The sequence below is a fragment of the Myxine glutinosa genome, chromosome 5, assembly GCF_964187855.1.
Source record: "Myxine glutinosa chromosome 5, kmMyxGlut1.1, whole genome shotgun sequence".
Classification (NCBI taxonomy): Eukaryota; Metazoa; Chordata; class Myxini; order Myxiniformes; family Myxinidae; genus Myxine; species Myxine glutinosa.
Window position 1 is genome coordinate 96,913,122 of NC_136265.1, and position 72,089 is coordinate 96,985,210.

The following is a 72,089-nucleotide window of genomic DNA, read 5'->3' on the forward strand; positions in this document are numbered from 1 at the left end:
TTACTCTTTGGAATTACTCTTTAGAATTACTCTTTGGAATTACTCTTTCGAATTACTCTTGAGAATTACACTTTAGAATTACTCTTTCGAATTACTCTTTAGAATTACTCTTTAGAATTACTCTTTGGAATTACTCTTTAGAATTACTCTTTGGAATTACTCTTTAGAATTACTCTTTAGAATTACTCTTTGGAATTACTCTTTGGAATTACTCTTTGGAATTACTCTTTAGAATTACTGTTTAGAATTACTCTTTAGAATTACTCTTTGGAATTACACTTTAGAATTACTCTTTAGAATTACTCTTTAGAATTACTCTTTGGAATTACTCTTTGGAATTACTCTTTAGAATTTCTCTTTGGAATTACACTTTAGAATTACTCTTTGGAATTACACTTTAGAATTACTCTTTGGAATTACTCTTTGGAATTACTCTTTGGAATTACTCTTTAGAATTACACTTTAGAATTACTCTTTGGAATTACTCTTTTGAATTACTCTTTGGAATTACTCTTTGGAATTACTCTTTGGAATTACTCTTTGGAATTACTCTTTGGAATTACTCTTTGGAATTACTCTTTTGAATTACTCTTTAGAATTACTCTTTAGAATTACTCTTTGGAATTACTCTTTAGAATTACACTTTAGAATTACACTTTAGAATTACTCTTTAGAATTACTCTTTGGAATTACTCTTTAGAATTACTCTTTGGAATTACTCTTTGGAATTACTCTTTAGAATTACACTTTAGAATTACTCTTTGGAATTACTCTTTTGAATTACTCTTTAGAATTACTCTTTAGAATTACTCTTTGGAATTACTCTTTAGAATTACACTTTAGAATTACACTTTAGAATTACACTTTAGAATTACTCTTTGGAATTACTCTTTGGAATTACTCTTTAGAATTACTCTTTAGAATTACTCTTTGGAATTACTCTTTACAATTACTCTTTGGAATTACTCTTTAGAATTACTCTTTGGAATTACTCTTTAGAATTACACTTTAGAATTACTCTTTGGAATTACTCTTTGGAATTACTCTTTAGAATTACTCTTTAGAATTACTCTTTAGAATTACTCTTTAGAATTACTCTTTGGAATTACTCTTTGGAATTACTCTTTAGAATTACTCTTTAGAATTACTCTTTAGAATTACACTTTAGAATTACACTTTAGAATTACTCTTTGGAATTACTCTTTAGAATTACTCTTTGGAATTACTCTTTAGAATTACTCTTTGGAATTACTCTTTGGAATTACACTTTAGAATTACTCTTTCGAATTACTCTTTAGAATTACTCTTTGGAATTACTCTTTAGAATTACTCTTTGGAATTACTCTTTGGAATTACTCTTTAGAATTACACTTTAGAATTACTCTTTAGAATTACTCTTAAGAATTACTCTTTAGAATTACCCTTTAGAATTACTCTTTGGAATTACTCTTTAGAATTACTCTTTGGAATTACTCTTTGGAATTACTCTTTAGAATTACTCTTTGGAATTACTCTTTGGAATTACTCTTTGGAATTACTCTTTGGAATTACTCTTTAGAATTACTCTTTAGAATTACTCTTTGGAATTACTCTTTAGAATTACTCTTTAGAATTGCTCTTTAGAATTACTCTTTAGAATTACTCTTTGGAATTACTCTTTAGAATTACTCTTTGGAATTACTCTTTAGAATTACTCTTTAGAATTACACTTTAGAATTACACTTTAGAATTACTCTTTGGAATTACTCTTTGGAATTACTCTTTTGAATTACTCTTTGGAACTACTCTTTGGAATTACTCTTTAGAATTACTCTTTAGAATTACACTTTAGAATTACACTTTGGAATTACTCTTTAGAATTACTCTTTAGAATTACTCTTTAGAATTACTCTTTGGAATTACTCTTTGGAATTACTCTTTAGAATTACTCTTTAGAATTACACTTTAGAATTACACTTTAGAATTACTCTTTAGAATTACTCTTTAGAATTACTCTTTGGAATTACTCTTTGGAATTACTCTTTAGAATTACTCTTTGGAATTACTCTTTGGAATTACTCTTTAGAATTACTCTTTAGAATTACTCTTTGGAATTACTCTTTGGAATTACTCTTTAGAATTACTCTTTGGAATTACTCTTTAGAATTACTCTTTGGAATTACTCTTTAGAATTACTCTTTAGAATTACTCTTTAGAATTACACTTTAGAATTACTCTTTAGAATTACTCTTTAGAATTACTCTTTAGAATTACTCTTTCGAATTACTCTTTAGAATTACTCTTTGGAATTACTCTTTGGAATTACTCTTTGGAATTACTCTTTAGAATTACTCTTTAGAATTACTCTTTAGAATTACACTTTAGAATTACTCTTTAGAATTACACTTTAGAATTACTCTTTGGAATTACTCTTTCGAATTACTCTTTAGAATTACTCTTTAGAATTACACTTTAGAATTACTCTTTCGAATTACTCTTTAGAATTACTCTTTAGAATTACTCTTTGGAATTACACTTTAGAATTACTCTTTCGAATTACTCTTTAGAATTACTCTTTAGAATTACTCTTTGGAATTACTCTTTCGAATTACTCTTTAGAATTACTCTTTAGAATTACACTTTAGAATTACTCTTTCGAATTACTCTTTGGAATTACTCTTTAGAATTACTCTTTGGAATTACTCTTTCGAATTACTCTTTAGAATTACTCTTTAGAATTACACTTTAGAATTACTCTTTCGAATTACTCTTTAGAATTACTCTTTAGAATTACCCTTTGGAATTACTCTTTTGAATTACTCTTTGGAATTACTCTTTGGAATTACTCTTTGGAATTACTCTTTGGAATTACTCTTTAGAATTACTCTTTCGAATTACTCTTTGGAATTACTCTTTAGAATTACACTTTAGAATTACACTTTAGAATTACACTTTAGAATTACTCTTTAGAATTACTCTTTGGAATTACTCTTTAGAATTACTCTTTAGAATTACTCTTTGGAATTACTCTTTGGAATTACTCTTTAGAATTACACTTTAGAATTACTCTTTAGAATTACTCTTTAGAATTACTCTTTAGAATTACCCTTTAGAATTACTCTTTGGAATTACTCTTTAGAATTACTCTTTGGAATTACTCTTTGGAATTACTCTTTAGAATTACTCTTTGGAATTACTCTTTGGAATTACTCTTTGGAATTACTCTTTGGAATTACTCTTTAGAATTACTCTTTAGAATTACTCTTTGGAATTACTCTTTAGAATTACTCTTTAGAATTGCTCTTTAGAATTACTCTTTAGAATTACTCTTTGGAATTACTCTTTAGAATTACTCTTTGGAATTACTCTTTAGAATTACTCTTTAGAATTACACTTTAGAATTACACTTTGGAATTACTCTTTAGAATTACTCTTTAGAATTACTCTTTAGAATTACTCTTTGGAATTACTCTTTGGAATTACTCTTTAGAATTACTCTTTAGAATTACTCTTTGGAATTACTCTTTAGAATTACTCTTTAGAATTACTCTTTGGAATTACTCTTTAGAATTACTCTTTTGAATTACTCTTTAGAATTACTCTTTAGAATTACTCTTTAGAATTACTCTTTAGAATTACTCTTTAGAATTACTCTTTAGAATTACTCTTTAGAATTACTCTTTAGAATTACTCTTTAGAATTACTCTTTAGAATTACACTTTAGAATTACTCTTTGGAATTACTCTTTAGAATTACTCTTTGGAATTACTCTTTGGAATTACTCTTTAGAATTACTCTTTAGAATTACTCTTTAGAATTACTCTTTGGAATTACTCTTTAGAATTACTCTTTAGAATTACTCTTTAGAATTACTCTTTAGAATTACTCTTTAGAATTACTCTTTAGAATTACTCTTTAGAATTACTCTTTGGAATTACTCTTTGGAATTACTCTTTGGAATTACTCTTTAGAATTTCTCTTTGGAATTACACTTCAGAATTACTCTTTGGAATTACACTTTAGAATTACTCTTTGGAATTACTCTTTAGAATTTCTCTTTAGAATTACTCTTTAGAATTACTCTTTGGAATTACTCTTTAGAATTACTCTTTAGAATTACTCTTTAGAATTACTCTTTAGAATTACACTTTCGAATTACTCTTTGGAATTACTCTTTAGAATTACACTTTAGAATTACTCTTTGGAATTACACTTTAGAATTACTCTTTGGAATTACTCTTTGGAATTACTCTTTAGAATTACTCTTTGGAATTACTCTTTAGAATTACTCTTTGGAATTACTCTTTAGAATTACTCTTTAGAATTACTCTTTAGAATTACACTTTAGAATTACTCTTTGGAATTACTCTTTAGAATTACTCTTTAGAATTACTCTTTGGAATTACTCTTTAGAATTACTCTTTAGAATTACTCTTTGGAATTACTCTTTAGATTACTCTTTAGAATTACTCTTTGGAATTACTCTTTAGAATTACTCTTAAGAATTACTCTTTGGAATTACTCTTTAGAATTACTCTTTAGAATTACACTTTAGAATTACACTTTAGAATTACTCTTTGGAATTACTCTTTAGAATTACTCTTTAGAATTACTCTTTGGAATTACTCTTTAGAATTACTCTTTAGAATTACTCTTTAGAATTACTCTTTAGAATTACTCTTTAGAATTACTCTTTAGAATTACTCTTTAGAATTACTCTTTAGAATTACACTTTAGAATTACTCTTTGGAATTACTCTTTAGAATTACTCTTTGGAATTACTCTTTAGAATTACACTTTGGAATTACTCTTTGGAATTACTCTTTGGAATTACTCTTTGGAATTACTCTTTAGAATTACTCTTTAGAATTACTCTTTAGAATTACTCTTTGGAATTACTCTTTGGAATTACTCTTTAGAATTACTCTTTGGAATTACTCTTTAGAATTACTCTTTGGAATTACTCTTTAGAATTACTCTTTAGAATTACTCTTTAGAATTACACTTTAGAATTACACTTTAGAATTACTCTTTGGAATTACTCTTTAGAATTACACTTTAGAATTACTCTTTGGAATTACTCTTTAGAATTACTCTTTGGAATTACTCTTTAGAATTACACTTTAGAATTACTCTTTGGAATTACTCTTTAGAATTACTCTGGAATTACTCTTTAGAATTACTCTTTGGAATTACTCTTTAGAATTACTCTTTAGAATTACTCTTTAGAATTAGTCTTTAGAATTACTCTTTGGAATTACTCTTTGGAATTACTCTTTAGAATTACACTTTAGAATTACTCTTTAGAATTACTCTTTAGAATTACACTTTAGAATTACTCTTTGGAATTACTCTTTAGAATTACTCTTTGGAATTACTCTTTAGAATTACTCTTTAGAATTACTCTTTAGAATTACACTTTAGAATTACTCTTTGGAATTACTCTTTAGAATTACTCTTTGGAATTACTCTTTGGAATTACTCTTTAGAATTACTCTTTGGAATTACTCTTTGGAATTACTCTTTAGAATTACACTTTAGAATTACACTTTAGAATTACACTTTAGAATTACTCTTTAGAATTACTCTTTAGAATTACTTTCGAATTACTCTTTCGAATTACTCTTTCGAATTACTCTTTGGAATTACTCTTTAGAATTACTCTTTAGAATTACTCTTAGGAATTACTCTTAGGAATTACTCTTTGGAATTACTCTTTACAATTACTCTTTGGAATTACTCTTTAGAATTACTCTTTGGAATTACTCTTTGGAATTACTCTTTAGAATTACTCTTTAGAATTACTCTTTAGAATTACTCTTTAGAATTACACTTTCGAATTACTCTTTGGAATTACTCTTTAGAATTACACTTTAGAATTACTCTTTGGAATTACACTTTAGAATTACTCTTTGGAATTACTCTTTGGAATTACTCTTTAGAATTACTCTTTGGAATTACTCTTTAGAATTACTCTTTGGAATTACTCTTTAGAATTACTCTTTAGAATTACTCTTTAGAATTACACTTTAGAATTACTCTTTGGAATTACTCTTTAGAATTACTCTTTAGAATTACTCTTTGGAATTACTCTTTAGAATTACTCTTTAGAATTACTCTTTGGAATTACTCTTTAGAATTACTCTTTAGAATTACTCTTTGGAATTACTCTTTAGAATTACTCTTTAGAATTACTCTTTAGAATTACACTTTAGAATTACACTTTAGAATTACTCTTTGGAATTACTCTTTAGAATTACACTTTAGAATTACTCTTTGGAATTACTCTTTAGAATTACTCTTTGGAATTACTCTTTAGAATTACACTTTAGAATTACTCTTTGGAATTACTCTTTAGAATTACTCTGGAATTACTCTTTAGAATTACTCTTTGGAATTACTCTTTAGAATTACTCTTTAGAATTACTCTTTAGAATTAGTCTTTAGAATTACTCTTTGGAATTACTCTTTGGAATTACTCTTTAGAATTACACTTTAGAATTACTCTTTAGAATTACTCTTTAGAATTACACTTTAGAATTACTCTTTGGAATTACTCTTTAGAATTACTCTTTGGAATTACTCTTTAGAATTACTCTTTAGAATTACTCTTTAGAATTACACTTTAGAATTACTCTTTGGAATTACTCTTTAGAATTACTCTTTGGAATTACTCTTTGGAATTACTCTTTAGAATTACTCTTTGGAATTACTCTTTGGAATTACTCTTTAGAATTACACTTTAGAATTACACTTTAGAATTACACTTTAGAATTACTCTTTAGAATTACTCTTTAGAATTACTCTTTCGAATTACTCTTTCGAATTACTCTTTCGAATTACTCTTTGGAATTACTCTTTAGAATTACTCTTTAGAATTACTCTTAGGAATTACTCTTTGGAATTACTCTTTACAATTACTCTTTGGAATTACTCTTTAGAATTACTCTTTGGAATTACTCTTTGGAATTACTCTTTGGAATTACTCTTTGGAATTACTCTTTAGAATTACTCTTTAGAATTACTCTTTGGAATTACTCTTTAGAATTACACTTTAGAATTACACTTTAGAATTACACTTTAGAATTACTCTTTAGAATTACTCTTTGGAATTACTCTTTAGAATTACTCTTTGGAATTACTCTTTGGAATTACTCTTTAGAATTACACTTTAGAATTACTCTTTAGAATTACTCTTTAGAATTACTCTTTAGAATTACCCTTTAGAATTACTCTTTGGAATTACTCTTTAGAATTACTCTTTGGAATTACTCTTTGGAATTACTCTTTAGAATTACTCTTTGGAATTACTCTTTGGAATTACTCTTTGGAATTACTCTTTGGAATTACTCTTTAGAATTACTCTTTAGAATTACTCTTTGGAATTACTCTTTAGAATTACTCTTTAGAATTGCTCTTTAGAATTACTCTTTAGAATTACTCTTTGGAATTACTCTTTAGAATTACTCTTTGGAATTACTCTTTAGAATTACTCTTTAGAATTACACTTTAGAATTACACTTTAGAATTACTCTTTGGAATTACTCTTTGGAATTACTCTTTTGAATTACTCTTTGGAACTACTCTTTGGAATTACTCTTTAGAATTACTCTTTAGAATTACACTTTAGAATTACACTTTGGAATTACTCTTTAGAATTACTCTTTAGAATTACTCTTTAGAATTACTCTTTGGAATTACTCTTTGGAATTACTCTTTAGAATTACTCTTTAGAATTACTCTTTGGAATTACTCTTTGGAATTACTCTTTAGAATTACTCTTTGGAATTACTCTTTGGAATTACTCTTTAGAATTACTCTTTAGAATTACTCTTTGGAATTACTCTTTGGAATTACTCTTTAGAATTACTCTTTGGAATTACTCTTTAGAATTACTCTTTGGAATTACTCTTTAGAATTACTCTTTCGAATTACTCTTTAGAATTACACTTTAGAATTACTCTTTAGAATTACTCTTTAGAATTACTCTTTAGAATTACTCTTTCGAATTACTCTTTAGAATTACTCTTTGGAATTACTCTTTGGAATTACTCTTTGGAATTACTCTTTAGAATTACTCTTTAGAATTACTCTTTAGAATTACACTTTAGAATTACTCTTTAGAATTACACTTTAGAATTACTCTTTGGAATTACTCTTTCGAATTACTCTTTAGAATTACTCTTTAGAATTACACTTTAGAATTACTCTTTCGAATTACTCTTTAGAATTACTCTTTAGAATTACTCTTTGGAATTACACTTTAGAATTACTCTTTCGAATTACTCTTTAGAATTACTCTTTAGAATTACTCTTTGGAATTACTCTTTCGAATTACTCTTTCGAATTACTCTTTAGAATTACACTTTAGAATTACTCTTTCGAATTACTCTTTGGAATTACTCTTCAGAATTACTCTTTGGAATTACTCTTTCGAATTACTCTTTAGAATTACTCTTTAGAATTACACTTTAGAATTACTCTTTCGAATTACTCTTTAGAATTACTCTTTAGAATTACCCTTTGGAATTACTCTTTTGAATTACTCTTTGGAATTACTCTTTGGAATTACTCTTTGGAATTACTCTTTGGAATTACTCTTTAGAATTACTCTTTCGAATTACTCTTTGGAATTACTCTTTAGAATTACACTTTAGAATTACACTTTAGAATTACACTTTAGAATTACTCTTTAGAATTACTCTTTGGAATTACTCTTTAGAATTACTCTTTGGAATTACTCTTTGGAATTACTCTTTAGAATTACACTTTAGAATTACTCTTTAGAATTACTCTTTAGAATTACTCTTTAGAATTACCCTTTAGAATTACTCTTTGGAATTACTCTTTAGAATTACTCTTTGGAATTACTCTTTGGAATTACTCTTTAGAATTACTCTTTGGAATTACTCTTTGGAATTACTCTTTGGAATTACTCTTTGGAATTACTCTTTAGAATTACTCTTTAGAATTACTCTTTGGAATTACTCTTTAGAATTACTCTTTAGAATTGCTCTTTGGAATTACTCTTTAGAATTACTCTTTGGAATTACTCTTTAGAATTACTCTTTAGAATTACACTTTAGAATTACACTTTGGAATTACTCTTTAGAATTACTCTTTAGAATTACTCTTTAGAATTACTCTTTGGAATTACTCTTTAGAATTACTCTTTAGAATTACACTTTAGAATTACACTTTAGAATTACTCTTTATAATTACTCTTTAGAATTACTCTTTGGAATTACTCTTTGGAATTACTCTTTAGAATTACTCTTTGGAATTACTCTTTGGAATTACTCTTTAGAATTACTCTTTGGAATTACTCTTTAGAATTACTCTTTGGAATTACTCTTTAGAATTACTCTTTAGAATTACTCTTTAGAATTACACTTTAGAATTACTCTTTAGAATTACTCTTTAGAATTACTCTTTAGAATTACTCTTTCGAATTACTCTTTAGAATTACTCTTTGGAATTACTCTTTGGAATTACTCTTTGGAATTACTCTTTAGAATTACTCTTTAGAATTACTCTTTAGAATTACACTTTAGAATTACTCTTTAGAATTACACTTTAGAATTACTCTTTGGAATTACTCTTTCGAATTACTCTTTAGAATTACTCTTTAGAATTACACTTTAGAATTACTCTTTCGAATTACTCTTTAGAATTACTCTTTAGAATTACTCTTTGGAATTACACTTTAGAATTACTCTTTCGAATTACTCTTTAGAATTACTCTTTAGAATTACTCTTTGGAATTACTCTTTCGAATTACTCTTTTGAATTACTCTTTAGAATTACACTTTAGAATTACTCTTTCGAATTACTCTTTGGAATTACTCTTTAGAATTACTCTTTGGAATTACTCTTTCGAATTACTCTTTAGAATTACTCTTTAGAATTACACTTTAGAATTACTCTTTCGAATTACTCTTTAGAATTACTCTTTAGAATTACCCTTTGGAATTACTCTTTGGAATTACTGTTTAGAATTACTCTTTAGAATTACTCTTTGGAATTACTCTTTGGAATTACTCTTTGGAATTACTGTTTAGAATTACTGTTTAGAATTACTCTTTAGAATTACTCTTTGGAATTACACTTATAGAATTACTCTTTGGAATTACTCTTTGGAATTACTCTTTAGAATTACTCTTTGGAATTACTCTTTGGAATTACTCTTTAGAATTACTCTTTGGAATTACTCTTTAGAATTTCTCTTTGGAATTACACTTTACAATTACTCTTTGGAATTACACTTTAGAATTACTCTTTGGAATTACTCTTTGGAATTACTCTTTAGAATTACTCTTTAGAATTACTCTTTGGAATTACTCTTTAGAATTACTCTTTAGAATTACTCTTCAGAATTACTCTTTAGAATTACACTTTAGAATTACTCTTTGGAATTACTCTTTAGAATTACACTTTAGAATTACTTTTTGGAATTACACTTTAGAATTACTCTTTGGAATTACTCTTTGGAATTACTCTTTAGAATTACTCTTTGGAATTACTCTTTAGAATTACTCTTTGGAATTACTCTTTAGAATTACTCTTTAGAATTACTCTTTAGAATTACACTTTAGAATTACTCTTTGGAATTACTCTTTAGAATTACTCTTTAGAATTACTCTTTGGAATTACTCTTTAGAATTACTTTAGAATTACTCTTTAGAATTACTCTTTAGAATTACTTTTTAGAATTACTCTTTAGAATTACTCTTTAGAATTACACTTTAGAATTACTCTTTGGAATTACTCTTTAGAATTACTCTTTGGAATTACACTTTAGAATTACTCTTTGGAATTACTCTTTCGAATTACTCTTTGGAATTACTCTTTAGAATTACACTTTAGAATTACTCTTTAGAATTACTCTTTAGAATTACACTTTAGAATTACTCTTTGGAATTACTCTTTAGAATTACTCTTTGGAATTACTCTTTAGAATTACTCTTTAGAATTACTCTTTAGAATTACACTTTAGAATTACTCTTTGGAATTACTCTTTAGAATTACTCTTTGGAATTACTCTTTGGAATTACTCTTTAGAATTACTCTTTGGAATTACTCTTTAGAATTACTCTTTAGAATTACTCTTTAGAATTACTGTTTAGAATTACTCTTTAGAATTACTCTTTGGAATTACAGTTTAGAATTACTCTTCAGAATTACTCTTTGGAATTACACTTTAGAATTACTCTTTGGAATTACTCTTTCGAATTACTCTTTAGAATTACTCTTTAGAATTACTCTTTAGAATTACTCTTTCGAATTACTCTTTCGAATTACTCTTTAGAATTACTCTTTGGAATTACTCTTTAGAATTACTCTTTAGAATTACTCTTTAGAATTACTCTTTAGAATTACTCTTTAGAATTACTCTTTAGAATTACTCTTTGGAATTACTCTTTAGAATTACTCTTTCGAATTACTCTTTGGAATTACTCTTTGGACTTACTCTTTCGAATTACTCTTTAGAATTACTCTTTGGAATTACTCTTTAGAATTACTCTTTGGAATTACTCTTTGGAATTACTCTTTGGAATTACTCTTTAGAATTACTCTTTAGAATTACTCTTTAGAATTACTCTTTAGAATTACTCTTTGGAATTACTCTTTGGAATTACTCTTTGGAATTACTCTTTGGAATTACTCTTTGGAATTACTCTTTGGAATTACTCTTTAGAATTACACTTTAGAATTACTCTTTGGAATTACTCTTTGGAATTACTCTTTTGAATTACTCTTTGGAATTACTCTTTAGAATTACTCTTTAGAATTACTCTTTGGAATTACTCTTTAGAATTACTCTTTAGAATTACTCTTTGGAATTACTCTTTAGAATTACTCTTTAGAATTACTCTTTAGAATTACTCTTTAGAATTACTCTTTAGAATTACTCTTTAGAATTACTCTTTCGAATTACTCTTTAGAATTACTCTTTAGAATTACTCTTTAGAATTACTCTTTAGAATTACTCTTTCGAATTACTCTTTGGAATTACTCTTTAGAATTACTCTTTAGAATTACTCTTTAGAATTACTCTTTAGAATTACTCTTTGGAATTACTCTTTAGAATTACTCTTTGGAATTACTCTTTAGAATTACTCTTTGGAATTACTCTTTAGAATTACACTTTAGAATTACTCTTTGGAATTACTCTTTGGAATTACTCTTTGGAATTACTCTTTAGAATTACACTTTAGAATTACTCTTTGGAATTACTCTTTAGAACTAGGGCATTGCCCGTACTATATCTATATCTAAAATTATATCCCCCCCCCTCTATTTACATGAAATGGTTTGGTCCAAAGCGAACGGCTTCCGGAGTTTGGTAAAGAAATCGCCATCGCGTGCACAAACGCGCAGGAAAGCGAATGAATCGCAAATTCGTTTTTATTAGTTTTAAAACATAGTTTAACGCCAACATAGTTTGCAAACGTGAAATAAATGAATACGCTCTCAAATGTGCCATCCGAGGCAGAGTGTGTCCGCCACGTTCGGCACACGCGATAGTTCGCTGCTCTCTGATTGGTTGAATCGTTTTTTGGACATAGCTCGGTAAGTAATTGTCCGATTAATATGAAACCTTGAAAAGGCACATCCTCGGGTCCCCAGCAATATACCTGGCAAGTTAAAAGTATATCGGACCCGTGGTTGTCGAGAAACAGCGGTCACAGACAAACGTACAGACGTACAAACGTACAGAGATTACTGGAATTATAGATAGATTACTCTTTAGAATTACTCTTTAGAATTACTCTTAAGAATTACTCTTTGGAATTACTCTTTGGAATTACTCTTTGGAATTACTCTTTAGAATTACTCTTTGGAATTACTCTTTGGAATTACTCTTTAGAATTACACTTTAGAATTACACTTTAGAATTACACTTTAGAATTACTCTTTAGAATTACTCTTTCGAATTACTCTTTCGAATTACTCTTTCGAATTACTCTTTGGAATTACTCTTTAGAATTACTCTTTAGAATTACTCTTAAGAATTACTCTTTGGAATTACTCTTTACAATTACTCTTTGGAATTACTCTTTAGAATTACTCTTTGGAATTACTCTTTGGAATTACTCTTTAGAATTACACTTTAGAATTACACTTTAGAATTACACTTTAGAATTACTCTTTAGAATTACTCTTTAGAATTACTCTTTGGAATTACTCTTTGGAATTACTCTTTGGAATTACACTTTAGAATTACTCTTTAGAATTACTCTTTAGAATTACTCTTTAGTATTACTCTTTAGAATTACTCTTTAGAATTACTCTTTGGAATTACTCTTTAGAATTACTCTTGAGAATTACACTTTAGAATTACTCTTTAGAATTACTCTTTAGAAATACTCTTTGGAATTACTCTTTGGAATTACTCTTTAGAATTACTCTTTGGAATTACTCTTTAGAATAACTCTTTAGAATTACTCTTTGGAATTACTCTTTAGAATTACTCTTTGGAATTACTCTTTGGAATTACTCTTTAGAATTACACTTTAGAATTACTCTTTGGAATTACTCTTTAGAATTACTCTTTGGAATTACTCTTTAGAATTACTCTTTGGAATTACTCTTTAGAATTACTCTTGAGAATTACACTTTAGAATTACTCTTTCGAATTACTCTTTAGAATTACTCTTTAGAATTACTCTTTGGAATTACTCTTTAGAATTACTCTTTGGAATTACTCTTTAGAATTACTCTTTAGAATTACTCTTTGGAATTACTCTTTGGAATTACTCTTTGGAATTACTCTTTAGAATTACTGTTTAGAATTACTCTTTAGAATTACTCTTTGGAATTACACTTTAGAATTACTCTTTAGAATTACTCTTTAGAATTACTCTTTAGAATTACTCTTTAGAATTACTCTTTAGAATTACTCTTTGGAATTACTCTTTGGAATTACTCTTTGGAATTACTCTTTAGAATTTCTCTTTGGAATTACACTTTGGAATTACTCTTTAGAATTACTCTTTGGAATTACTCTTTGGAATTACTCTTTGGAATTACTCTTTAGAATTACTCTTTAGAATTACACTTTAGAATTACTCTTTAGAATTACTCTTTAGAATTACTCTTTAGAATTACTCTTTGGAATTACTCTTTGGAATTACTCTTTGGAATTACACTTTAGAATTACTCTTTAGAATTACTCTTTAGAATTACTCTTTAGTATTACTCTTTAGAATTACTCTTTAGAATTACTCTTTGGAATTACTCTTTAGAATTACTCTTGAGAATTACACTTTAGAAGTACTCTTTAGAATTACTCTTTAGAATTACTCTTTGGAATTACTCTTTGGAATTACTCTTTAGAATTACTCTTTGGAATTACTCTTTAGAATAACTCTTTAAAATTACTCTTTGGAATTACTCTTTAGAATTACTCTTTGGAATTACTCTTTAGAATTACTCTTTAGAATTACACTTTAGAATTACACTTTAGAATTACTCTTTGGAATTACTCTTTAGAATTACTCTTTGGAATTACTCTTTAGAATTACTCTTGAGAATTACACTTTAGAATTACTCTTTAGAATTACTCTTTAGAATTACTCTTTGGAATTACTCTTTGGAATTACTCTTTAGAATTACTCTTTGGAATTACTCTTTGGAATTACTCTTTGGAATTACTCTTTAGAATTTCTCTTTGGAATTACACTTTAGAATTATTCTTTGGAATTACTCTTTGGAATTACTCTTTAGAATTACACTTTAGAATTACACTTTAGAATTACACTTTAGAATTACTCTTTAGAATTACTCTTTGGAATTACTCTTTAGAATTCCTCTTTGGAATTACTCTTTGGAATTACTCTTTAGAATTACACTTTAGAATTACTCTTTAGAATTACTCTTTAGAATTACTCTTTAGAATTACCCTTTAGAATTACTCTTTGGAATTACTCTTTAGAATTACTCTTTGGAATTACTCTTTGGAATTACTCTTTAGAATTACTCTTTGGAATTACTCTTTGGAATTACTCTTTAGAATTACTCTTTGGAATTACTCTTTAGAATTACTCTTTAGAATTACTCTTTGGAATTACTCTTTAGAATTACTCTTTAGAATTGCTCTTTAGAATTACTCTTTAGAATTACTCTTTGGAATTACTCTTTAGAATTACTCTTTGGAATTACTCTTTAGAATTACTCTTTAGAATTACACTTTAGAATTACACTTTAGAATTACTCTTTGGAATTACTCTTTGGAATTACTCTTTTGAATTACTCTTTGGAACTACTCTTTGGAATTACTCTTTAGAATTACTCTTTAGAATTACACTTTAGAATTACACTTTGGAATTACTCTTTAGAATTACTCTTTAGAATTACTCTTTAGAATTACTCTTTGGAATTACTCTTTGGAATTACTCTTTAGAATTACTCTTTAGAATTACACTTTAGAATTACACTTTAGAATTACTCTTTAGAATTACTCTTTAGAATTACTCTTTGGAATTACTCTTTGGAATTACTCTTTAGAATTACTCTTTGGAATTACTCTTTGGAATTACTCTTTAGAATTACTCTTTAGAATTACTCTTTGGAATTACTCTTTGGAATTACTCTTTAGAATTACTCTTTGGAATTACTCTTTGGAATTACTCTTTAGAATTACTCTTTAGAATTACTCTTTAGAATTACTCTTTGGAATTACTCTTTAGAATTACTCTTTAGAATTACTCTTTAGAATTACACTTTAGAATTACTCTTTAGAATTACTCTTTAGAATTACTCTTTGGAATTACTCTTTAGAATTACTCTTTAGAATTGCTCTTTAGAATCACTCTTTAGAATTACTCTTTGGAATTACTCTTTAGAATTACTCTTTGGAATTACTCTTTAGAATTACTCTTTAGAATTACACTTTAGAATTACACTTTAGAATTACTCTTTGGAATTACTCTTTGGAATTACTCTTTAGAATTGCTCTTTAGAATTACTCTTTAGAATTACTCTTTAGAATTACTCTTTGGAATTACTCTTTAGAATTACTCTTTAGAATTACACTTTAGAATTACACTTTAGAATTACTCTTTGGAATTACTCTTTGGAATTACTCTTTTGAATTACTCTTTTGAATTACTCTTTGGAACTACTCTTTGGAATTACTCTTTAGAATTACTCTTTAGAATTACACTTTAGAATTACACTTTGGAATTACTCTTTAGAATTACTCTTTAGAATTACTCTTTAGAATTACTCTTTCGAATTACTCTTTCGAATTACTCTTTGGAATTACTCTTTGGAATTACTCTTTAGAATTACTCTTTAGAATTACTCTTTAGAATTACTCTTTAGAATTACTCTTTGGAATTACTCTATAGAATTACTCTTTCGAATTACTCTTTGGAATTACTCTTTAGAATTACTCTTTGGAATTACTCTTTAGAATTACTCTTTGGAATTACTCTTTAGAATTACTGTTTAGAATTACTCTTTAGAATTACTCTTTAGAATTACTCTTTGGAATTACTCTTTGGAATTACTCTTTGGAATTACTCTTTGGAATTACTCTTTGGAATTACTCTTTAGAATTACACTTTAGAATTACTCTTTGGAATTACTCTTTGGAATTACTCTTTTGAATTACTCTTTGGAATTACTCTTTAGAATTACTCTTTAGAATTACTCTTTGGAATTACTCTTTAGAATTACTCTTTAGAATTACTCTTTGGAATTACTCTTTAGAATTACTCTTTAGAATTACTCTTTAGAATTACTCTTTAGAATTACTCTTTAGAATTACTCTTTAGAATTACTCTTTAGAATTACTCTTTAGAATTACTCTTTAGAATTACTCTTTCGAATTACTCTTTGGAATTACTCTTTAGAATTACTCTTTAGAATTACTCTTTAGAATTACTCTTTAGAATTACTCTTTGGAATTACTCTTTAGAATTACTCTTTGGAATTACTCTTTAGAATTACTCTTTGGAATTACTCTTTAGAATTACACTTTAGAATTACTCTTTGGAATTACTCTTTGGAATTACTCTTTGGAATTACTCTTTAGAATTACACTTTAGAATTACTCTTTGGAATTACTCTTTAGAATTACTCTTTAGAATTACTCTTTAGAATTACTCTTTAGAATTACTCTTTGGAATTACTCTTTGGAATTACTCTTTGGAATTACTCTTTAGAATTACTCTTTGGAATTACTCTTTGGAATTACTCTTTAGAATTACTCTTTGGAATTACTCTTTTGAATTACTCTTTGGAACTACTCTTTGGAATTACTCTTTAGAATTACACTTTAGAATTACTCTTTGGAATTACTCTTTAGAATTACTCTTGAGAATTACACTTTAGAATTACTCTTTCGAATTACTCTTTAGAATTACTCTTTAGAATTACTCTTTGGAATTACTCTTTAGAATTACTCTTTGGAATTACTCTTTAGAATTACTCTTTAGAATTACTCTTTGGAATTACTCTTTGGAATTACTCTTTGGAATTACTCTTTAGAATTACTGTTTAGAATTACTCTTTAGAATTACTCTTTGGAATTACTCTTTGGAATTACTCTTTGGAATTACTCTTTAGAATTACTCTTTAGAATTACACTTTAGAATTACTCTTTAGAATTACTCTTTGGAATTACTCTTTGGAATTACTCTTTAGAATTACTCTTTAGAATTACACTTTAGAATTACTCTTTAGAATTACTCTTTGGAATTACTCTTTGGAATTACTCTTTAGAATTACTCTTTGGAATTACTCTTTAGAATTACTCTTTGGAATTACTCTTTAGAATTACTCTTTAGAATTACTCTTTAGAATTACACTTTAGAATTACTCTTTGGAATTACTCTTTAGAATTACTCTTTAGAATTACTCTTTGGAATTACTCTTTAGAATTACTCTTTGGAATTACTCTTTAGAATTACTCTTTGGAATTACTCTTTAGAATTACTCTTTAGAATTACACTTTAGAATTACACTTTAGAATTACTCTTTGGAATTACTCTTTGGAATTACTCTTTTGAATTACTCTTTGGAACTACTCTTTGGAATTACTCTTTAGAATTACTCTTTAGAATTACACTTTAGAATTACACTTTGGAATTACTCTTTAGAATTACTCTTTAGAATTACTCTTTAGAATTACTCTTTAGAATTACTCTTTGGAATTACTCTTTGGAATTACTCTTTAGAATTACTCTTTGGAATTACACTTTAGAATTACACTTTAGAATTACTCTTTAGAATTACTCTTTAGAATTACTCTTTGGAATTACTCTTTGGAATTACTCTTTAGAATTACTCTTTGGAATTACTCTTTGGAATTACTCTTTAGAATTACTCTTTAGAATTACTCTTTGGAATTACTCTTTGGAATTACTCTTTAGAATTACTCTTTGGAATTACTCTTTGGAATTACTCTTTAGAATTGCTCTTTAGAATTACTCTTTAGAATTACTCTTTGGAATTACTCTTTAGAATTACTCTTTGGAATTACTCTTTAGAATTACTCTTTAGAATTACTCTTTAGAATTACTCTTTAGAATTACACTTTAGAATTACTCTTTGGAATTACTCTTTGGAATTACTCTTTAGAATTACTCTTTAGAATTACTCTTTGGAATTACTCTTTAGAATTACTCTTTGGAATTACTCTTTGGAATTACTCTTTAGAATTACTCTTTAGAATTACACTTTAGAATTACACTTTAGAATTACTCTTTGGAATTACTCTTTGGAATTACTCTTTTGAATTACTCTTTGGAACTACTCTTTGGAATTACTCTTTAGAATTACTCTTTAGAATTACACTTTAGAATTACACTTTGGAATTACTCTTTAGAATTACTCTTTAGAATTACTCTTTAGAATTACTCTTTCGAATTACTCTTTCGAATTACTCTTTAGAATTACTCTTTGGAATTACTCTTTAGAATTACGCTTTAGAATTACTCTTTAGAATTACTCTTTAGAATTACTCTTTGGAATTACTCTTTAGAATTACTCTTTCGAATTACTCTTTGGAATTACTCTTTAGACTTACTCTTTCGAATTACTCTTTAGAATTACTCTTTGGAATTACTCTTTAGAATTACTCTTTGGAATTACTCTTTAGAATTACTCTTTGGAATTACTCTTTGGAATTACTCTTTAGAATTACTCTTTAGAATTACTCTTTAGAATTATTCTTTAGAATTACTCTTTGGAATTACTCTTTGGAATTACTCTTTGGAATTACTCTTTGGAATTACTCTTTGGAATTACTCTTTAGAATTACACTTTAGAATTACTCTTTGGAATTACTCTTTGGAATTACTCTTTTGAATTACTCTTTGGAATTACTCTTTAGAATTACTCTTTAGAATTACTCTTTGGAATTACTCTTTAGAATTACTCTTTAGAATTACTCTTTGGAATTACACTTTAGAATTACTCTTTAGAATTACTCTTTAGAATTACTCTTTAGTATTACTCTTTAGAATTACTCTTTAGAATTACTCTTTGGAATTACTCTTTAGAATTACTCTTGAGAATTACACTTTAGAATTACTCTTTAGAATTACTCTTTAGAAATACTCTTTGGAATTACTCTTTGGAATTACTCTTTAGAATTACTCTTTGGAATTACTCTTTAGAATAACTCTTTAGAATTACTCTTTGGAATTACTCTTTAGAATTACTCTTTGGAATTACTCTTTGGAATTACTCTTTAGAATTACACTTTAGAATTACTCTTTGGAATTACTCTTTAGAATTACTCTTTGGAATTACTCTTTAGAATTACTCTTTGGAATTACTCTTTAGAATTACTCTTGAGAATTACACTTTAGAATTACTCTTTCGAATTACTCTTTAGAATTACTCTTTAGAATTACTCTTTGGAATTACTCTTTAGAATTACTCTTTGGAATTACTCTTTAGAATTACTCTTTAGAATTACTCTTTGGAATTACTCTTTGGAATTACTCTTTGGAATTACTCTTTAGAATTACTGTTTAGAATTACTCTTTAGAATTACTCTTTGGAATTACACTTTAGAATTACTCTTTAGAATTACTCTTTAGAATTACTCTTTAGAATTACTCTTTAGAATTACTCTTTGGAATTACTCTTTGGAATTACTCTTTGGAATTACTCTTTAGAATTTCTCTTTGGAATTACACTTTGGAATTACTCTTTAGAATTACTCTTTGGAATTACTCTTTGGAATTACTCTTTGGAATTACTCTTTGGAATTACTCTTTAGAATTACTCTTTAGAATTACACTTTAGAATTACTCTTTAGAATTACTCTTTAGAATTACTCTTTAGAATTACTCTTTGGAATTACTCTTTGGAATTACACTTTAGAATTACTCTTTAGAATTACTCTTTAGTATTACTCTTTAGAATTACTCTTTAGAATTACTCTTTGGAATTACTCTTTAGAATTACTCTTGAGAATTACACTTTAGAAGTACTCTTTAGAATTACTCTTTGGAATTACTCTTTGGAATTACTCTTTAGAATTACTCTTTGGAATTACTCTTTAGAATAACTCTTTAGAATTACTCTTTGGAATTACTCTTTAGAATTACTCTTTGGAATTACTCTTTAGAATTACTCTTTAGAATTACACTTTAGAATTACACTTTAGAATTACTCTTTGGAATTACTCTTTAGAATTACTCTTTGGAATTACTCTTTAGAATTACTCTTTGGAATTACTCTTTAGAATTACTCTTGAGAATTACACTTTAGAATTACTCTTTAGATTTACTCTTTAGAATTACTCTTTGGAATTACTCTTTGGAATTACTCTTTGGAATTACTCTTTAGAATTACTCTTTGGAATTACTCTTTGGAATTACTCTTTGGAATTACTCTTTAGAATTTCTCTTTGGAATTACACTTTAGAATTACTCTTTGGAATTACTCTTTAGAATTACTCTTTAGAATTACTCTTTAGAATTACACTTTCGAATTACTCTTTGGAATTACTCTTTAGAATTACACTTTAGAATTACTCTTTGGAATTACACTTTAGAATTACTCTTTGGAATTACTCTTTGGAATTACTCTTTAGAATTACTCTTTGGAATTACTCTTTAGAATTACTCTTTAGAATTACTCTTTAGAATTACTCTTTAGAATTACTCTTTGGAATTACTCTTTGGAATTACTCTTTAGAATTACTCTTTAGAATTACTCTTTGGAATTACTCTTTGGAATTACTCTTTAGAATTACTCTTTAGAATTACTCTTTAGAATTACTCTTTAGAATTACTCTTTAGAATTACTCTTTGGAATTACTCTTTAGAATTACTCTTTAGAATTACTCTTTAGAATTACTCTTTAGAATTACTCTTTAGAATTACTCTTTAGAATTACTCTTTGGAATTACTCTTTAGAATTACTCTTTACAATTACTCTTTGGAATTACTCTTTGGAATTACTCTTTGGAATTACTCTTTAGAATTACTCTTTGGAATTACTCTTTGGAATTACTCTTTAGAATTACTCTTTGGAATTACTCTTTAGAATTTCTCTTTGGAATTACACTTTAGAATTACTCTTTAGAATTACTCTTTAGAATTACTCTTTAGAATTACTCTTTAGAATTACTCTTTAGAATTACTCTTTAGAATTACTCTTTGGAATTACTCTTTGGAATTACTCTTTAGAATTACTCTTTAGGATTACTCTTTAGGATTACTCTTTAGAATTACTCTTTAGAATTACTCTTTAGAATTACTCTTTAGAATTACTCTTTAGAATTACTCTTTAGGATTACTCTTTAGAATTACTCTTTAGAATTACTCTTTAGAATTACTCTTTAGAATTACTCTTTGGAATTACTCTTTAGAATTACTCTTTACAATTACTCTTTGGAATTACTCTTTGGAATTACTCTTTGGAATTACACTTTAGAATTACTCTTTAGAATTACTCTTTAGAATTACTCTTTAGAATTACTCTTTAGAATTACTCTTTAGAATTACTCTTTAGAATTACTCTTTGGAATTACTCTTTGGAATTACTCTTTAGAATTACTCTTTAGGATTACTCTTTAGGATTACTCTTTAGAATTACTCTTTAGAATTACTCTTTAGAATTACTCTTTAGAATTACTCTTTAGAATTACTCTTTAGGATTACTCTTTAGAATTACTCTTTAGAATTACTCTTTAGAATTACTCTTTAGAATTACTCTTTAGAATTACTCTTTAGAAATACTCTTTGGAATTACTCTTTGGAATTACTCTTTGGAATTACTCTTTGGAATTACTCTTTAGAATTTCTCTTTGGAATTACACTTTGGAATTACTCTTTAGAATTACTCTTTGGAATTACTCTTTGGAATTACTCTTTGGAATTACTCTTTGGAATTACTCTTTAGAATTACTCTTTAGAATTACACTTTAGAATTACTCTTTAGAATTACTCTTTAGAATTACTCTTTAGAATTACTCTTTGGAATTACTCTTTGGAATTACACTTTAGAATTACTCTTTAGAATTACTCTTTAGTATTACTCTTTAGAATTACTCTTTAGAATTACTCTTTGGAATTACTCTTTAGAATTACTCTTGAGAATTACACTTTAGAAGTACTCTTTAGAATTACTCTTTGGAATTACTCTTTGGAATTACTCTTTAGAATTACTCTTTGGAATTACTCTTTGGAATAACTCTTTAGAATTACTCTTTGGAATTACTCTTTAGAATTACTCTTTGGAATTACTCTTTAGAATTACTCTTTAGAATTACACTTTAGAATTACACTTTAGAATTACTCTTTGGAATTACTCTTTAGAATTACTCTTTGGAATTACTCTTTAGAATTACTCTTTGGAATTACTCTTTAGAATTACTCTTGAGAATTACACTTTAGAATTACTCTTTAGATTTACTCTTTAGAATTACTCTTTGGAATTACTCTTTGGAATTACTCTTTGGAATTACTCTTTAGAATTACTCTTTGGAATTACTCTTTGGAATTACTCTTTGGAATTACTCTTTAGAATTTCTCTTTGGAATTACACTTTAGAATTACTCTTTGGAATTACTCTTTAGAATTACTCTTTAGAATTACTCTTTAGAATTACACTTTCGAATTACTCTTTGGAATTACTCTTTAGAATTACACTTTAGAATTACTCTTTGGAATTACACTTTAGAATTACTCTTTGGAATTACTCTTTGGAATTACTCTTTAGAATTACTCTTTGGAATTACTCTTTAGAATTACTCTTTAGAATTACTCTTTAGAATTACTCTTTAGAATTACTCTTTGGAATTACTCTTTGGAATTACTCTTTAGAATTACTCTTTAGAATTACTCTTTGGAATTACTCTTTGGAATTACTCTTTAGAATTACTCTTTAGAATTACTCTTTAGAATTACTCTTTAGAATTACTCTTTAGAATTACTCTTTGGAATTACTCTTTAGAATTACTCTTTAGAATTACTCTTTAGAATTACTCTTTAGAATTACTCTTTAGAATTACTCTTTAGAATTACTCTTTGGAATTACTCTTTAGAATTACTCTTTACAATTACTCTTTGGAATTACTCTTTGGAATTACTCTTTGGAATTACTCTTTAGAATTACTCTTTGGAATTACTCTTTAGAATTACTCTTTGGAATTACTCTTTAGAATTTCTCTTTGGAATTACACTTTAGAATTACTCTTTAGAATTACTCTTTAGAATTACTCTTTAGAATTACTCTTTAGAATTACTCTTTAGAATTACTCTTTAGAATTACTCTTTGGAATTACTCTTTGGAATTACTCTTTAGAATTACTCTTTAGGATTACTCTTTAGGATTACTCTTTAGAATTACTCTTTAGAATTACTCTTTAGAATTACTCTTTAGAATTACTCTTTAGGATTACTCTTTAGAATTACTCTTTAGAATTACTCTTTAGAATTACTCTTTAGAATTACTCTTTAGAATTACTCTTTAGAATTACTCTTTGGAATTACTCTTTAGAATTACTCTTTACAATTACTCTTTGGAATTACTCTTTGGAATTACTCTTTGGAATTACACTTTAGAATTACTCTTTAGAATTACTCTTTAGAATTACTCTTTAGAATTACTCTTTAGAATTACTCTTTAGAATTACTCTTTAGAATTACTCTTTGGAATTACTCTTTGGAATTACTCTTTAGAATTACTCTTTAGGATTACTCTTTAGGATTACTCTTTAGAATTACTCTTTAGAATTACTCTTTAGAATTACTCTTTAGAATTACTCTTTAGAATTACTCTTTAGGATTACTCTTTAGAATTACTCTTTAGAATTACTCTTTAGAATTACTCTTTAGAATTACTCTTTAGAATTACTCTTTGGAATTACTCTTTAGAATTACTCTTTACAATTACTCTTTGGAATTACTCTTTGGAATTACTCTTTGGAATTACTCTTTCGAATTACTCTTTGGAATTACTCTTTGGAATTACTCTTTAGAATTACTCTTTAGAATTACTCTTTAGAATTACTCTTTAGAATTACTCTTTGGAATTACTCTATAGAATTACTCTTTCGAATTACTCTTTGGAATTACTCTTTAGAATTACTCTTTGGAATTACTCTTTAGAATTACTCTTTGGAATTACTCTTTAGAATTACTGTTTAGAATTACTCTTTAGAATTACTCTTTAGAATTACTCTTTGGAATTACTCTTTGGAATTACTCTTTGGAATTACTCTTTGGAATTACTCTTTAGAATTACACTTTAGAATTACTCTTTGGAATTACTCTTTGGAATTACTCTTTTGAATTACTCTTTGGAATTACTCTTTAGAATTACTCTTTAGAATTACTCTTTGGAATTACTCTTTAGAATTACTCTTTAGAATTACTCTTTGGAATTACTCTTTAGAATTACTCTTTAGAATTACTCTTTAGAATTACTCTTTAGAATTACTCTTTAGAATTACTCTTTAGAATTACTCTTTAGAATTACTCTTTAGAATTACTCTTTAGAATTACTCTTTAGAATTACTCTTTCGAATTACTCTTTGGAATTACTCTTTAGAATTACTCTTTAGAATTACTCTTTAGAATTACTCTTTAGAATTACTCTTTGGAATTACTCTTTAGAATTACTCTTTGGAATTACTCTTTAGAATTACTCTTTGGAATTACTCTTTAGAATTACACTTTAGAATTACTCTTTGGAATTACTCTTTGGAATTACTCTTTGGAATTACTCTTTAGAATTACACTTTAGAATTACTCTTTGGAATTACTCTTTAGAATTACTCTTTAGAATTACTCTTTAGAATTACTCTTTAGAATTACTCTTTGGAATTACTCTTTGGAATTACTCTTTGGAATTACTCTTTAGAATTACTCTTTGGAATTACTCTTTGGAATTACTCTTTAGAATTACTCTTTGGAATTACTCTTTTGAATTACTCTTTGGAACTACTCTTTGGAATTACTCTTTAGAATTACACTTTAGAATTACTCTTTGGAATTACTCTTTAGAATTACTCTTGAGAATTACACTTTAGAATTACTCTTTCGAATTACTCTTTAGAATTACTCTTTAGAATTACTCTTTGGAATTACTCTTTAGAATTACTCTTTGGAATTACTCTTTAGAATTACTCTTTAGAATTACTCTTTGGAATTACTCTTTGGAATTACTCTTTGGAATTACTCTTTAGAATTACTGTTTAGAATTACTCTTTAGAATTACTCTTTGGAATTACTCTTTGGAATTACTCTTTGGAATTACTCTTTAGAATTACTCTTTAGAATTACACTTTAGAATTACTCTTTAGAATTACTCTTTGGAATTACTCTTTGGAATTACTCTTTAGAATTACTCTTTAGAATTACACTTTAGAATTACTCTTTAGAATTACTCTTTGGAATTACTCTTTGGAATTACTCTTTAGAATTACTCTTTGGAATTACTCTTTAGAATTACTCTTTGGAATTACTCTTTAGAATTACTCTTTAGAATTACTCTTTAGAATTACACTTTAGAATTACTCTTTGGAATTACTCTTTAGAATTACTCTTTAGAATTACTCTTTGGAATTACTCTTTAGAATTACTCTTTGGAATTACTCTTTAGAATTACTCTTTGGAATTACTCTTTAGAATTACTCTTTAGAATTACACTTTAGAATTACACTTTAGAATTACTCTTTGGAATTACTCTTTGGAATTACTCTTTTGAATTACTCTTTGGAACTACTCTTTGGAATTACTCTTTAGAATTACTCTTTAGAATTACACTTTAGAATTACACTTTGGAATTACTCTTTAGAATTACTCTTTAGAATTACTCTTTAGAATTACTCTTTAGAATTACTCTTTGGAATTACTCTTTGGAATTACTCTTTAGAATTACTCTTTGGAATTACACTTTAGAATTACACTTTAGAATTACTCTTTAGAATTACTCTTTAGAATTACTCTTTGGAATTACTCTTTGGAATTACTCTTTAGAATTACTCTTTGGAATTACTCTTTGGAATTACTCTTTAGAATTACTCTTTAGAATTACTCTTTGGAATTACTCTTTGGAATTACTCTTTAGAATTACTCTTTGGAATTACTCTTTGGAATTACTCTTTAGAATTGCTCTTTAGAATTACTCTTTAGAATTACTCTTTGGAATTACTCTTTAGAATTACTCTTTGGAATTACTCTTTAGAATTACTCTTTAGAATTACTCTTTAGAATTACTCTTTAGAATTACACTTTAGAATTACTCTTTGGAATTACTCTTTGGAATTACTCTTTAGAATTACTCTTTAGAATTACTCTTTGGAATTACTCTTTAGAATTACTCTTTGGAATTACTCTTTGGAATTACTCTTTAGAATTACTCTTTAGAATTACACTTTAGAATTACACTTTAGAATTACTCTTTGGAATTACTCTTTGGAATTACTCTTTTGAATTACTCTTTGGAACTACTCTTTGGAATTACTCTTTAGAATTACTCTTTAGAATTACACTTTAGAATTACACTTTGGAATTACTCTTTAGAATTACTCTTTAGAATTACTCTTTAGAATTACTCTTTCGAATTACTCTTTCGAATTACTCTTTAGAATTACTCTTTGGAATTACTCTTTAGAATTACGCTTTAGAATTACTCTTTAGAATTACTCTTTAGAATTACTCTTTGGAATTACTCTTTAGAATTACTCTTTCGAATTACTCTTTGGAATTACTCTTTAGACTTACTCTTTCGAATTACTCTTTAGAATTACTCTTTGGAATTACTCTTTAGAATTACTCTTTGGAATTACTCTTTAGAATTACTCTTTGGAATTACTCTTTGGAATTACTCTTTAGAATTACTCTTTAGAATTACTCTTTAGAATTATTCTTTAGAATTACTCTTTGGAATTACTCTTTGGAATTACTCTTTGGAATTACTCTTTGGAATTACTCTTTGGAATTACTCTTTAGAATTACACTTTAGAATTACTCTTTGGAATTACTCTTTGGAATTACTCTTTTGAATTACTCTTTGGAATTACTCTTTAGAATTACTCTTTATAATTACTCTTTGGAATTACTCTTTAGAATTACTCTTTAGAATTACTCTTTGGAATTACACTTTAGAATTACTCTTTAGAATTACTCTTTAGAATTACTCTTTAGTATTACTCTTTAGAATTACTCTTTAGAATTACTCTTTGGAATTACTCTTTAGAATTACTCTTGAGAATTACACTTTAGAATTACTCTTTAGAATTACTCTTTAGAAATACTCTTTGGAATTACTCTTTGGAATTACTCTTTAGAATTACTCTTTGGAATTACTCTTTAGAATAACTCTTTAGAATTACTCTTTGGAATTACTCTTTAGAATTACTCTTTGGAATTACTCTTTGGAATTACTCTTTAGAATTACACTTTAGAATTACTCTTTGGAATTACTCTTTAGAATTACTCTTTGGAATTACTCTTTAGAATTACTCTTTGGAATTACTCTTTAGAATTACTCTTGAGAATTACACTTTAGAATTACTCTTTCGAATTACTCTTTAGAATTACTCTTTAGAATTACTCTTTGGAATTACTCTTTAGAATTACTCTTTGGAATTACTCTTTAGAATTACTCTTTAGAATTACTCTTTGGAATTACTCTTTGGAATTACTCTTTGGAATTACTCTTTAGAATTACTGTTTAGAATTACTCTTTAGAATTACTCTTTGGAATTACACTTTAGAATTACTCTTTAGAATTACTCTTTAGAATTACTCTTTAGAATTACTCTTTAGAATTACTCTTTGGAATTACTCTTTGGAATTACTCTTTGGAATTACTCTTTAGAATTTCTCTTTGGAATTACACTTTGGAATTACTCTTTAGAATTACTCTTTGGAATTACTCTTTGGAATTACTCTTTGGAATTACTCTTTGGAATTACTCTTTAGAATTACTCTTTAGAATTACACTTTAGAATTACTCTTTAGAATTACTCTTTAGAATTACTCTTTAGAATTACTCTTTGGAATTACTCTTTGGAATTACACTTTAGAATTACTCTTTAGAATTACTCTTTAGTATTACTCTTTAGAATTACTCTTTAGAATTACTCTTTGGAATTACTCTTTAGAATTACTCTTGAGAATTACACTTTAGAAGTACTCTTTAGAATTACTCTTTGGAATTACTCTTTGGAATTACTCTTTAGAATTACTCTTTGGAATTACTCTTTAGAATAACTCTTTAGAATTACTCTTTGGAATTACTCTTTAGAATTACTCTTTGGAATTACTCTTTAGAATTACTCTTTAGAATTACACTTTAGAATTACACTTTAGAATTACTCTTTGGAATTACTCTTTAGAATTACTCTTTGGAATTACTCTTTAGAATTACTCTTTGGAATTACTCTTTAGAATTACTCTTGAGAATTACACTTTAGAATTACTCTTTAGATTTACTCTTTAGAATTACTCTTTGGAATTACTCTTTGGAATTACTCTTTGGAATTACTCTTTAGAATTACTCTTTGGAATTACTCTTTGGAATTACTCTTTGGAATTACTCTTTAGAATTTCTCTTTGGAATTACACTTTAGAATTACTCTTTGGAATTACTCTTTAGAATTACTCTTTAGAATTACTCTTTAGAATTACACTTTCGAATTACTCTTTGGAATTACTCTTTAGAATTACACTTTAGAATTACTCTTTGGAATTACACTTTAGAATTACTCTTTGGAATTACTCTTTGGAATTACTCTTTAGAATTACTCTTTGGAATTACTCTTTAGAATTACTCTTTAGAATTACTCTTTAGAATTACTCTTTAGAATTACTCTTTGGAATTACTCTTTGGAATTACTCTTTAGAATTACTCTTTAGAATTACTCTTTGGAATTACTCTTTGGAATTACTCTTTAGAATTACTCTTTAGAATTACTCTTTAGAATTACTCTTTAGAATTACTCTTTAGAATTACTCTTTGGAATTACTCTTTAGAATTACTCTTTAGAATTACTCTTTAGAATTACTCTTTAGAATTACTCTTTAGAATTACTCTTTAGAATTACTCTTTAGAATTACTCTTTACAATTACTCTTTGGAATTACTCTTTGGAATTACTCTTTGGAATTACTCTTTAGAATTACTCTTTGGAATTACTCTTTGGAATTACTCTTTAGAATTACTCTTTGGAATTACTCTTTAGAATTTCTCTTTGGAATTACACTTTAGAATTACTCTTTAGAATTACTCTTTAGAATTACTCTTTAGAATTACTCTTTAGAATTACTCTTTAGAATTACTCTTTAGAATTACTCTTTGGAATTACTCTTTGGAATTACTCTTTAGAATTACTCTTTAGGATTACTCTTTAGGATTACTCTTTAGAATTACTCTTTAGAATTACTCTTTAGAATTACTCTTTAGAATTACTCTTTAGAATTACTCTTTAGAATTACTCTTTAGGATTACTCTTTAGAATTACTCTTTAGAATTACTCTTTAGAATTACTCTTTAGAATTACTCTTTAGAATTACTCTTTGGAATTACTCTTTAGAATTACTCTTTACAATTACTCTTTGGAATTACTCTTTGGAATTACTCTTTGGAATTACTCTTTGGAATTACTCTTTAGAATTACACTTTAGAATTACTCTTTAGGATTACTCTTTAGAATTACTCTTTAGAATTACTCTTTAGAATTACTCTTTAGAATTACTCTTTAGAATTACTCTTTAGAATTACTCTTTGGAATTACTCTTTAGAATTACTCTTTACAATTACTCTTTGGAATTACTCTTTGGAATTACTCTTTGGAATTACTCTTTAGAATTACTCTTTGGAATTACTCTTTGGAATTACTCTTTAGAATTACTCTTTGGAATTACACTTTAGAATTACTCTTTGGAATTACACTTTAGAATTACTCTTTAGAATTACTCTTTGGAATTACTCTTTAGAATTACACTTTAGAATTACTCTTTGGAATTACTCTTTGGAATTACTCTTTAGAATTACTCTTTAGAATTACTCTTTGGAATTACTCTTTAGAATTACTCTTTGGAATTACTCTTTAGAATTACTCTTTGGAATTACTCTTTGGAATTACTCTTTAGAATTACACTTTAGAATTACTCTTTAGGATTACTCTTTAGAATTACACTTTGGAATTACTCTTTGGAATTACTCTTTAGAATTACTCTTTAGAATTACTCTTCAGAATTACTCTTTGGAGTTAAAATTCATAACACATCAAATCCTGCTGAGATTTTTCAACATTTATTTTGTTCTCCCCATAACTAAGTTTTCAGAAAGCTGAACATCGTTTGTCAGACATAATTTCTGACTAATTTTTGAATTCTTGAATTAAACGTTTTTGAAGCTGCCAGCATATAGCTTCCTTTATTACCTGACCGTCTTCAGAGGGATTCTTCCTCTTTGCAAATGCATGCATCATCTTAAATTAAGCAATCGTAGCTGCTCTAACTTTTACCTTCCTTGGGGGCTGTTTTTGGAGGGTAGTCACTTGCGATCCTCTCGTGGTGTGTGTTAAAATGATGTTCTTTGTTGCTTCTCTTCACCACATTTACATGTCCATTGCAATTTAACCACACACTTTCTGTTGGAGTTTAAAAAATGAAAATTATTCTTCCCACTCATCTTTAAAGTTGTCATTGAACGTTATCAACTTTATCTTTGGAGGTCCTTCCTCAAGTTCCAACGTTATAAAATTTAAAAACGTATAAAATTTAAACTACATGTAGGTGCTGTTGAATCAAGGTACTCGGTGTGGAGCAAACATCAGGAAGTTTGTATGTTTATTGCCTCTTTAAAGGTTCACCCATCATGTAACCTCAGGTGTGCTGTTGGATGGATTCCTGTCGTGTGCTGCCGGAATCAGAACAGCTGACTGTGCTCAAGAGTGGAATGAAGATTGAGGAGCTGGAAGGATCTTCTGCAATTCTGCAGTTAAAAATAGATGATGTGTACTCTTTGGGTCTGGAAGAGGAGCAAAAGGACCAGCCGAATGGTGAGTTGTGCGATTGCCATCATATTTGATCACATCACTCGCTCCTGACTAAGGTTATGATCTGAGATGGTGGTAATCAGCTGTCTTGAAGAGTTGGAGGGTAGAAAGAGATTGAAGAGAATGTGGAAGTTGGTTCCACTGTTGGTTCCACTGTTGGTTCCACTGTTGGTTTCACTGTTGGTTCCACTGCTGGTTCCACAGGCGGAAGGAGTGGAGCAAGTACTGATCCTGGATTTGGGTAGTTTCACCAGAACGGGGTTTCTGGTGGACTGAGTGTTCTCGGCAGAAACCTGGGGAGAGTGGGAGGTGGGGCAGGATGATGCCATAATGTTCTTTTTGAGAGACAGTGAGAGTGTTGTATTTGCTAGAATTGAAAAGACATTCGAAGTGTTTGAGCTGCCTGTGATTTTATCAGGTCTGAAAAGAGGGAAAATGCTTCTGCCTGTTTTTCTGGGGAATGAGGGATGTCACGGCAGAAATTGGAGTCATCATCCAAGAGCGCGCACAGCTGGAAGGGCGAAGGACGGGAACAGGGGTGAGTTTGAGGTGAAGGTGGGAGTGCATCAGGGGTCGGTACTAAGTCCACTACTATTGTAGCTGTGATGGAGGTGCTGGCTCAGAACGTAAAGGAGGGTTTACCATGGGAGTTGTTGTATGCAGATGATCTGGTGTTGATTGCAGAAATTATGGATGGACTGAAGGAAAAGATGAACACGTGGAAGGAATGTATGGAGACAAAAGGTCTGAAGGTGAATATCGGAAAGACGAAGGTGATGGCAAGTGGTAAAGCATGTGGTGAGGTGGAAAGAACTGGGAAGTGGCCCTGTGCTGTGTGTAGGAAGGGTGTCGGAGTGAACTCAATTCAGTGAACAATGTGCGCTGAGTGGGTTCATCAAAAATGTAGTGGTCTGAGAGGGTCATTAACCAGTGTGGCAGCTACATTCAAATGTAAGGTGTGCACAGAGGGAGCTGCAGATGGAGGCAATGTTGAGTTGGATCTTGGAGACGGCGTGAAGCTGGAAGGTGTGAAAACATTTTGCTACCTCGGAGACATGCTGAATGGAGAAGGTGGATCAGACTCGGCAATGGTTGCTCGAGTGAGATGTGCATGGAAGAAGTTTCGGGAATTGAGTGGCGTGCTGATGATGAGGGGAGTGTCGTTGAAGCTGAAGGGAAAGGTGTATGCTGCAATTGCTGCATGTGTGAGAAGTGTTATGATTTATGGGAGCGAGACATGGGTAATGAACGTAGAGCAGCAACGAATGTTGGAAAGGGTGGAAATGCGAATGGTTCGACGGATGTGCGGAGTATCGTTGAGAGAGAGGAAGACAAATGATGAATTGCGAAAGATGATGGGAATAGAGCCTGTGATGGATGCTGTAAAGAGAAACAGGTTGAGATGGTTTGGTCATGTGTTGAGGAAGGATGAAAGTGACTGGTTGAGAAGAGTGATGGAAATGAATGTAGAAGGAAGTAGAAGACGGGGAAGACCGAGAAAGACTTGGCTAAAGATGGTGGAAGAAGAAATGCGGGCAAGGGGGTTAACAAGGAGAGATGCAGAAAATAGGGCAAAATGGAGAAGATTGTCATGGGGACCGCAAGGCTAACCCCAGCTCTAGCAGGGAAAATGGTCTTTAAAATACATGTTGTATCCAAGAGATAAAGAGGATTTTCCAGAGATTCAGAGAGATTTGTGATGAATAAGAGGACTGGGCCCAGCACACTGGCACTCCATCTTTGACAGGGAGAGCAGGTGAACGGATTCCGGTGAGAGGCACACGTTTTATCGAAGAGTAGAGGAAATCTGTAAGCCATGTGTGGAGGTGGCTTTGGTTGCCATACGCAGAGAGTTTGGAGAGCAAGATGAGGTACCAGACTGGAAAGAAAGCTCGAGATCTGTCGTGAGAGATGGCCCTGTTCTGTTGACATTGAGGGCCTCCATCCATTGTTGGGAGAGTAGAAGCTGAGACCTTTACTGTGTCAAGCTCCATGTGAGTTATTGCACAGCTGCAGGCATTTCGAGGTAGCACAAGAATGAAAACCCCAATGCTACAAGCTCACATCAGCTGCTGGATTGGTTTCATCACTTATGTCGACTGAATGTTTTTCTGTGGAGGAATTCAGGTCCTTCAGTCTTCATTTCATGTGCAACACTTGGCTCTTGGTTTGCAGCATTGTTGGAAATCCGGCTTTGGTATTCTATTAACCTGTTGGCCTCATCATTGTCAAGCTGTTAACCTGCCACATTCTGTCATTGAGTTTTCCATGAGGGTTGACTTTTGAGACAACAACTTGTCACATGTTGAGTCTAAATTGTATTTAATTTGATAAATAACGAAGGTTGGGGGAAAAATATTTTTCTTTGCCTTTAGTTTGGTTGTTGAGATAATGGGGGGTGGTCTCTTCTTCATTTGTGTGCAGCAATAGGCTGTGGAGTGGCATCATTCGCTGAGGGCATGGCTGTGCAGCTGATGCAATGCCCTGCTGATTATGGATAGGAATTTGGAACTTGGCCATGGTACTGGCGATAGCTGACGTACTCTTCGTGAAGGACACTTTGGGATCTTTAATGTCCATCCGAGGGACGGCATCCATGTTTATGCATCACGCTGCCTGTGAAACACCGGGATGATAGTTTATAGCACATTTTTTTATTCAAACCCAGACTAATCAGCTCAGAGGTGAGTCTGCATACCCTTCGGCCATCTTGTCAGCCTGGGTGGTGGTGAAATTCCCACTGAAGCTGTGGTCGGGTATGAAACGTCTCGGAACATTGAGGAAGTTTGTACAGAACGTAATGCTTTGATATCGTTATGTTTTACAATGCTATTCCAATGGGAAAATGTTTTATTTTCTTTCTTCAAGGAAGACCTCAAATGAATGATTTTGATGCAATATTTATGCCGCTATTTTAAGAGTGTGGAAGCAGCTTGAAGAAATTTTTTATTTTTATTTTTTATTTTAAAGCCTGCATTAAACAAAGGTTGCTTGTTATTCCAGATTTATTTGAGAAAGTGGAAGTGAAAACTGAGCATGACATTGATGTCCACCTGGATCTACCAGAGGCAAATGACTCTGAAGCTTCTTTCTTCGAGAGCCATCCCCATCGAGGTTATAATCAATGCTTCCACATTTTGCTTTGGACAATGTGATGATGAACTTCTTAAAAAACCCATACGTTATGATTTAATTGTTTGAAAAAACATTTCCACGATGGAGCAATTTCTCAAACATTCATTATCTCCTTCATCGTATTGTGAAAGATTTGAACCAAACATTTGATTGGAATATACCTTGTTACCTCCACCACCAGAGGTGGACGGAGGTTGTGTTTTCACCCCTGTCTGTCTGTCTATAAATATCTCAAAATGTTATGGTTGGATGAGGACAAACCTTGGTGGACAGGTTGGGTGTGTGATGAGGACAGGCCGATTAGATTTTGGTTGAGGTCTGGATGCAGTCCATGCCTATCATGCGTTTCACATGCAAATTCACATTTATAAAAGCTGGTAATTTAATAAAATAAACACTTGACTTCTCACTGATAATTGAATCGATTTATCCCAAAGTTTGAATATCATTGGAAAAACCCAAAGTTTTGAACGGTATTTTAATGTATATTTACATCAAGAATAATTTTTTACTTTTATGAAGTGGAACAAATACAAATGTTCATGTTGGACTTGGTTGCGTTTGTCAGAATGATATTACAAGTATTGAACAGAATCTGATTTATTTTTTACAGGTCATGTGATGCTGTATTTGCAGGTGAATCCACGGAATCTACAAGGGAGAGTGCACTTCATTTTATGAACGACGCTGCCACACGCCAGGAGGACTCGCCAAATGAAATGAACAACAGGACTTTTTACAAACACGAAAAACCTCAGAAGGAAATGGTTGCAGAGAATAATTTCCGTAAGGCTCACAAAGGAAAGAAAACATCCACCATTAAAAAACACGTGAGAATTCACAATGCTGAACGACCATATAAATGCACAAATTGTGGAAAATCTTTCAAACAATCTTCCCACCTTAAATCACACATGGCAATTCACAACGCTGAACGACCATATAAATGCACAAATTGTGGGAAATCTTTCAATCAATCATCCTGCCTTAAAAGACACATGGCAATTCACAATGATGAACGCCCATACAAATGCACAAATTGTGGGAAATCTTTCAATCAATCATCCACCTTTAAAAGGCACATGACAATTCACAATGGTGAACGCCCATACAAATGCACAAATTGTGGAAAATCTTTCAAACAATCTTCCCACCTTAAAATACACATGGCAATTCACAATGATGAACGCCCATACAAATGCACAAATTGTGGGAAATCTTTCAATCAGTCATCCCACCTTAAAAGACACATGGCAATTCACAATGATGAACGCCCATACAAATGCACAAATTGTGGGAAATCTTTCAATCAATCATCCACCTTTAAAAGGCACATGACAATTCACAATGGTGAACGCCCATACAAATGCACAAATTGTGGAAAATCTTTCAAACAATCTTCCCACCTTAAAATACACATGGCAATTCACAATGATGAACGCCCATACAAATGCACAAATTGTGGGAAATCTTTCAATCAATCATTCACCGTTAAAAGGCACATGAGAATTCACAATGGTGAACGACCATATATATGCACAAATTGTGGAAAATCTTTCAAACAATCTTCCTACCTTAAATCACACATGCCAATTCACAACGCTGAACGACCATATAAATGCACAAATTGTGGAAAATCTTTCATACAATCTTCCCACCTTAAATCACACATGGCAATTCACAATGCTGAATGCCCATATCAATGCACAAATTGTGGGAAATCTTTCAATCAATCATCCACCTTTAAAAGGCACATGACAATTCACAACGCTGAACGACCATATAAATGCACAAATTGTGGAAAATCTTTCAATCAATCATCCACCTTTAAAAGGCACATGACAAATCACAACGCTGAACGACCATATAAATGCACAAATTGTGGAAAATCTTTCAATCAATCATCCACCTTTAAAAGGCACATGACAATTCACAATGGTGAACGCCCAAATAAATGCACAAATTGTGGAAAATCTTTCAAACAATCTTCCCACCTTAAAAGACACATGGCAATTCACAATGATGAACGCTCAAATAAATGCACAAATTTTGGAAAATCTTTTAAATACTCATCCAACCTTAAAATGCACATGGCATTTCACAATGGTGAACGCCCATATAAATGCACAAGTTGTGGAAAATCTTTTAAATACTCATCCAACCTTAAAATGCACATGGCAATTCACAATGGTGAACGCCCATATAAATGCACAAGTTGTGGAAAATCTTTTAATCAATCATCCACCCTTAAAAACCACATGATAATTCACAACGGTGAGCACCCATATAAATGCACAAGTTGTGGGAAATCTTTAAAATGCTCATCCACCCTTAAAAGACACATGCAAATTCACAATGATGACCGCCCATACAAATGCACAATTTGAGGAAACTATTTTAATCAAACATCCAACCTTAAAAGACACATGTGAATTCACAATGGTGAACGCTCTTTCAAATGCACAAGTTGTGGAAAATCTTTGAAGTATTCATCAACCCTTAAAAGACACATGGCAGTTCACAACGGTGAGCGCCCATATCAATGCAAAAGTTGTGGAAAATATTTTAATCATACATCCAACCTTAAAAGACACATGGAAATTCACAAAGGCTAAACGCCCTTACAAATGCACAAGTTGTGGAAAATATTTTAATCATTCATCCAACCTCAAAAGACACATGGAAATTCACAATGGTGAGCGCCCATACAAATGCACAAGTTGTGGAATATCTTGTAGTCAGTCATGCAACCATAAAAGGCACATGAGAATACACGATGGAGAATGCCTCTGGAAATGTACACTGTGTGAAAAGTTTTTATTCGCTCCTCTAACTTTAAAATATATATGAATTAACAATGGGGAGAAAGAATATTGCAAAGAAGAAAATGCACGTACTGTATTCTGTAAATGTAAAATCTGTGGGGGAAAAAAAATAAAAATAATGGTGAACGAGGATTTCCACAGTTTTTCAATTGTATGGATGGACACTCTCTTTGCTTGCTTATCACAAACTACTCCATGTATAACAACATAATATTAGATATGAACCAATTGTTTAACCCAGCTTCTCACTTCGCATGTGCAGGGAAACAACATCGTCTCTGATACGAGTCTGTACAAACGTTCTTTCATAGGATTCTCGGTGTTGGTTTTTCATACCTGTGTACAGAATCGTCGGTTAGTTCGTGTTGCGTATTCTGAGGCCTAGTGTAGTAGGCTACTGTGTCTGACTTTGGCTTGAGGCTTTGTTTTTGTCTCAGCGGTTCTTCGATTGCGCTGCAATTACTTTCGGTCTCTGCTTTTCACGGTCTTTTCACCCCATACTTCCATGTTTTAAAATCTCAACTAAAAATTTTTTTTTATTTCTTTCTCTGTTCTTATCCGTTTGTTCGTTCTTATTTGTTCGTTCGTTCTTCGACCACGTTGTTCATGATCACATGATGACGTTGTTAAAAAATGTTTCAACTGTCCCCTGAAGAACTGTATTCTGTCGTATACTATAACACCTTTTTCTTCTTCTTCTTTAAAACGATGCTTTCGACTTGCTCACCAAATCTATTCATTCCAAAAAAAAATTCCATCTCTTACAGTGCCTCTTTCATACATTCCCTAAACTCTCCAGCACTCCACCCATCCTTCAGCGTCCTCAAATGTATTTTTGACTCGAAGGTCTCAAGAAACTCATTTTGCAATAAATGTTCGTTTCCCATTAATCATACACTTTTCAAAATCAAATCTCACCCCTTCCCTCCAAATCTTCCCCATTACCCCTTCCCTCCAAAACTTCTCCATAACCCCTTCCCTCCAAAACTTCCCCATCACCCCTCCCCTTCAAAACTTCCCCATCACCCCTCCCCTCCAAATCTACCCCCTTGCCCCTCCCCTCCAAATCTTCCCCATCACCCATCCCTTTCAAATCTTCCCCCTTACCCCTCCCCTCCAAATCTTCCCCATCACCCCTTCCCTCCAAAACTTCCCCATCACCCCTCCCCTCCAAAACTTCCCCATCACCCCTCCCCTCTAAATCTACCCCCTTGCCCCTCCCCTCCAAATCATCCCCATCACCCATCTCTTTCAAATCTTCCCCCTTGCCCCTCCCCTCCAAATCTTCCCCATCACCCATCCCTTTCAAATCTCCCCCCTTGCCCCTTCCCTCCTAAACTCCCACCATTCCCTTCCCCTCCGAGACTCTCCCTCACTCCTCCCCTCCGAGACTCCCCTCTCACCCCTCCTCCTCAAAGCGTCCTCCCCGCTTCTTCCCCCTTCCAACTTTCACCTTCATCTCCCTCAACCTTCTGCCTCACTCTTCCCCCTCCTCAAATAACACCTCACTGCGCCTCACCCAATCACCATCAAACCTTTTGTCTGCCCCATTCTTCCCTTTTTCCAAGCTATTCTGAAATCTCTGACACACCTTCAACAGCTCTCCCTACCTCTTCCTCCTCTTCCACATCTCACCCTACCGCTCCCCCCCCTGTTCTGTATCCAATGCTCCCCCTTCCTCTTCTTTAACAGTATGGACCTCAAACATCCGGGGCCTTCGCTCAAACTTGACTGATCTCTCCATACAGGTTGCTTCTGACAAACCAGACGTGATCTGCTTAACAGAAACTTTCCTCCTTCATGATGTCTCTGATTCCTTGGTATCTCACCCAGGTTACTCCCTCCTCCGGTATGATAGACCTGAGCCTCGTCCTGCAGGTGGGGTTGCTATCTTTATAAAAAAAACTCTCTTCCTCACTCGCCCTGCACTGCCCTCTCTCCACCTCACCCCCAGGAATACCTTTGGCTACGGCTTCCCCTTCGCTCCCACCCTTTGTTCATATGTGTGTTGTACCATCCACCAAACAGTGATGACTCCATCTACATCTTGCTGTCTGATAATATGGACCAACTTCTATCTACCCATCCCAACTCTCTCTTCCTCATATGTGGTGATTTCAAATGTCACCATGCCAGTTGGCTGGGTGTGGGTACCTCTCTCACCAGCCGTGGCTCTTCAGCAAAGGACTTCTGTGACGCACTGGGACTGACACAATCTGTCAATTTCCCGACCCGGATCTCAGTCAACGGAGCATCTTCTCTTCTGGACTTGGTTATGATGAACTTCCCTGAAAATGTCTGCTGCTCTTCTTCTGCTCCAATCGGCTCATCTGATCATGTGCTTGTTAATGTGGACATCTCTCTGACCATTCTCAGAGAGCCTCCTCAGCGTCGATGAGTCTGGCATTTCGGCACGGTCTTCAAGCAGCCATCAATCATCTGGACTGGTCTCCCATCTCTACCGCCTCTGACATCAACTCATCCTGGGAATTCTTCCAAAGTAAATTGCTCTCTCTCATGCACAGATTTATCCCATCTCGTCTTCAGTTGTCATACCCTTCCTCCCGTCCATGGTACACGGAATCTTGTGGTGAGGCTATTGCCAAGAAACTTGCTTTCGTCTCCTGGAAAGCAAATCCAACGGAAGGAAATCTCATTTCGTTTCACAAAGCCCGAAACAAGTGTGTGTCCACCCTCAGGAGAGCCAGGAAACAATATCTCTCCATTCTCAGGACCGAACTCTCTTATCTGTCTCCCTCTTCCAAATCCTGGTGGCGTCTTGTCAAATCTGTTTCTGGTGTTTGTTCCCCCTCCATCCCCTCCCTCACCTCAAACGGCCACACAGCTGACTCCGCACGTCAAAAAGCTGAATGCCTCAACTCTGTGTTTGCCTCTAAATCTTGTGTCCCAAACCCATCCCTCTCTGTACCCACCATACCCAGTCGTACCCAGCTGCTCCTGGACTCTGTGTCCTTTCCTCCTGACAAGGTGGAAAAGTTTCTGTCAACCCTCGACTCTGATTCTGCAACTGGACCTGACGGCATCAGCCCACGGATCCAAAATCCTGTTCTTCCGCTCTTTCACTCCTTCTCTCTGTTCTCTTCACCCTCTCTTTTGCTCAAGGTCATCTGCCATCTGCTTGGAAATCTGCCAACATCACCGCTTTGCACAAAAAACGTGCAAAAACAGATCCCAGCAACTACCGACCAATCAGCCTTCTCCCAATTATCAGCAAAGTCATGGAATCCATCATTGCTTCAGATATGAAATCATTCCTCTTCTCCAATGGCTTGATCTCTGATCATCAATTTGGTTTCAGACCTGGTCACTCTACTCTGGACATGCTGCTTCTGCTTTCTCAACAATGGATGGAGGTCCTCAATGCCAAACAGGAAATTAGAGCTGTCTACCTTGACATATCACATACCTTCGATACGGTCTGGCACCCCGCTCTGCTCACCAAACTCTCCTCTTTTGGTATCCATGAAAATCTCCACGCATGGCTGGCGGACTTCCTCTCTAGTCGTAGTCAACGTGTGGCCCTGAATGGGTTTCTCTCATCTCCTCTTCCTGTTCAGGCTGGAGTTCCCCAAGGCAGTGTTCTGGGCCCTGTGCTTTTTCTGGTCTTCATCAATGATCTCTCCGACTCTCTTGAAAATCCTCTCTATCTCTTTGCTGATGACTCTACTCTCTGTCGCTCCATTCTTCATCCCTCAGATCGGCAGTCTGCAGCCTCCTCACTCTCTGCAGACCTGGACAAAATCACAGACTGGGCAAACAAGTGGAACATGTCTTTCAATCCTGACAAATCTCACACTCTTGCGATGTCTCTCCGAAAAGACCGACTGGACAACCCTCCCATCCACTTTCTGAATAATCCTCTCCAAGAAATTCTGTCACTCAAGCTTTTGGGTCTCACTATCTGCCATGATCTTTCCTGGGAAAACCACATTTCAAATCTGGCCTCCAAAGCCAGTTGCCGACTGGGCATCCTCCGTCGTGCGAAGTCCTTCCTTGGCACACCTGAGCTCCTCACCACATACAAGGCTTTCATCCGCAGCTCAATGGAATACTGCTCTCCCCTCTGGGCTGGTGCTCCTGCCTCACACCTAGCTCGTCTTCACGCTGTTGAAACCAAAGCATTCAGAATCATTGGAATCTCCCGCGATGAAGCTAACTCCAAGGGCCTCTCACTCACTCACCGCAGGCAGGTTGGTGGTCTTTCCGTCTTCTACCAACTCCTCTCTGGCCTTGCCCCCCCCAGCTCTCTCTGGGCTCTGTCCCGCAAACATTCCTACAGGTCGCACAAGATCTGCCTGCAACCCTCTTATGGTTAAACTGCCAAAATCAAGACTCTATGCTCACCTTCACTCCTTCATTTCCTCTTTTCTCCCGCCTCTGGAACAAACTCCCTCACTCTCTTCAATCCCACTCCACCCTCCAGGTCTTTAAAACAGCTGTTCACCACCATCTCTTATCTTCCCCCATCCAAAACCTTGATCTTTTCTACCCCCGCTAATTTCACCCCAATTCCACTTTTTTTAAATACCAACTTCTGTCCTGGAAGTCCTTGGTGTCCTTGTGTTTAAAACTTCTCCCTCCCCTCCCCCCCCCCTTCCCACGCCTCCTCCCCCCAAGCCCTCTCCCTTCCACACATCTCCCTGCTCTCAAATGTTGTGTTTGTGTGCTTCCCCTTCTCTCCCCATCTTGTCTTCCGCTCCCTCTTTTTATATGTTTTGTTTGACTTGGTGATTTGTTTGTGAAGTAAATGTTAGCTCTTTCACGAGCCTCGATTCAGAATACAAAAAAAAAATAAAAAAATGGATTCAACGTTCAGAATCCGTTTGCCCCAGAGTTCAATGACCTTTATTTTTTTCGCAACCGAAGCACAAAGACTGCCAGTGAATCTGTGCTGCTTTGAGTGGTTTTCGGATGTTTTCCACAGACAAGTTTCCAGAAAAATGCACTGGATTTTGATGTAAATTTGACAAAATATATATTGTTACGGATCCGGGGGACGGCACTCCCGTTAGCAAGGGGTAGTTAATCCCCTTGTCCTGTTAAGCTGGCCGTCCGTCGGTCCTGGAAGTATGACGTCACTCCCGGTCGGTGGTGAGTAGGGTTGTAAGCCCAATCCGTCCTACTACCTAATTACCACCACCGGCCGTAAGCGAGGAGATACTCCCACCCGGGCCGCAGCGTGATTGGATGCGCCGAGCGAAGGGATCTGCGACTCGGGCCGTTAACAAGAGACTAAACCCGATTTTAGCAGTTGGCCGAATCGTGCCACAGGTACTCAATCGGGAAAGGACGAAAACGATCGGGGGAAGAAGAAACCAAAGTAAAGGAAGAACAGATATTTATTAATTATGTACACGAAACCCGAAGAGGAAATGAAATAAGGGCATTTACAAGGAGAGGAAGAAGCAGATACACAGGGCAGCCTTAAAAACAGTCTTATATTACCATACGTCCCGACAGAACAAACAGACTTACACGGATAGGGAATGGCAGGAAGGAATGGCTGGAAGGGGGAGAAGGTCCAAGCAGATGGCAGGGCAGGAAGGTCCGGGCAGATGCACAGCGTCGAGGTCCGCTCCAGTCCATGCTCCGGTCCACGCTCAGGGCTTGAGGCGAAACCCGGCGGCAGCTGCACGTATCGGTTTCACGCGGTCGGACAATGCGTATATACTGCGGTATTGTCGTCGTCAACGGACCCACTCTCCTGCCTTACGATTCGTCGTGTTCTCATCTGGTATCTCGTACTTCGGACCTTCGCACTCATCTCGTGAAGCAGTCCCTCGCAGCCGCTTTTATTGGGCGTTCTTGTATCCAGCCGCCGGCTCCTAGGACACACCTATCGGTCGGCTCACCCCGGCCCTGGTTGGCCGGCGAGGGCTCGCTGGCGCCACCTCTTGAGGAGACATTGACAGGCCACGCCTCGTTCCTGGCGCTCGAACCCACTCCTCCCTTTTTTCCTCCAGATTACCGCGTGCGTAATGGCGGCTTGGGGCCAGCAAACAAACCAAGACAAGGGGCAGCGAACGCTGCCCTACCGCTACCGCACTTTGAAGAGAGAGAGATGATTGGGGATAATTGAAGGGGCCTATCTTATTTGATTAATGCAACGTAGATTCAACTATTGGGAACAGATCCCGAACTAAAACACATAATAATGAGATAACTACAGAGAGGTCCTATGGTGTTCTACGTGTTGTACATGGACTAACTTGGGTGCGATTTTTAACTTTTACCAAAAATGGGAATATTTACAGGGGATTATTTATAAGGGAACATTTACCAAAATTTACAAAGTGAAGGTTCTAAAAACCGTAACAATATGATTAGAAAGCTAATCAAATGCTTGCCCCAACTGCAGCATCAATGCAGAAGAGAGATATGCACAATTGGTCAATTTTTTCTCGATTTTCACCAAGTATGTGACGGTGTTTTATTAACACGTCGAAGACAAGACGATGATCGAAAATCGTTTTGAAATCGGAGCTAAATTAACGCCGTAGAGGCCGCCTGCACTTTCGCCTCAGGAAGTGTGATTTAATTGGAAAAAAAAAAAGCGACAAAACATCGAATTTTCAATAACTTCGTCATTTCTCATCCAATTTTCCCCAAATCAACTTTAGCATTACTTGCAGAGACCCCTCTTTCTCACCAAAGGTGTAATGAGAATGGACTTCAGAGTAAAAATTTTGCCGTGAGGTGGCTTGCAGTTTAATATGGGATTTGCCCATGCAATCTGATACCTCAATTCCCTGAGGAAATTTGAACAAAAATCCTCGGAATTTTGCGAAATTTGTTGATATCGAGTGTTAAGGTACTCAAACGACTGTGAAATCTGAAAACAGGATTTAAATCCGACCTATCGTTAGCTCTGGAAGGACTCAAAAAGAAGTCGCATTTCTCCCTATGCAAAAATTTCCCGAGCTCCTAAATCCCTCATCCCATGCCATCCATTGACAATCCATACATATCTGAAACTATGATAAATCTGAAATAATCATCATTGGCCCAAAAACGCTCATAAAATCCACCAATAACATTGCCCTCAACATCGACGGTATCCCAGTATCCACCTCCCCTCGCATCCGGAATCTTGGCATCATCTTTGACCAAACCCTCTCCTTCGACAAATACACTAAACAGATCACAAAGACAGCCTTCTTTCACCTGAAAAACATCGCCCGTCTCCGTCCATTCCTCTCCTCCATGGCTGCAGAAACCCTCATCCACGCCTTCATCACCTCCCGTCTGGACTACTGCAATAGCCTCCTCTATGGTTCACCCTCAACAATCACCAATAAACTCCAATACATTCAGAACTCCGCTGCCCGTCTACTCACCCATTCCCGGACCCATGACCACATCACCCCCGTCCTTTACAAGCTTCACTGGCTCCCCATCTCCCAGAGAATCCAGTACAAAATCCTCCTCTTGACCTACAAAGCCCTCCATAACCTGGCCCCATCCTACCTGGCTGACCTCCTCTCCAGACACACTCCCAACCGCAACCTCCGCTCTGCTGGTACCAACCTCCTGACCCCCCCCCCCCCAATCCGGACCAAATTCAGATCCTGGGGGGACAGGGCCTTCTCCATCGCTGCTCCCACCCTCTGGAACTCACTACCTCACACCATCAGAGACTCCTCCTCACTCACCACATTCAAAACATCACTCAAGACCCACCTGTTCAACACTGCATTCAACATTTAACCCACAGCATTTAACCCCTGACTATCTCTTCTCCTTCTCCCTCCTTTTTGCTTTGAATATTTCCCTATTGATTCTTGTTTTTTTTGCAATTGTTTTTATGTTTTGCTATGCATTATGTTTTGCACTCTGTCAAAGCGTCTTTGGGCTCCCTGAAAAGCACGATATAAAATAAATGCATTATTATTATTATTATACATATATACGTAGCTTGCAAGGACAGGCATCCCATGATGAGCACAAAAATCGGCAAAAAATATTTTAAAACCACTGTGGTGCTGTGCACACACGATTCGTTTGCCAAGAAGGTAGGCCACAACTCGTTGTCCAAACTGAAATGCTTTATTAACAGCTCGCACGTAAGCACTGGGCGGGCTCGACTATCGAGCCCGCATATATGTCCCGAGGCCACGCCTTGCCCCCGGGCGTGGCCGGTCGGCCGAAAGGCGGGGCATGTCCTCAGTTCCACCCTGCGCCTCGTGACGCCTTCGCTCCGGGTGTGGCCCGAGCTGCGCTTCCATGCCCGGACGCTCGCGCCACCCACTGGTGCGCGGAATTATTGCCCACTGACAATGTGTCCGCCACACGCGCCCCCCCCCCCCCCCCAGAATTCCCGCACACCTGAAAGGTGAGCTTGCGGGGAAGCTGGATGACGCGGCCGAAACGCCCTCTGGCGATGCGTGCAGGGCTGGGGGGTGCCGGGGGTCTGCCTGCCGGGGGGCGGCCTCGACGCGGAGGCAGAGCTGCTGGCGGGGGGTGGTGCAGGTCGAGGTGGGCCGGCTTGAGGCGGTCCACGGAGATACGATCCGGAGTACCGCCGATGTCCACGGTGAAATGTTTGTCCCCGGTCTCCAGCACGCGGAAGGGGCCATCGTACGGGGGCCGCAGCGGTGCCAGGTGGGCGTCGTGCCGGACGAAAACGTACTCCGCCGTGCGAAGCTCCGGTGCGACGTGGGAGGACGGGCAACCGTGGTGTGCTGTCGGCACCGGGGCGAACCTCCTGGCGGTCTCCTACAGGGTGGAGCGCTGTTGCGCCGCGGACCAAGGGCCATGGAGTCGGGGATAAATTTGCCCCGTGCCCGCAGTGGTTGTCCGAAGACAAGCTCCGCCGAGGACGCGCGCAGGTCATCCTTGGGCGCCGTCTTGAGGCCCAGCAGGACCCAGGGGAGCCTGTCGGCCCAGCTGCCGTCACGGAGGCTAGCCCGGAGCGCGGCCTCCATTGAGCGATGAAAGCGCTCGCACAGGCCATTGGCCTGGGGGTGGTAGGGCGTGGTGCGGTGCACCTTGACGCAGACCCCTTGCGCCACCGCTCCCCAGAGCTCCGAGGTGAACTGGGGGCCGCGGTCGCACGAGATGTCCGAGGGGGCGCCGAACCGGGCAACCCACGTGGCGATGAAGGCTTGCACGATGTCAGCCGCAGCCGTCGCCGCCAATGGCACGGCCTCCGGCCACCGGGTGGTGCGGTCCACCATGGTGAGGAGGTGGGTGAAACCCCGCGAGGGGGGCAGAGGTCCCACCAAGTCGACGTGGACGTGGTCGAACCGACGCTCGGGCACCGTAAACGGGGCCAACGGGGCCTGGGTGTGGCGGTGGACCTTTGCACGCTGGCACGCGAGGCATGTCCTGGCCCAGTCGCGGACGTTCTTCCTGAGGCCATGCCAGACGAACTTCGCCACGACGAGCTTCTGGGAGGCCTTCGTGCCCGGGTGGGACAGGCCGTGGATGGCGTCAAAAACCGGGCGCTGCCAACCAGCGGGCACGATGGGGCGTGGCCGGCCGAGGGAGACATCGCATAAGAGGGCAGTGCCCGTGACGTTGAATGGCACCTCGGTGACTCGGAGGCCCGTGACGGCGGTCCGCAAGGCCTGGACGTCGGGGTCGGCGGTCTGGTCATCCGCCATCCGGGCATAGTCGATCCCGAGGTGGACTGCGTGTGCGACGGACCGGGAAAGGCAATCCGCCACCGGGTTGTCCTTACCCGCGACGTGACGGATGTCCGTCGTGTACTCGGACACGGCAGAGAGGTGACGTTGCTGCCGGGCCGACCATGGCTCGGCGACCTTGGCTATCGCGAAAACAAGGGGCTTGTGATTGACAAAGGCCGTGAACGGGCGGCCCTCGAGAAGATGGCGGAAGTGTCGGACCGCCAGGTGGAGCCCGAGCAGCTCGCGGCCGAAGGTGCTGTACCGGCGTTCGTGCGGGCGAAGCTGCCGGCTAAAAAACGCCAGCGGCTGCCAAGCACCACTCACCCACTGCTCGTGCACCGCGCCCATCGTGTAGTCCGACGCGTCGGTGAGGGCGGTAGGTGCATCGGGCGCCGGGTGCGCCAGCATGGTGGCGTTGGCCAAGGCCAGCTTTGCGCCCGCAAACGCCGCGGCCATCAGCTCCGTCCAGGCGATGTCACCTTTGCCCAGCTTCCCCCGGAGGGCCTCGTGCAGGGGGCGCAGGATCAGGGCGACACGGGGCACGAAGCGGTTATATAAATTCACCATGCCCAGGAATTCCTGGAGCCCCTTGATCGTGCGGGGTGCGGGAAACTCCTGACCGCCTCCACCTTGGCCGGTAAAGGGATGGCCCGTGCCTGGTGATGCGGTGCCCCAAGAAGTCGATGGCGGTGATGCCGAAACGGCACTTCGTGGGGTTGATTATCAGGCCATGCTGGCCCAGGCGTTCGAAGAGCGTGCGGAGGTGGAGCAGGTGCTCCTCCCGGGACGCGCTCGCGACTAGGATGTCGTCCAGGTAGACGTAGATGAAGGGCAAGTCGCGCAAGACGCTTTCCATGAGCCGCTGGAACGCCTGGGCCGCATTTTTCAATCCAAAAGGCATCCGCAGGAACTCAAAGAGGCCGAAAGGTGTGATGACGGCCGTCTTTGGTACATCGTCCGGTTGTACGGGGACCTGGTGGTAGCCCCGGATGAGGTCCACCTTGGAGAAAATGGTCGTGTTTGCCAACCGGGCGGAAAAGTCCTGAATATGCGGGACTGGGTAGCGGTTGGGGGTGGTGGCGTCGTTGAGCCAGCGGTAGTCACCGCATGGCCGCCATCCGCCGCCGGGCTTGGGCACAATGTGCAGTGGAGAGGCCCATGCGCTGTTGGAGCGCCGTACGATGCCCAGCCGCTCCAGCGTGGCGAACACCGCTTTTGCCACGGCGAGCTTCGTGGGGTCGAGGCGGCGCGCCCGGGCATAGACCGGTGGTCCGACGGTGGGGATATGGTGCTCCACCCCGTGTTTGACGGCCACCGCTGAAAAGGTGGGCCGCGTGAGTGCCGGGAAACTGGCGAGGAGGCAGGTAAACTCGTCCGCTGCCGGAAGCGTACAGACTAACTTCGCCGGGACGGAACCGCTCAGCAAACCGCTTGGTAAGCCACTCGGTGAGCCGCTCACTGAGCTGCTCAACGAGCCGCTCAGCGAACAAGCGAGTGAGCTGAAGGTTTTGGCCTGGACGAGACGTCGATGCTTAATGTCCACCAACAGCCCATTCGTACAAAGGAAGTCCGCACCGAGCAGGGCCATTGGCACGCTGGCGGTGACGAACGACCCATTTGAAGCACTGCCCTCCGAAATGCAGCGAGAGGCAACGCTTCCCGAATGTGCGGATGGGTGTGCCGTTGGCAGCGAGCAAGGCGGGGCCCCGGCCCGCGGCTTGCTTGTCGGACGCGGAGGCAGGGAGGACGCTTACCTGCGCTCCCGTGTCGCACAGAAAAAGACGACCAGACGAGGTGTCTGTGATGAACAGGAGGCTGCCGGAATGGCCGACGCTCATGGCCGCAAGTGAGCCCCGGCCCGGTCGTTTCCCGACCCGTTGAAAGAACACGGCGGGCGGCACGCTCTAGCCTTGCGGCCGAACCTGGCATGATAGTAGCACCAGGTTTGCGGCGGTGGCTGCCGAGTTGTTAGTGGCTGCCGAGACATATATGTCCCGAGGCCACGCCTTGCCCCCGGGCGTGGCCGGTCGGCCAAAAGGCGGGGCATGTCCTCAGTTCCACCCTGCGCCTCGTGGCGCCTTCGCTCCGGGCGTGGCCCAAGCTGCGCTTCCACGCCCGGACGCTCGCGCCACCCACTGGTGCGCGGATTTATTGCCCACTGACAATGTGTCCACCACACCACTTAATTTGACTAAGTGTAGTGCGGGCTCGCATCTCGTCAAAACCAAGGCCAAAGGCCTGTCGCTGACGCGAAATCTTTATTTGACAAAAACATCGAAAAGAAAACACATAATACCGTTAGGCCTACCCCAATCTTCTCTTAGTGTGCTTATCTCTCCAGAAATCCACTTGTGGTGGAAGTAGGAATGCAGGAAATATGCAAGGGAAATATGCAAGAACAGCCCAATTGCCTGCTAACGCCTGCAGTAATTTACCACAGGCACTCGTGTGGTGTTCTTGTCACACCGACATCCATTTCAAAATCTTGTGGTACTTCTTGTGGTAATTAGCAATACCACAGGAAATTAGTTTCCTGTAGTAATTTACCACAGGAAATCGTGTGGTATTCCTGTCATACCGAGACCTTTTTCAAAATCTTGTGATAATTCGTGTGGTAATTGGCAATACCACAGGAATACCACAGGACATTTTTGTAAGGGGAAAAAGCTGTATGAGTTCTGGTCGCGATTTCAGTGCTGTTGGAATAAAGGAGCTTTGAACAGCTGAGATGTGTCTCGTCCTCTCATCATCCGCAACTCCAACATTGGTGACCCCGTCTTGCTCTCGTCCTTTCGGAGCTTCAAACGAACATGGCGAAAAGTGCAGTTTCGACTAAACTGCCGGAGTTTTGGGAACGACAAGGACCGCAAGTACGAGACGCTAAAAGCGCTGCTGCTCGTAACCGTCGAGCTCACTGAGGCCGAGCGCGCCCGCGAACTATTTTCTCTACCCGGGCTGGGCGATTCCAAGCCATCGGAGCCTATGGACGACATGTTGTCTCTCCTGGGCAGCCACCGACCATGTTTCCTCTTCAAAGAACTGCTCCTGCAACAGCTGCCAGGACTGGTACGGTCAGCCCTGGCTATCTCGGCTGTCGAGGATTTCCGCGCCCTGGCCAGGGAAGCAGACAAGTATATCTCCGCCAGACAGCAATGTGGTGCGGCCGCATGGGACACCTGCCCCGTCGAGCCTTCACCGCTGGTGGACATCGTCGCGCTTTACTGAAGAGGGCCGTGAGGAACCTCAGCAGCCTCGGGAGGCCCGTGAGGAACCTCAGCAGCCTCTTGAGGCCCGTGAGGAACCTCAGCATCCTCGGGAGGCCCGTGAGGAACCTCAGCAGTCTCGGGAGGCCCGTGAGGAACCTCAGCAGTCTCGGGAGGCCCGTGAGGAACCTCAGCAGCCTCGGGAGGCCCGTGAGGAACCTCAGCAGCCTCGGGAGGCCCGTGAGGAACCTCAGCAGCCTCGGGAGGCCCGTGAGGAACCTCAGCAGCCTCGGGAGGCCCGTGAGGAACCTCAGCAGCCTCGGGAGGCCCGTGAGGAACCTCAGCAGCCTCGGGAGGCCCGTGAGGAACCTCAGCAGCCTCGGGAGGCCCGTGAGGAACCTCAGCAGCCTCCCCCGAGGCCTTGACCAGCCCCCTCGGTTGGCTCAACCCCACGGCGGGGCCGTCCCCCGTCGGGTAAGTCCCCGGTTGGCCCGCCCACCGCCAAGCCGCTCACAGTCCCTGCTCGGGTCATCAGTCGTTTCGGCCGGGTGGTCAAGGCCCCCCGAAAACTGACATTGCCCGTGCGAGTGCATTCTGGGGGGAACATGTAGCGGTTACCTTATTGGGACATAATCCACGGGCACGGGCCAGTGCGGCTTTTGATGGTGTGGGCGTGGCGTGCGCGCGGTTGTTGGAGCCACGCCCTCCGAAGAGGGTTTTGGCGTTATGAAAGCTGTATGAGTTCCGGTCGCGATTTCAGTGCTGTTGGAACAAAGGAGCCTTGAACAGCTGAGATGTGTCTCATCCTCTCGTCATCCGCAACTCCGACACTCTCTTGTATACGACACTGCCAATCCGAGCTCATTCCCCTCTTTCCCGCTCTCCCTCACCCAGTCACACTCTCTGTGTCCATCTCTTCCTCACACAGTCACACTCTCCGTGTCCCTCTCTCCCTCACACAGTCACACTCTCCGTGTCCATCTCTCCCTCACACAGTCACACTCTCCGAGTCCATCTCTCCCTCACACAGTCACACTCTCCGTGTCCATCTCTCCCTCACACAGTCACACTCTCCGAGTCCATCTCTCCCTCACACAGTCACACTCTCCGTGTCCATCTCCCTCACACAGTCACACTCTCCGAGTCCATCTCTCCCTCACACAGTCACACTCTCCGTGTCCATCTCTCCCTCACACAGCCACACTCTCCGTGTCCATCTCTCCCCCACACAATCACACTCTCCGTGTCCATCTCTCCCTCACACAATCACACTCTCCTTGTCCATCTCTCCCTCACCCAGTCACACTCTCTGTGTCCATCTCTTCCTCACACAGTCACACTCTCCGTGTCCCTCTCGCCCTCACACAGTCACACTCTCCGTGTCCATCTCTCCCTCACACAGTCACACTCTCCGAGTCCATCTCTCCCTCACACAGTCACACTCTCCGTGTCCATCTCTCCCTCACACAGTCACACTCTCCGAGTCCATCTCTCCCTCACACAGTCACACTCTCCGTGTCCATCTCTCCCTCACACAGCCACACTCTCCGTGTCCATCTCTCCCCCACACAATCACACTCTCCGTGTCCATCTCTCCCTCACACAATCACACTCTCCTTGTCCATCTCTCCCTCACACAGTCACACTCTCCGTGTCCATCTCTCCCTCACACGTTCACACTCTCCGTGTCCATCTCTCCCTCACACAGTCACACTCTCCGTGTCCATCTCTCCCTCACACAGTCACACTCTCCGTGTCCATCTCTCCCTCACACAGTCACACTCTCCGTATCCATCTCTTCCTCACACAGTCACACTCTCCGTGTCCATCTCTCCCTCACACAGTCACACTCTCCGTGTCCATCTCTCCCTCACACAGTCACACTCTCCATGTCCATCTCTTCCTCACACAGTCACACTCTCCGTGTCCATCTCTTCCTCACACAGTCACACTCTCCGTGTCCATCTCTCCCTCACACAGTCACACCCAAGTGTCCATCTCTTCCTCGCACAGTCACACTCTCCGTGTTCATCTCTTCCTCACACAGTCACTCTCCGTGTCCATCTCTCCCTCACACAGTCACACTCTCCGTGTCAATCTCTTCCTCACACAGTCACACTCTCCGTGTTCATCTCTTCCTCACACAGTCACACTCTCCGTGTCCATCTCTCCCTCACACAGTCACACTCTCCGTGTCAATCTCTCCCTCACACAGTCACACTCTCGTGTCCATCTCTTCCTCACACAGTCACACTCTCCGTGTTCATCTCTTCCTCACACAGTCACACTCTACGTGTCCATCTCTCCCTCACACAGTCACACTCTCCGTGTCCATCTCTCCCTCACACAGTCACACTCTCCGTGTCCATCTCTCCCTCACACAGTCACACTCTCCGTGTCCATCTCTTCCTCACACAGTCACACTCACCGTGTCCATCTCTTCCTCACACAGTCACACTCCGTGTCCATCTCTTCCTCACACAGTCACACTCTCCGTGTCCATCTCTTCCTCACACAGCCCATTAAAGATGATTTCTGTAAAACTCTTGCTCTCCTCTCATTTTTGTTCTGCCTCTCATTCTTCCTTCTCTCCATCCGTTGCATTGACATTTGGCTCTCCAATGCACCCAGACATGTTTGTTTTATATTCAGGGTCGAGGCTCGTGGAGGAGATGCAACACAGAACGGATCAGGATACAGTGAGAAGAAAAAGAAGAGGAGCAACATAAGGGGGAAGGTCACTTCAGCAGCAGCAATGAGGTAATGATGGACAAGGACAACCCAGACAAAGTATCTTGTCGTCGAACAACTGGGAATGAATAAACAACAACAACAACAACAACAACCCTTCAGCGCTGGAGAACTCTCAAAATACAAACGAGGGTGTATATTCTAGCTTGGCTTGTCCAACCTTCTTTTTCCTTGTTTTTTTCAACCTTCGGTATTTTTGTGAAGAATTATTTTAATAAGATTATAGGCTGGATAGAATGCTGTGGTAATAGACGCGAGAAGGAATGAGAGTGATACGAAAGGGTTTCGAAAGAAGTAAAATAAAATATGTAGAGTAGAGAAGATTTGTGCGTGGATCGAGCGTGAATCCGGTTCGTTTGCCCAGGTCTGCAGGCGTGCTGGTGCTGGGGGTGAGGGGGGCCTGGGGGATGGGGTGCTGGGGTGGGGGTGGTGCACGTGCACTTGGGGAGGGGGGGGGTGGTGGGGGATTGCGGGGGTGTTCTGGGGAGGGTGGTGTACTGGGGAGGGTGGTGTATTGGGGGGGGGAGGGTGGTGTATTGGGGGGGAGGGTGGTGTATTGGGGGGGGGGGGATGGTGTACTGGGCGGGGGTGGTGTACTGGGGAGGGGAGTGGTGGGGGATGGGGTGCTGGGTGGGGGTGGTATGTACTGGGGGGGGATGGGGTGCTGGGGGGTGGTGTACTGGGGGTGGGGGCGGGTGTACTGAGGGGGAGGGGGGGGGGTTGAAGCCAGAAGAGGGTTGCTTGAATATATACTGTAATGTGGCGGACACGAAAGCTCACTGGCGTGAGGGCATCATTCCACGCACCAAGTGGGTGGCGGCCACGCCCGAGGGGTAGGCGTGGCCGCGGGATATACACCGGGCGCGCAGCCCGGAGCGCTCCAGTGCTACAGTGAGCTCTTATCATAAAGACTCTTAAACTTACCGCATTGTCCGCTTCCTTCTTGTTATACAAGTAAGCGCGCGTAGCACCGCGCTTTAGTAAATCAGAACTCAACACGTCTAAATAAAAAGGAACTGAGTGCAAATATATATTTATTTTAAATTATCAGTTAGAGCTGGATGGGAAGGTCAATACAAATTTAGGCAAGATAAAAAAAATGAGTTGGTGATCGTCCCCGCCCGACCCTACGAAACACACCCGACCCGAAACTTTTTTTATTTTTTATTTTGAAAAAAATCATTCAAAAACGAGCTTTTCAGTCAAATTTGGCGCCGTTCTGCACCGCATGCGCAGTGCGTGCTGCGCAGAGCGTCGCAAGTGCCTCAGGCAACTTCACCCATTTTACGTTAGCCATTCATGGCGGCTATTGTGTGAGATTTTTCCCGCTGAAATCTGTATCGATTCGTGATAGAATCGGCTTGAAATGCCTATTGTGATCGCATCAATAGCCCGTGAGGGCTCTTCCAAGACGGTGAAGGACTGGTTTGCGTGCAATATCGAGTTGGATGTTACAATCTCGGACTTCTATGCAGAGTTCTCAGACGGCAAGTATGATGGGGATAGGGAGCCATTGCCTGACGATACACGCGGTACTTTTGTCAAAGTATTCGCCGGCCCCAGTAAAACTGACATGACGAAAGTTTCACCAGCTTGCAAAGTTTCTGATGTGACAAAGACTCTTGGCTCATTTCTCAAATTTGTGTTGGCTGCAGACACGGCCACGGATCACAGGATGGAACCCGATAGTCGACCAACTGTTTTTAGTGTCCTCATGAATGCTGCCCGTGATGATGCTTTTTGTACTTGGGTGCCAAGGTGCCACGGGCATGGTGTTTATCTGTTTTTCCGATGTCATGGTGTATATACATGTACAGGTGTCTTGCCCTTTCACTACCAAGCTCAGCTAGGACATTCAACATCATCCAAAATCACACAAACACTGTGTTTCATAGAGATTTGGGCAATGTCTGTAAGTCTGTGAGATGAATGAAGAAATTAAATCATTTTGAGGAGAAAGGAGTCTTTATTTCATATTTTTCCATGTCAACAAAACTCAATGGAAAGTAGGAAAAAAAAATAAAAAATAAAAATAAAAACCTCCCTCCCTACCCGAACTTTTGAGAAAAAAGGACGATCACCAACTCATTTTTTTTATCTTGCCTTATCAAAAACTGGATGGGATACTTGAACTTCAACCTCGCAGAGCAGACGTGCCCCCAATACACCACTTGCTTTAGACTTCTGGCCGAGTGTTTACGTCATATCTTGTATTTTGTCCCGATCACGATCTCGATCTCGATTAATCATGTCAAAGTAACAAAAAAAAGTACTGCTGATGAATACGGTTAAATCACCAATGTGTTTCTTCGGTTAGCTTTAAATATACTAGGGCATGCCCGTACGTGGGTGCCCGTTCCTTGCCAAAAAAAAAAAAAAACGCTACCCGTACGCTCTACCCCGCCCGTACGCCCGTAAACAAAAAAAACAACGCTCTTCGCTTCCGCCCTTCGCTCTGACTGAATTGGGAGAAATAATGCGCATAAGAAATCGAGAAATTATTATTTTCTCCGGAAGAAATCGAATTACGAACCGTAATGGCGCAGGCTCTCGGGCTCGCAACAACGCGTTCTGTGATTGGCTGCCGGAAGTGAAGTCTTCACTGTCGCAAATGTGAAGCGATGAATACGATGAATCGCAAATTAGTTTTTATTAGTTTTAAAACATAGTTTAACGGCAACATAGTTTGCCGACGGGAAATAAATGAATACGCTCTCAAATGTGCCATCCGAGGCAGAGTCTGTTCGCCACGTTCGGCACACGTGATAGCTCGCTGCTCTCTGATTGGTTGAATCGTTTTTTGGACATAGCTCGGTAACTACTTCTGCGATTAATTTAAAACCTTGAAAAGGCACATCCTCGGGTCCCCAGCAATATACCTGGCAAGTTTCAAGTATATTGGACCGGTAGTTGTCGAGAAACAGCGGTCACAGACAAACAAACACACATACAGAGATTACTGGAATTATAGATAGATAAACAACATGTAAAACAGCCTCCTCACTCTCTGCAGACCTGGACAAAATCACAGACTGGTCAAACAAGTGGAACATGTCTTTCAATCCTGACAAATCTCACACTCTTACTATGTCTCTCCGAAACGACCGACTGGACAACCCTCCCATCTACTTTCTCAACAATCCTCTCCAAGAAGTTCTGTCGCTCAAGCTTTTGGGTCTCACTATCTGCCATGATCTTTCTTGGGAAAACCACATTTCCAAGCTGGCCTCCAAAGCCAGTCGCCGACTGGGCATCCTCCGTCGTGCGAAGTCCTTCCTTGGCACACCTGAGCTCCTCACCACATACAAGGCTTTCATCCGCAGCTCAATGGAATACTGCTCTCCCCTCTGGGCCGGTGCTCCTGCCTCACACCGAGCTCTGCTTCACGCTGTTGAAACCAAAGCTTTCAGAATCATTGGAATCTCCTGTGATGAAGCTAACTCCGAGGGCCTTTCACTTACTCACCGCAGGCAGGTAGGTGGTCTTTCTGTCTTCCACCGACTCCTCTCCGGCCTTGCCCCCCCAGCTCTCTCTGTGCTCTGTCCCCCAAATATTCCTACAGGTCGCACAAGATCTGCCAGCAACCCTCTTATGGTTGAACTGCCAAAATCAAGACTCTCTATTCACCTTCACTCCTTCATTCCTCTTTTCTTCCGCCTCTGGAACAAACTCCCCCACTCCCTTCAATCCCACTCCTCCCTCCAGGTCTTTAAAACAGCAATTCACCTCCATCTCTTATCCTCCCCCATCCAAAACCATGATCTTTTCTGCCCCTGCCAATTCACCCCAGATACACTTTGTTTGAAATTCCAACTTCTTTCCTGGAAGTCCTTGCAGTGTCCATGTGTTTTACACCTATCCGACCTCCCCCCAAGCCCTCTCCCTCCCACAGTTCTCTTGATGTCCCTGCTCTCAAATGTTGTGTTTGTGTCCTTGCCCCTCTCTCCCCATCTTGTCGACTGCTCCCCTTATTATATCTTTTATGCGTCGATTTGACTTTTTGTGGGATTAATGTTCGTTCTTTCACGAGACTCGATCTTGTGTATAAAAAAAACAAAAAAAACAACGATGGAATATGTTAAAGAAAAATTTGAAGAAGACGTTTTGGTCACAAATATACAGACATAACCACATTTAATTATAATAAAACATTTGCTTCATTATAATAAAAAAGATCATTGAAATTTGAATAAGTCTATTTATTACATACTGTTGAAACCTGAGTACGTTGATTAATTGCGTCCAATTAAAACCAGAGTACGTCTATTAATTACATACCATTGAAACTTAACTGAGTACGTCTGTTAAATACATATTGTTGGAATATGAGTACAGTACGTCCATTAATTGCATGCTATTGAAACATGATTAAATGGGTCCTCTGGGTCTTTTGGTCCTCTGGGTCTTTTGGTCCTCTTGGTCTTTTGGGTCTTCGGGATATTTTGGGTATTTGGGGTGTTTTGAGTGTTGAGTGTATTTTGGGTATTCAGGGTCTTGGAGGTCTTAAGAGTCTTAGGGGACTTAAAGGGTCGTCAAAGGTCTGAGAGGTCAAAAGGTTGTGTTTGGATCTGGAACATGACGGCAAATTACGAAACCACCGACGATTAGAAACACTTATACTACCCTCACCACATTATCCAAACACAAGGAGTGACGGAGTAATGTGGCGATGTTATTTAAAATATATAATTATATACTCTCCTCACCACATTATCCAAACACAAGGAGTGACGGAATAATGAGGCGATGTTATTTAAAATATATAATTATATACTCTCCTCACTACATTATCCAAACACAAGGAGTGACGGAGTAATGTGGCGATGTTATTTAAAATATATAATTATATACTCTCCTCACCACATTATCCAAACACAAGGAGTGACGGAATAATGAGGCGATGTTATTTAAAATATATAATTATATACTCTCCTCACCACATTATCCAAACACAAGGAGTGACGGAATAATGAGGCGATGTTATTTAAAATATATAATTATATACTCTCCTCACCACATTATCCAAACACAAGGAGTGACGGAATAATGAGGCGATGTTATTTAAAATATATAATTATATACTCTCCTCACCACATTATCCAAACACAAGGAGTGACGGAGTAATGTGGTGATGTTATTTAAAATATATAATTATATACTCTCCTCACCACATTATCCAAACACAAGGAGTGACGGAATAATGAGGTGATGTTATTTAAAATATATAATTATATACTCTCCTCACTACATTATCCAAACACAAGGAGTGACGGAGTAATGTGGCGATGTTATTTAAAATATATAATTATATACTCTCCTCACCACATTATCCAAACACAAGGAGTGACGGAATAATGAGGCGATGTTATTTAAAATATATAATTATATACTCTCCTCACCACATTATCCAAACACAAGGAGTGACGGAATAATGAGGCGATGTTATTTAAAATATATAATTATATACTCTCCTCACTACATTATCCAAACACAAGGAGTGACGGAATAATGAGGCGATGTTATTTAAAATATATAATTATATACTCTCCTCACGACATTATCCAAACACAAGGAGTGACGGAGTAATGTGGCGATGTTATTTAAAATATATAATTATATACTCTCCTCACCACATTATCCAAACACAAGGAGTGACGGAATAATGAGGTGATGTTATTTAAAATATATAATTATATGCTCTCCTCACCACATTATCCAAACACAAGGAGTGAGGGAGTAATGTGGCTATGTTAAATAAAATATACAATCATATAGTCCCCTCACCACACCTCACACACAACCCTACCTGTATTTATTGATATAACCACAAAGGTTGTCTGTAAAACACCGTGCTGCACACACCAGTAAACGACCCGACTTCACCTTCAAATCGCAGGCCCTTTGGCATGACAACGCGCGGCCTGGTCTATTTGTGAAGTAAAGTTTTTAATTTCACATTCAAATCACGGATTATATCGTCATACCTGCAGCTTTTATCGTTTTCTGTGGAAACCAAATGTTAAATAATGATGGATTAAACAAATAATGGTGGAGACAGGGACACAAAATGTAATACTGCTCTCCCCTCTGGGCTGGTGCTCCTGCCTCACGCCTAGTTCGTCTTCATGCTGTTGAAACCAAAGCATTCAGAATCATTGGAATCTCCCGCGATGAAGCTAACTCCGAGGGCCTCTCACTCACTCACCGCAGGCAGGTTGGTGGTCTTTCCGTCTTCTACCGACTCCTCTCTGGCCTTGCCCCCCCAGCTCTCTCTGGGCTCTGTCCCGCAAATATTCCTACAGGTCGCACAAGATCTGCCAGCAACCCTCTTATGGTTAAACTGCCAAAATCAAGACTCTCTGCTCACCTTCACTCCTTCATTCCTCTTTTCTCCCACCTCTGGAACAAACTCCCTCACTCTCTTCAATCCCACTCCACCCTCCAGGTCTTTAAAACAGCTGTTCACCACCATCTCTTATCTTTCCCCATCCAAAACCTTGATCTTTTCTACCCCTGCTAATTACACCCCAATTCCACTTTTTTGAAATACCAACTTCTGTCCTGGAAGTCCTTGGTGTCCTTGTGTTTTATACTTCTCCCACCCCTCCCCCCCCCCCCTTCCCACGCCTCCTCCCCCCAAGCCCTCTCCCTCCCACACATCTCCCTGCTCTCAAATGTTGTGTTTGTGTGCTTCCCCTTCTCTCCCCATCTTGTCTTCCACTCCCCCTTTTTATATATTTTGTTTGGTTGATTTGTTTGTGAAGTAAATGTTAGCTCTTTCACGAGCCTCGATTCAGTATCCAAAAAAAAATAAAAAAAATAAAGGTGTATTCCAACAGTATGTAATTACGAGTTAATGGAATGTGTTTTTGGGCGTTATTTTAATTTGAAGAAGAAGTTTTGGTCACAAATATACAAATACTAGCGGGGTCACCCGTGGGAATCCCACGGGCATGGATGTGTGTGACATTTCGACATATTGAGTTATATGCTGCACATTCATTTTTACAAAATGGTTACTGGCAAGTCATCAGATCCAGAAATGGTGTGAATTTAGTTATTTCACATAATATGTGACCCCTCACTCCTCTCCACCTGACACTCTCCTGTCTCCACCTGACACTCTCCTGTCTCCACCTGACACTCTCCTCTCTCCACCTAGCACTCCTCTCCTCTCCAAACCCTCACATCCCTCTCCTTTCCAATCCCTCACCTCTCCAATCCCTCACACTCCTCTCCTCTCCAATCCTTCACACGCCTCTCCAATCGCGCCTCACACTCCTCTCCAATCGCGCCTCACACTCCTCTCCAATCGCGCCTCACACTCCTCTCCAATCGTGCCTCACACTCCTCTCCAATCGTGCCTCACACTCCCCTCCAATCACTCCTCTCCAATCGTGCCTCACACTCCTCTCCAATCACGCCTCACACTCCTCTCCAATCGTGCCTCACACTCCTCTCCAATCGCGCCTCACACTCCTCTCCAATCGCGCCTCACTCGCCTCTCCAATCGGCTTTCCCCGTCTCGTTTCTCTCCTTTTTCTCCCGTCTCGTTCTTTTTCTTGCTCCAAATCGGCCCGTCGGAATCGGAAATCGGCCCGTCTCGCCCGTCGGCCCGTCGGAATCGGAAATCGGCCCGTCTTGCTTTTGTGCTTGTGCGTAAATAAATTGTGTTCATGACACCATTTCTGGTGTTGGGCTAGCGGCTAGGGTGCCGGCTTAGGATCCTGGGTTCGAATCTCGGTCGATCGCCGAATTAATGCCAGGGGGGTTGACTCAGCCTGTCATCCTTCTGAGGTCGGCTAATTGAGTACCAGTTCACTGGTAATTCCCTGTTTGTCGTTGAAGGCGGCAAAAAGGGTTGGCGTCAGGAAGGGCATCCGGCCGTAAAACATGGTGTTGGGCGGTGTATGATACACCATGACGCGATTTTAAAAAATATATCTCTGCATTTTCCCGCGTGTGTGGAATGTTTGTGGAAAATTAAAGATTTCAAATAAACCTATTTAAAGTGTATGCGCACATAACTAATAAAAAAAACGAAGAAATATCTCTCGGTAATTTCCTGAAACATATTTTACTTCCGGCTAATATGTTGAATGAAATAAAAACGAAGAAATATATGTCGGCATCATTGTTGACGTTTTTGTGACGACTATCATCAAACGAAATAGTAATATATCATAACGGAAAAGCAAAAGCGAATTTTTAATATATATCGACACATTGCCGGCCGTGTCATGTTGGGCGGTGTATGATACACCATGACGCGATTTTAAAAAATATATCTCTGCATTTTCCCGCGTGTGTGGATTGTTCTCAATTATTGCTGACACCGAGTCTAAAAGTAAAACCATCGATAAAAATGAAATCATATGGTGAGTTAGATTGGAGATAAAGGCGTGAGAGAGACTCAATGGCCTTGAAGTTACAGGCCTTTGAGAATTCATTTCGTTCTATAAACGGCAACTTTCATCGGATTTTCTTCCCGTTTTTTTTCAACCGAGTCTAAAACTATGTTAGCGACTGTGAAAAATGAAATGATTTATCGAATTTGATTTGAAATAAAACTGGGGCAGAGCAAGACACCACGGGCCTACAAAACAGGACTCAAAGCTATGCGAGTTAATAAAATGGTGGATATTTGTTTATAGCCACTCCCAGAATGGGTGGAGCTATGGGTGGAGCTACTCTGCAAACCGAGTAAGCCACACCCCGGACAGACACCCAACAGATAGACAGACAGACAGACAGAATCATCTACGGCTATTATAATATAGAAAATAAACCTATTTAAAGTGTATGCGCACATAACTAATAAAAAAAACGAAGAAATATCTCTCGGTAATTTCCTGAAACATATTTTACTTCCGGCTAATATGTTGAATGAAATAAAAACGAAGAAATATATGTCGGCATCATTGTTGACGTTTTTGTGACGACTATCATCAAACGAAATAGTAATATATCATAACGGAAAAGCAAAAGCAAATTTTTAATATATATCGACACATTGCCGGCGGTGTCATGTTGGGCGGTGTATGATACACCATGACGCGATTTTAAAAAATATATCTCTGCATTTTCCCGCGTGTGTGGATTGTTCTCAATTATTGCTGACACCGAGTCTAAAAGTAAAACCATCGATAAAAATGAAATCATATGGTGAGTTAGATTGGAGATAAAGGCGTGAGAGAGACTCAATGGCCTTGAAGTTACAGGCCTTTGAGAATTCATTTCGTTCTATAAACGGCAACTTTCATCGGATTTTCTTCCCGTTTTTTTTCAACCGAGTCTAAAACTATGTTAGCGACTGTGAAAAATGAAATGATTTATCGAATTTGATTTGAAATAAAACTGGGGGAGAGCAAGACACCACGGGCCTACAAAACAGGACTCAAAGCTATGCGAGTTAATAAAATGGTGGATATTTGTTTATAGCCACTCCCAGAATGGGTGGAGCTATGGGTGGAGCTACTCTGCAAACCGAGTAAGCCACACCCCGGACAGACACCCAACAGATAGACAGACAGACAGACAGAATCATCTACGGCTATTATAATATAGATACAAACAAACAAACATAACCATATATGTTTGCTCTTTTATAATAGGATTTACACTCTCTACTCTTTGGATCGAAGGTTAAGCGTGGAAGAAAAGGGAGACGCTGAATGACGCTGTTATGTGATGACGTCATCAATGAAACCCCTGAATGTAGAATCTGATCTTGATCTTTTGAAGGGGAGTACATGTAAAACGGGAAATCTGAGGTAAACCAAAGGAGGTGAGGTTGAGGGAGGTAACAGAGGGGATTGGTGAGATATTAATGGCTAATGTTGGTTGTAATCAAGACTGATATCACAGAATGGAGAAATGATAGTAGAAGAAGAGAAGAAGGCCTTTTTAAGGCCATTTTCCCTGCTAGAGTGGGGGTTAGCCTTGCAGGCCCCATGACAATCATCATGGTGCCCTTTTTGAGGCAATGTTTTTATGGCCGGATGCCCTTCCTGACGCCAACCCTTTAGTCGCCTCTTACGACACGAAGGGATACGGTGTACCTATTCTAAACCGGGGCACACACCGGTATGATAAATGATAGTAATAAATATTAATTTCCTGATTGAACAACAATCAACAACAACAACGGCCGATTCGTTGCTTTGTTGTTGTTAAATGTGCACAAAGATATTGAGTTAGATATTGAGAGAGTTGTGGACATGTCTGCATGAAAACATCCACGTAGTATGTCATTCATGAATCCTCTGTCTGATTAAATTGATTTTGTGAGACAATCACAGTGACGTCACACATCAACTTTATTGTACTAATTGTTATTATCGTTTCACTTTCCAGAGGAAGAATTGACTTGTTTTGATAATTATGTCATTTGTTTCATTATATGCAGGGTGTGCTTTTCATTCAATTGGATTTTTATGATGAGACAAAAATGAAAGTAAATGTCGAATTTTGAGGAAGAGTTTTTTCATTGGAGAATTTATTTTCAAGTGTATTAGATCGAATGAGGTGGATGGAGGTTAAATATTCACCCCTCTGTCTTTTTGTGAACAGGATATCTCAAAACGTTGTGGACGGATACGGACGAAATGTACTGAACAGTTTGGGTTTGTTACAAGGAAGAAATGATTCAATTTTGGTGAAGATTCGGAACAGGATCTGCATCCGAGATTTTTAAAGTGATTCTTCAACATTGAGAGATAGGGCAAAAAATATATATCGTTATGAATTTGGGTAGTGATATGTAGGGCAGAGTAGATCTGAGTAGGTAACATGCTTCGAGATGTCGCGGTAAGGAACACTACCTGTAATAAGTTCACGTGTAGGCATTTGTCGGGTTAAGATGTATACTTGTGAATCTACCAGGAGATTTGTGTGTTAAGTAGTGTCGGGATTAATGAGTAGAGCCCCTGTATGTGTCTCACCTGGTTCGCCAAACCTTTGTTCCTTTTGGCACTGCACACCACATAGACACTTGGTTAGGATCCCTCAGTACAACATTAATAATGCCCTCCCCCCGACATGACCTCAGAAGAAAGCAGGCCAGGACACCGCCGATAATGGCCGCCGCCATTTACACCTCCAATAGGCCTATCCACCTCGCATAGCACGTGCTATGACCACGGAGTCAGGGACGGGAGTGAGAGTGGCGCAGTGGGCGTGCCCCTGGGCGAGCTGGCGAGTAGGTGGCGGCTCTGATTGGCTGGCAGCGCGCCAGGGCTGACGTCACCGGCCGAGGCTATAATGTGGGCCGAGCGCCAGTTTCAGGGAGAACGTGATCGAGAGTTGATACGAGTGCAGTTCGTACGAGCAGTTGCCAGACGCCATTTTGGGGCAGTCGAGGGCAGTTGGTGTTGATTTGAGAGCCAGTTGAGTTGAGAGAGTTCGGTTGAGGTGCGCATGAGTTGATTAACGAGGGCCGAGCACCAGTTTCAGAAAGAGCGTGATCGAGAGTTGATACGAGTGCAGTTCGTACGAGTGAGTTGCCGAACGCCATTGCGCAGTTGAGAAGGTCAGATCGAAGAACGCCAGGCAGTTCGTTTGAGGTGCGCACGGGCAGAGTTGGCAGTTGATCCCGAGCAGTTGGATTCCGGGCAGTGCAATGCAGAGCCCGAGTCCATTTTGAGCAGTTGTGTTTGAGACGTGGCAGGACTTTGGTCCGAGTCGACCTTGTGTGGAGCTGCTAGCCTGCGTGGGACACGTGGCGCTTGGAGCGAGGCTTTGTGGGACTTGGTCCGAGTCGACCTCGTGTGGAGCCGCTGGCCTGCGTGGGACGCGTGGTGCTTGGAGCGAGGCTTTGTGGGACTTGGAGCGAAGGACCTCGTGAGTGTGCGGTCGGGCCGGGCGGAGCGGTGTTGGACAGCAGCCAAGGAAGACGACGAGCCAGATAAGCCCGAGCTCCGCGTACATTTTGCACAAAAGACGTGTTTCTTTCCTAATTCATAATCCCTCGTTTTGTTTCTGAAGTCGGTGTGCCGGATCCCGATTTAGGATATTTATTACCGGCGCGTGCTTTTCCTGTCCTTGCTTTTCCCAATAAACCCTTATATTATTTTCTGTACATATTTCTGAACGCAGTTTACCAGGTGGTTGATTTTAATAGTTAAGGCTGCAGGGCTCTCGTCGTTCCCCTCCATCCTGCGCACTTGGGGCTTTTGGTTTTGGAATCAGCCATTGAGTTTTCGCCTCGGGAGTTAAAGCCTTCGTGATCGGCATCCGCAACTCTGGTGTTAATCGGAATTGCGCGACAACTGGTGTCAGGAGTGAGGATCTGGGCCCGTCGGACAAATTTTTTTGTCCGCGGTGAGACATCGACACGGTCGGGCGTACATCGCGCTCGACGTTCGAACGCAAATTTTTTTATAGGCGAGGCGGAGAAATTTAATGGTCAATTGGGCGTACGGAGCGCGATATCGCGTCTTCGACAAATTTAAATTTTGTTTTTTTGGAAGTAAAATAATACGCGCGCGGGAAACGACCTTCCGAAAAGCGGATGTCAGAGGTCGACAAAATGGAGTTACGTAGCGAGGCTTCTGTCTGTAGGGAGTGAGCCGGAAATAGGGGAATTAGAAGTGAGCCTTGGAACCTCCCCCGTCCCGAGCACTAACGTATCCCCCTCCCCTACCGGGGAGCCGTGAGCAATTGGAGAGGCCCCGATACCCGACCAGGCCTGGATGCAAAGCTTAATGGAACGATTTGCTGAGCGATTGGGAAATCAAATTGGGGGATTGAGTGATGAGATGGGAGAAATGAAAAACAAAATGGATGCCCAAAAGGACCAAATTCGGGGAATAAATGATAAAATTGGAGAAATGAAAAATGAATTAAAGGGAGACATGAAGGCTCAGGGTGAGCGATTGGGAAAGCAGATGGGAGAAATGGAAAGCAAAATGGAGTCCCAGTGCAGGGGAGTAAACTAAATGGAGAAATGAAGAGATTTGGCACCGCCAGTGCACAGGAGAAGCCAAATGTGGCAGGGTTTGAATCTGAACGGGGGGAAGCTAAATTGGGAATGGGAGAGAGTACGGCCCATGCAGATGTGCATGTTGCTCACGAGCAGGGAATTTCACCGGGAATCGCAATTGAAGGAAATGAGGAAGGTAGGGAAGGAAATTTACAGGTAGATGGGGAATCGACTTCCGTTTCCGGTCTTGCTGGCGAGGGTTCGTTTTTTCGCAGCTCCACACGCTCTCCATCGAAATCGAAGTTAAGTAATTGTGCCCATTTTGTATTTTCGTTAAAACCGTATTTATTTTATGGTGTATGTACGTATATTGTCCCGACAAAGATTTTCGGTGCAAATCTTTCATACCTGTATTGAAAATCGTGTTAATTCGTGTCGTCTTGAGGCCTTGTACAGTGTACACTGTACAACCTTGAGGCTTTGTTTTTCTCTCAGCGGTCTGTCGTTTGTGGAGGGCGAGGGAGGAAGAGAGTTTTTTTATAAAGATAGCAACCCCACCTCCAGGATATGAGGCTCAGGTCTATCATACCGGAGGAGGGAGTAACCTGGGAGAGATACCAAGGAATCAGAGACCTCATGAAGGAGGAAAGTTTCTGTTAAGCAGATCACGTCTGGTTTGTCAGAAGCAACCTGTATGGAGAGATCAGACAAGTTTGAGCGAAGGCCCCGGATGTTTGAGGTCCATACTGTTAAGGAAGAGGAAGGGGGAGCATCGGATACAGAACGGGGGGGGGGGGGGAGCGGTAGGGTAAGATGTGGAAGAGGAGGAAGAGGTAGGGAGAGCTGTTGAAGGTGTGTCGGAGATTACAGAATAGTTTGGAGAAAGGGAAGAATGGGGCGGACAAAAGGTTTGATGGTGATTGGGAGAGGCGCAGTGAGGTGTTATTTGATGAGGGGGAAGAGCGAGGCAGAAGGTTGAGGGAGATGAAGGTGAAAGTTGGAAGGGGGAAGAAGCGGGGAGGACGCTTTGAGGAGGAGGGGTGAGAGGGGAGGAGCGAGGGAGAGTCTCAGAGGGGAGGGGTGTGGGGGGAGATTTGAAAGGAATGGGTGATTGGGAAGATTTTGAGGGGAGGGGCAAGGGGGAAGATTTGAAAGAGATGGGTGATGGGGATGATTTGGAGGGGAGGGGCAAGGGGGTAGATTTAGAGGGGAGGGGTGATGGGAAATGGGATTTTGGGGTGATGGGATTTTGAAAAGTGTACGATTAATGGGAAACGAACATTTATTGCAAAATGAGTTTCTTGAGACATTCGAGTCAAAAATACGTTTGAGGACGCTGGAGGGAGGATGGAGTGCTGGAGAGTTTAGGGAATGAATGAAAGATGCACTATAAGAGAAGGAATTTTTTTTTGGAATGAATAGATTTGGTGAGCAAGTCGAAAGCATCCTTTTATAGAAGAAGAAGAAAAGGTGTTATAGAATATGACAGAATACAGGTCTTCAGGGGTCAGATGAGACATTTTTTAACAACGTGATCACGTGATCACAAACAACGTGGTCGAAGAACGAACGAACAAATAAGAACGAATAAACGAATAAGAACAGAAGGAAATGTTTTTTTTTTGTTTGTTTTTTTTTTTGAGATTTTAAAACAAGGAAGTATGGGATGAAAAGACCGTGAAAAACAGATACCGGAAAGTAATTGCAGCGCGATCGGAGAACCGCTGAGACAAAAACAAAGCCTCAAGCCAAGGTCGGACACGGTAGCCTAGTACTACACTTAGGCCTCAGAATACGCGATACGAAAGACCGACGATTCTGTACACAGGTATGAAAAACCAACGCCAAGAATACTGTTGCGGAGATGAGGACTGTATTTTTTTGATTGTGTGCTGTATTATTATTATTATTGTTTATTCTGCGCCCCCCTACCTCCGGAGCTGTGTAAAGGTGAAAGGGCATCCCATAATTAGTCCACAAGCATACACGTCAGCCAATAATAGAATACCCCTGTTTGATAGTTATCTCTTATTCTGTGTTTTAGAGTAAGGCTGTGTCTCCCATTAATTGAAGTACTCCATTGCACCAGTGAAAGAGAATAGATCCCCTTTCATTCCCATCCCCAAAATCTCCATTTCCTTTCACATCCCCTTTCGTCATTGCCGAGCCTCGATTGCCAATTACCTCCCCTCCAAAACCACCATTGAACATGTGCTCGGACCGGGGAAGAAAGGCGTGCCCGCCCGTCGTCATCATCAAGGGCGGAGCCAGAGGGTCGCGCGACCAACCAGGGCCGAGGTGAGCACCCCGATGGGCGTGTCCTGAAGGCCGGCGGCTTAATCGCCGGAGGCGCTATAAAAGGCGCGCACGCAAGAAGCAAGTGAGTTGGTCGTCAGTGGAGGGTCAGTGGTTGCGTTGGTTGCGGTAAGAAGTCGGTGGTGAGAAGTGGTGGCGTCGAGTGGTCAGTGGTTGCGTTGGTTGCGTTGAGTTGTCGGTGGTGAGGAGACACCAGGGCCAAGAGAGAGAAGGTTCAAGGTCAATTACCAGCAGTTGCGCCAGAGACGGCAGACGCGCCCTGAGGTGAGCCAGAGAAGCAGCTTTGGCTCCACAAGCAGCGTTGACTCCACCAGGCAGCTTCAACCCGTTACCCCGCGGGGACCAGATAGCGGTGGCATCGGTGGCCGTCGAGGTCCAGCCGACGTCCCGTGCGGGATCAAGCCCGAACCATCTGCCCCAGCTGAACCTTCCCATTCCTCCTTCCAGCATTCATTCCTTTCCTCCACCCTTCTTGTGTACGTGAGTTTGTTCTGTGTGTCTTGTCCCTGGGTATTTAATTAAGTCTGGATAAGCTAGTATTTGCACTGTGTCACCTGCGTCTTATGTGTTGTAAATAAACGTGACTGCTTGCTTTTTGCTTATGTGTGTAAATAGTAAATAAATTCAGTAGTATTTCCAAACCTTTCTTTGCCTTCGTCTTCCTCTTTGCATTCGTCGTTTTAGTCTTTTCCCTCATTGAGCAGCCGCGGTGCGAACCGGCCAACGTTTGGGTGGAATCGGGTTCTAATCGGGGAATAACTGTTCGGTCGCGGAGCCTTCGCTCGGCAAAGTAACATCTAAACCGCGATCAGTAACAATTGGTGTCAGGAGTGGGATTGGACCCGAAGCGCGCTTAACGCGCTCAAAATTACAAGCTGCCGAAATTGTGTTTTAAAGAAATAAAACCCGAATTTTGAAATCGCGCCATGGCTGGTCAAGGCGATCGGATGCCGGTGGGTGAGCTAGAGATAGACGGGGTGGAATCGACCCAGGACCTCGGGGAAATGTATATGGAGGATGTGGTTGAGGGGGTATCAGATGCACAAAATGGCATCCTCGCGCACGTGGGTGTAGCGGCACCAAATTTAGCCGCGCCCGTGGTCGCGGCAGCCGAGCCAGAGATGCCAATGAATTTGGACCTGTTTATGAAACAGATGATGGCCTTTATGGTAAAAACAGACGATAATTTCAAAGGGATGGAAAACAGGATAGGGGGCCAAATGGGACAAATGGGGAACCGGATGGAGGCTCAGAGTGAGCAATTGGGGGTAATGAGGGACGAAGCGAGGGGTACCGGTGAGGGATTAAAACATGGGTTAACGGGGGTGGAAAATGGAATGGCTGCCCAGGAGAATCAGTTAGAGGGGGTGAAAAATGGGTTAATGGGGTTAGAAAATAGGATGGAGGACAAATTGCGGGAAATAGGGGAACAATCCGCCCGAGAAATTAAACAAATGGGAGAGCAGATAGAGGAGGTAAAAATCGGGGTAGAAACCAAACTGGATGCTCAGAGGGATGAATTGGGACAGATGAGGGCGGCATCTACAAAAGAAAGGGAGGAGATGAAAGAGGAGATACGACGAGGTGTAAGTGAGGAGGTCTCGGGGGTACGCGAGGAGGTAAAGCGAGGCGAAAAGCGTATAGAGAAAGAGGGGAGGAATAATACGGCGAGGTTACAAGGGGGCATAGAGGACCTGACGGAGGAGGTGGAACAGCTGACAGAGGGACAAACGGAGTTAGTGGAGCAGGTTCAAAGGAACACTGCGGTACTAGGAGGGTTAAAGGCGACACAAAAAGAAATTAAAAACGAATTAATAGCGACACAGAGGCAATGTCAGATGGTACGTGAGGAACTGACAATGAGGGTGGACGAGGTGACAGAGATAATGGAGACAAAGGACCGGCAGGTGAGGATGCACATAGAGACGGTCACGGTAGCCTTAGAGGACGAACTTGAGGAGACGCACCGAGAAATAAAAGAGGTTAAACAAAAATTAGAGGAAGTGGAAGAAGAGGTGAGTGAAATTAAGAAGAGACGGACAGAAACTAAGAGAGAAATCCAGGAGGAGGTAATGGAATTGGGACAAGGTCGGTGCTCAACTCATAATGTGCTGCTCACTAACCAAATAAAGAGTTTGCAGGTGGCAAAGGAGGTGCGGAGACGAGGTGCCAAGGTGAGTGGCGATATAATCGGAAATGTACATGATGTGAGGAAAGCTTCAGTCGGCTTGGGGATTGGTTTGGATCCGGGTGTTCGTGAGAGGCCGTTGGTGAAGTGTGCGACAGGTCTGGTGTGCGAAAAAAGAGGTGTGCGAGAATGTCCGACCATGGGGTGTGTGAGGAAAAAGTGCACGCCAAGGAGTGAGTGTGCTGTCGAGAGTGAGTCGGTCGTAGCGCGTGTGCGAGGGGGTACATGTAAGCGCGGTGTGGTGAGTGTTACAGAGGATGTAACGAGAAAGTGTACGCCTGTGGTGAGTGTTACAGAGGATGTAACGGGAGAGTGTGCGCAAGAGTGTGTGCGAGAAAGGTGTGTAACGGACGGGTGCATGAGGAAAGAGTGTGCTGTCGAGAGTAAGGGTGAGTGCGCGACCGAGAGTGGAGGTGGAAGTAGTGAGAGTGACACGGAGCGTGAGTTGGTTGTGACAGGTGAGCGAGGATGTACACCTGGAATGGAAGGATGCACACCTGGAATGGTAGAGCGTGTGTGGGAATGCACACTTGAGTTGGTCGTGAGGCACGTGGTTGGGTGTGCGAGTGAAAGCACACCTGTGATTGTCACAGAGGAGGTGACCGAGGAGGGGGCGCGAAGAGGTGTGTTGGTGAGGTGTGCGAGCGACGAATGTGTGCCAAGGTGTTCGGTGGTCAGGTGTGTGACCAAGTCTGTGAGCGGAATGAGTGTACCGAGGTGTGTAAGGAAAGGTACGAGGAGCATGGGAACAGCTGGAGGTATGAGCAAGAAAGGGGTAGCGTATGCATGTAAGCATACAGGTGAGGCATCGACGGTAACCGGGTTAGCGGTTAGAGCGACTTTTAGCCGAATCGGGCCCTCGGTGCGTGCCGGGCTTCGCGTGCCGCGAGAACCAGCGGGGATCCGAGCCACGGCGGGTTCGAAAGGACCGCCGTACGCGATCCACGCTGGGCCTCGCTTGGAACGGCCGCGTCCGTGCTCCACTAGGCGGAGCGGGCAGCTCGATAGGAAGGGTCGTCATGGCGACCACTTTCTATTGAGACGTTCCGGCAGGTCGAGATCGGGCAATTGGATGGCTCCGCGCCGAGGTGGTGCGTGGGATCTCGGCACGGGTAAGCCCCCATCCCTGCACCGAGTGCCGGACGCATCCAGCCGCCGGCACCAAAGAACCCGCGTTCATTGCTCGGCTGTACGAAGCCGAGCTTTAGAAGGGAATTGGCGCACCGAGAGGATCTAATAAGTAGACGGGTGATGAGGTTAGTGTTTTGGACCCAAAATTAGAAAAAGGTGAAATTTGATGATGGTACGGTGATTAGCAGTAAATGGCAAATTTTTGATTTGTTGGATTTGGACGAGCAAAATTGATAGGTGGGGCAAATGCGCTATAGCTTATGGGGTTGATGGCAGTGAAAACTAGCCCGGGTGGGTTAGGATATTGTGTGTAGGGATCTAGCGAAGATGACATTAGGTGACGTTAAGGTTAGTTAGTGACTGATACCTGTAGTGGGGACACAGGTAGATTAGTATGGATGATAATGACGTGGGAGCGCAATAGTTTAAAGGGACGACTGGGAAGCGCAAGTTTCAGAGGGGAGTAGTTAGATGAGATGATGCCGTGTGTGTGAGGATTGA

The 72,089-nt window shown here is 39.1% G+C and overlaps 1 protein-coding gene across 1 annotated transcript; it reads left to right on the forward strand.

Moving 5' to 3' along the window:
- Window positions 1-30,888: 30,888 nt before the first annotated feature.
- LOC144892152 (uncharacterized) lies at window positions 30,889-37,709 on the forward strand. The gene is made up of 8 exons (XM_078777388.1): window positions 30,889-30,984; window positions 31,109-31,162; window positions 31,299-31,470; window positions 34,471-34,581; window positions 35,239-36,708; window positions 36,941-37,044; window positions 37,213-37,399; window positions 37,690-37,709. The coding sequence occupies exons 1-8, from the start codon at window positions 30,889-30,891 to the stop codon at window positions 37,707-37,709; spliced, it is 2,214 nt and encodes a 737-aa protein (XP_078633514.1).
- The last annotated feature ends 34,380 nt before the right edge of the window (window positions 37,710-72,089 follow it).

Coding starts and splice junctions, on each gene's coding strand:
- LOC144892152 (XM_078777388.1), top strand. CDS start 30,889: ATGCATCATCTTAAATTAAGCAATCGTAGCTGCTCTAACTTTTACCTT. Junction 30,985..31,108: donor ACTTGCGATCCTCTCGTGGT/GTGTGTTAAAAT, acceptor TCATCTTTAAAG/TTGTCATTGAACGTTATCAA. Junction 31,163..31,298: donor GTCCTTCCTCAAGTTCCAAC/GTTATAAAATTT, acceptor ATGTAACCTCAG/GTGTGCTGTTGGATGGATTC.